The sequence below is a fragment of the Melozone crissalis genome, unplaced genomic scaffold, assembly GCF_028551555.1.
Source record: "Melozone crissalis strain CALT ecotype California unplaced genomic scaffold, PUWL_Pcris_2 ptg000023l_1, whole genome shotgun sequence".
Classification (NCBI taxonomy): domain Eukaryota; kingdom Metazoa; phylum Chordata; class Aves; order Passeriformes; family Passerellidae; genus Melozone; species Melozone crissalis.
Window position 1 is genome coordinate 392,466 of NW_026535801.1, and position 51,004 is coordinate 443,469.

Genomic DNA, 51,004 nt, shown 5'->3' on the forward strand with positions numbered 1-51,004 from the left:
CACACCTCCACATCTTCTCTTCCTCCTCCCAGACTGGCAAGTTTTGTCTTTTTACTGAAATTTCTTGACCAAAGGACCTGCCTTTAATTTTCTATGTGTGTGTCTTGAACTTTCTTATGTCAAATCAATACCTTTCCTTGCAACTTGGTATGACAAAATGCCTTGTCCCTGAGAGGATTCCTGTATATTTTACACAACAGCTCCCTGCTGTACACCTTCCCTCAATAAAAAGGCATTCTTGGTGTGTTTCACCTGCCTATATATTCATTTGCATGACATTTGTAGGAATTTTGTCATCTTCACAGCTCTGTCATAGATGGGCACACCTGGCAAGTTCTTGTCTTAAGTTGGGGCAGTCTAACACACAGGCACATTAAAGTGGTGGAAAATGGGACAAAATAACCTCAAAACATCCTGCTGCCTATTTTTTGTGGGGGTGGGGGTGGGGTGGGTTTTGTGTTTTTGTTTTTTTTTTTTGTTGTTGTTGTTTTTTTTTTGTGTGTGTGTGTTTTTTGTTTTGTTTTGGTTTGGGTTTTTTTGTTTGGTTTTTGGGGTTTTTTAGAGTTTAGAGAACATTAGTTCTTTTAGAACTGATGTTAAAGACCTGAGCTAGTTTTCTGTAATTGAGGGTTTTTTCCTTAAGAACAGGCTGAGGACATAGAAAGCTCTGAAGGAAAATGAGTGTGGTCTCTTTAGCTCCTTTTCCTAATCCTCAAATAAATTTCCCTTCTTTTTTCCTCCTTTTAGTTGAACTGCAGATTTCATGGAAAGATATTTTGCAGAGAATGTGCATGGATATGGATCAGTTACTTTCTATGTTGGACTTGGTGACCTTGTCTTAATGATTCTATGATTCTATCTGACTTGCAAATTATTGTTGCACCTCACAGAACACACTGAACTGAACAGATGCTGAGTATTCCACTATATTTAAAATGGAGAGAGAGGAAATTGAGGAAGATGAAGGCTAGAAAGAAAGACAAAACTTGCTTATCTGCTCTCATCTACAACTGACTCTATAGAATTTGAAGTAAGGCACAGATGGCTACTATTTCATTTACATCCCCTTGCTGACTGGAATGTGTTTTATGGTTTGTTTAGTTGTTCCTTTATAAACTGTGTATCTACTGTGTATCTGCTCCTTTTTTTTTTTCCTTTTTTTATCTGACTTGTAGCCCCCAATAACATGTGAACACCCCATTTCAAACGTGTGTACACGTGGTTCTCTGGAAAGCAGCTACTGTAGTGCCTTTGTGTCTGTCTGCAATTACAACCACTCCTCATGCCATTCTGATGTTATGCAGTGCTCTCCAAGGGTCTTGTTTTCTAACTGTGAGCAGAGGACAGAAAACTAGGCCAAAATTGTTGAGTGCTTACTGAGAACAATGCATGCTGGTTTTCAACTCTTCATAAGTATGCAGCTGATATTCTCAGCAGTTTCACTGATGACAAACAGAAGGATGGATATTTTGCTCTTTTGTAGTTGCCACTTTCTGAAATTCTTGCTTCCTATTCACAGAACCAAGGAATGCTTTGGGTTGGAAAGGATCTTAAAGCTCATCCAGTTCCACTCCCGGCCTTGGCCAGGAACACCTTCCATTAGACTAAGTCACTCCAAGCCTTGTCCAGCCTGGCCTTGGGCGCTTCCAGGGTTGTGACTTTCCAGCTCAATTCATGCAATGTGCTAGTATTCCTTCACCTCTCTGAGGCTCAGGGCTGTAATTCTGCTCGTTGCCTTTCTGACCTCTCTCACCCCCTGAAGTGCCCCAGTCCCTTCAGACAGGGCTACCTCCAGCCCTGTCAATTTTAGCCGGGTCTTCCCTGTGTCTGTGTAGTGGGTCCAAAAGGTTGTCTCTCCTGGTTGGTTCATTCATCAGGAAACTGCCTTCAAACCATTCCAGAAACCTCTTGTGGTGCTTATGCCCATCCTGCGGCTCTAAGGATTTCTCCAAAAAGTACACTCCTGAAGTGCACTTCATCCACCTCCTCTTCTTCATCAGGTGGTCTCCAGCAGAATCCTACTACAACATTACAACATCCCTGCTGGACCGTCTTTCCAAAACAGACTTGGCTGACTCCAAGGCATCTCCGGCAGATCTTGCCCAGGAGAAGACATCTATTAAAGGAATATATATATATATGTGTATATATATATATATATATATATATATATATATATATAAAAGAAAAGAAAAGAAACTTATTTTTCTGTATTAATCCAGTTCATGTATTTGAGCAACAGCCCCCACTGAGCCTGAAATTCTCAAACTGTGGTAAGACAAGGCACAAAGGAGAATATTTCTGAAGAAAAAAGCCAATATTCATTTTATACCATATTTTAACAGCATTTCCTGGGATTTAGGCCATTAAAGCCAACTGCCCCAGGATGTTTAGAGAGTGCTCATGAACACACCAGTACAATCTGAGGCTTTGCATAATTTTTCCTATTTTAATATCCCAGTGTTAACTTTTCAGTCCCCTGTGCTGTTGCAGCTCTTATTTACTTTGCACCCAGTTTTTATATACAGCTTTGTGTGCTTGCAAATTGTTGCTTGACATAAGGAAGGACTGTTTGGAGTTTCTAGAATTTTATTTAAACAACCCCAAGGTTTTCCCAACCTACAGCACATTTGAAGCTCTGCCGGCACAGATTGATATCTGTAGTCTTGTGGTTTTTTCTAGACTAGACTAAGCTAGAGCTCAAGATCCTTAGGGGGATGAAGATCTCCCAGGGTCTCTGCACTGTGATCTTCCTGAAATGGTTGTTTACACGCCACTAGTGTGGAGGCCCTTACTCCAATATTTATCTCCTGTCTGCTTAAGGTTTCCCTTCTCAGAATGCATTGGAGGACACCAGCTTGAAGAAGCAGCAGGGGTGCTCCTTTGCCAAGGTGCACAATTTCTTTTGCTCTTTGGAGTAGTTAAGGCCATAATTATGAACTTATAAAATATTGTACCTACAATTTCTCAGTCCAAGCTTATTGTCTAGAGCCAGCTTCTTCATGGTGGCTCAGCATCTTCTGGAGCTGATCCCTTCTGGAAGGGCAAAGTCCCAGAGCATTTCTGGGTCTAGTCACTATCATGGAGGGGGTGGCAGTGCCATTTCAGGCATTTCAATGCCAGGGAAAGAGAGGGTGCCCATGGTTCTCCCAGAAGTGCCAGGCAGCAGCAACAAAAGATCATTATGTGAACACAACAAGCAAATTATTTAGGTTTAAGTTGGACATCAGGAAAAGGTTCTGCCCTCAGAGGGTGCTGGGGCACTGCCCAGGCTCCCCAGGGAAGTGGTGCCAAAGCTGCCAGAGCTTCAGGAGTGTTTAGACGATGCTCTCAGGGATGCACAGGATGGGACTGTTGGAGTGTCCTGGGCAGGGCCGGGAGCTGAACTGAGTGGGGCCCTTCCTGCTCAGGGGATTCTTCACCTCTATGAAAAATGGGTGGACAGAGAGCAGAGAGAGTGGGGAAAGGACGAACTGAAACCCTTTCTCCCAGAATACTTCCCCTTTTACCAGTTTCCCAATCTGTGCTTTTTGATGCTTTCCCCTCTTGCAGCACATTTTTTCCAGGCAGCCAGTCTGGATGGTTGAGTCCCAAAACTTGTTGACTCACTGAGAACAACCTTTGCATAGTGAAGCAACTGCATTCCTGCTCCTTGGCAGGGCAGGACCTTGGAGTGATGGCTGATGCCTCTGTGGCCTGGAGCACATGCTGGATAATCCCAAGATATCTCTGTGGAGATTTCAGGCCATCTGTAGTTTTGCAGCCCTGAGTGGGGAGGGAAAAGAGTTAAAACACACAGTGTGTGTCTTTGGGGCTTCATGGTGCAATACAGCAAGAGCAGAAGGATCCAGCTGCATTTGTTTTGTTTTCTTGTCACCAGAGAAACGAGAAGGGAAAATTGCGGTGGTGTTTCCATGAAATTAAGGGAAAAAATCCCACATCGTTTATAGAGGAAACCTCATCCCCCTCCCTAGCTTTCTACTGGTGATGTTTCAAAAAAAAGTACATTTTTAAAACTTAGTCACATCCCATCCCACCCCACTCCACCCACAGTCCTTAACGCCATGTACAGAACTAGGAAAGAAATTTCATTTTTCTTCCCATCTAAACATTTGCTGGAGCCTGGAGGTGCAGACTACAGCCCCCCCCCCCCCCCCCCCCCGCTCCCCCCCATCACTTTTGCCGTGAAATGACTACTCTGGCTAAGGTTACAACTAAAACAGAGATTTTCTCCTTTAGGTTTCAGCTAACTGCATGAATAATATTCCCTCAAGACTTACTCATTATATTGAACCATAAATCTATGTGGGACACTTTTGCAATGACTAATGGGTATAAATAGAAAGGAAAGGAATTAATTATTGCCTTATCCTGGGAAAAGAGGGGGCTGAAATGGAGCAGATAGGGGTAAAAAGGCTTTTTTGCCTGAATCTGGAGGTTGTATCAGTGTGGGCTGCTGCGCTGGAAGGGGGCTGGCCCTGGTTTCAGTGATTTCCCTCAGGAGGCTGGGCGGCCTGGCAAGGCCTCTTGGGGGGGTCCGTAATTGAGCTGATTTATTTGAAATACTAATCGTGTCTTTAATCCCCACTTTGTCTCTTCGACCACCATATTCTGGATATTCTGCCCTCGGGTCTTAAACAAAAAAGTGTTTCCAGCATTAGCCTTTGTATGAGCTGAATCCTTGAGGCAGATTATGTCTAATTCCCATTTCAATGGGACTTGTAAAGAGGAATTAGAAAGGAAATGTGAAAAAAAAATCTATCACTTAAACCAATGAGAGAGGTTTTGTTTGCTTTAGGGACCTGTTATTTAGGTCCTAAAAGAAAATCTGTGACTTCAAGCTTGAAACTTGCTACTAAAGATGTTCATCAAGAGAAAGCATTAAACTGAGGGTTTTGAAAACCCAGAATCCTCTGGGAGGCTGAAGAATGAGCTCCTGCAGTGGTAGGGAGCTGTGCCTGGCTACTCACTTCCATTCCTCCAAACTCTCTGGAAGACCAGTGCAACCCTGGAACAGCGGATTCCATTGTTACCCCTTTCATGACCTCAGTATGGGACCTAAGTTTTCAAGGTTAAATTTGCAATCATGATAATTTGCAAAATAACTTGAAATCCCAAAATTTTGCAGCTAATTCAAGTCTTGCTAACAGTACATGCCACAGGCACACATACAGTGGTGTACACATACAGAACTGTAGTGAAACCCCTGAAATCTGTGTCCACCTCAACCATCCACTCAGGAAGCAAAATGCCAACTTGTCTCCAGCTCTCCTTGGACTGGCTTTATGTGCTGAGCCCTTCAGGACTTGCTTCTCTCCACCGAGGTGGAGGCTGTGGGAGCTGCCCCGCTCTGCAGACATCCCTGTTTGGGGAGGGTGGTGGGCAGCCTCCCAGCTGCTGTTCCTGGGCTTGCTGAGCTTTTCCACTGCTCTGTGGCTGCTGCTCCTCACGTATTTGATGTTGATCCAGGGAACCCTGTGCAGCTCTTCTGCTCAGCTCCCGGGTCACGTACAGCAGGGTGTTGCTTGTGCTTTTGGCACAACGTTTAACGCCTCCCCTTCCCTTACACACATGCTGGAATTCTTGCTCTAACACAAAACAAGGCTCTCTTCCCATTTGTGGCTTTTTTTATGCTAAAGAAATTTAGAATTCTGTAATGAATTGTCCTCCTGGCCAAATACAACATGGCAATAAAAAATTCCCCTCTATACCATCATGTGAACTGGGAAGGAAAACAGTATTTGCACCAAATGTCTTGAAAGTTTGAACAGGAGTTTCAGGCATGTAAGAAATGTAATATAATTAGATACATAATCAGTGTTAAGACAAAGATTCCTATCTGAGCTGGTTTCAAAGGTGTTATTACAAAGTAACAGCAAAAAACCAACAAACAAAACCACCAACAAAAACCCCAAAGCAAAACAAAACAAAAAAGGTTCATTATTAAATAGGTATTCCCCTAAGACAAAGCAAGTACTCTGCAGAGTGAGTTAGGAGAGCTATATTCCATCCTTCCTTGGATTCCTTTCTGATGGTACCTTAAATCAAGCCAAGAGATCAGGGTCACAAGGAAGTTAAAATATTTTTGCTGGAAATGCAACATCGCCTTTTACCAGGATAACTGAGATTCTGTGCACTTAATTGGAGCATTAATGTGAGCTCAATCTCCAACATCAAATGAAATAATTTTGATCACGCACACCATAAATAACATCTTATGTTTATACTTGTTTTACTTAAGGCTGCCAGTGGAACTGGAATGCTTATCTGCAGTCCAAAGAGGCTTGAGATTTTCCAGCTTCAGTGTGTGATAAACAGAATGAAGAGCGAGGAGGGGAAAGTGCAGGCATGTACTCACTGGCTTCTACATACGCTTCCTTTGCACACAATTTTTTTACAAACAGTCCTTCTTTTACCTACTGTTCTTTTATCTGCAGCTCTTCTTTTTATCTAGAGTTCTTCTACCTACACTTCTTCACCCTCCCTTCTGTCCCTTCTCCATCCAGGCTCTGGCAGCCTCTATCTACAAATATGAAAATGCAAAGAGACACACAGAAATGAGGAAGAAATAATGCATTACTCATTTTTAAAATAATTGCCTTCTTGGGCATAGAAGCCAGAGATTCATTTTACATTGAGATTTCCCTTGCATCACTGTAAGGAATCCCAAAAGGGTTGGCATTACCCACCTGAGTGCCTCTTCAGACAGCAGCAAAACTACTGTCAATGAATTAAATATGTGCTCTGCCATGAAGTAATGAAGTAAATAATTTGCGCCTCTCCTAGACCTGTGGTAGTGGTTGTGGCAGGTTCACCTGCTCACGGGAGAAGCTTCAAGGTTTAACAGCTGAACTTGTGTGAGCTCAGGCCAATGTGAGTATCCCCAAGAGCAGCCCAGATCCGCCTTTGCACACCTCACTGCCGCCAAGGCAGAGCCTGTGACATGTCTGCTCAGCACATCTCCGTCAGATACTGAGAGAGAAAAGGTGAGTCTGTGACTGAGATACTGTCCAGTAGACCCCACCCTCGGGGAGGCACGAGGACAAGCTCAGTGAGGCAGGATGCTGGAGCAGGGATGTGGGAAGGATGGACTTGCAGGAACCATTGGAAGCCCTGTGGGGAAATCAGTCTCTCACATCCCTTCTGGGGAATCCAGATAATTGAAGGCTGTAGGAGTGCTTGATAGAAAACTCCAGACCAGGATGATTAAGCTCTCCAGGCTTCTCATCAAGAACACATGGATCCCATTGAGAGACCACAGTGGACAGACACCTCCTTGGAGGAGGGCCGAGGACTGGCAGCAAGACACAGCAGCTGGGTTTGGCAAAGCCTCTGTCCTGATTTGCCTCTGGGAGCAAACAGCAAGCTTGCCTTCAGTCCAGGGTTTTGCTCTTGAAATCTTTGGGAAGAGGTGTGGGAGCACAGGACATGCTAAGTGATCTTGGTCCCTCAGCAGCTTTGGGAGTAGATGCTGCAGCCACCAAGAAAATCCATGGCTGGAGCACACCAGAAGTTCCAGCAAAGATTATAGTCTGGGTTTGCTGCCTTGGAGCTGCTGACACCCATGAGCAGCAAACCCAGCCACGGTTTCATCAGCCTTGTGTGACTTAAGGGTCCTTTGCTAGAACTGGAAGCTGCTTTCATGCAGCTCAAAGTCCGCCTTTCAGGAGAACATGTATTTAAGAACTGCCATCCGGGTATGTGTTTGTTTCATTCCCATGTGATAAAGTCATTTATCATCATCACATCCTTAACAGATACAGGCCACAGGTGCTACCTTTCCTCAGGGACAGTTTGAGTGGGACTCAAACTCCCTCACCCTACATGATAACACCCTCACCCTTAAAAACACCAAAAATTAAGAAGGCGTTACAAGTTTAAATACACATAGGAGACAATCTGCACTCTGTGTGCCTGTGGAGGCCCTATAATAACCTCCATGCTTTCCCCGTGCAGAACAGACATCCCAAAACATGTCCACCACTTGAATATTCACCTACTGCAGTCTCCATGCCCTGTCACTCCATGGGCCTGCCCCTTAGAACAGCAGAATTGACCTACTGCTCCACATATCCCTCCACTTGTCCCTAAAAAAGATTTTTTGCCCTGAACAGGACACTCTGTGTCCTAGCAGCTTGTTTTCACAAGCCATCAGCTGTATCCCATCCACTCCTTTGTCCCAGCCCCATTGTAGCTCCCCATTTCCCTGTGCTAAGTCTTGGGGTTCCCGTCTGGATGGTGGTGTGGTCACTCTTCTGTCTCTGGGGGCAGTTTCAGTGCTGCCTTCCAACCTCACTATTACTCCATCAGCAGCTCCTTGAACTCCCTAAATCTCCAGTTGGACTTTCCATCCCTGTCAGATGAAGGTCCTAGATCCAGGCCATCAGGAAAGCACTTGGCACAGGACCCATGCCAGAGCAGCTTCTGATATGTGGGGAGTGCTCTGGGATCTCACTCCTTTCTGAGATTCTCTCCTGTTCTTCTCCCTGTTTGGATGGAGAAAGGACTGGGTCGGACTCAAGATCTTGGGAAAGGGATAACTTGGTGACTAGGGATGAGAGTGAGGGATTCTACACTGTGACAGGATGGTTTTAAGTAGCTCTGATTTTCTTTTATTGATTCCTTGTCATAATAAGAGCTGTAGACAGGATTTCCCTCAGCAGGTTCCAGCAATAACACTGGGTTTGCTCTTCCCACGGTGACTCCTGTGTTGGGGAGGTTTTTTTATGGACAGGACTGCTGGGGTACATTTCTTGAGCTCTTATTGTAGCATCAGCCTCATTTCATGGTTGAGACAATAGATAGATGGCAAAAGCTCGCGTACAGCCAGCAGCAGCCGAAGATTTCTTTGTAACAGGGCATTTCAAAACCTTTCTAGCCAATAGCATATTGCTAAAACTTACAGACAGTTGTTCTAGCCAATTACTAAAAGTATACATATACCTGTTTCACAAAATGCTTGCTTGTATACTTTCTATTAATGATACACAATACACCATTATTAAGCTTAAAACCTTATACTGTTTTGCTAAGCATATTTTCCTGCAGTCTTAAGGTCTATCTCGGCCAAGCCTAAAACTGAAGCTGCTGTTTCATGTCCTTGCTTGCTATACTATTGTGACTTTTTCTACCTTCAGACTTTGCAACCACAGCTAGTTTTCATTTTCTCTGCTCTTTCTGTTTCTAAGGCCTGCATTTCCAGCTTTCTGAAAATCATCCTACCTTTACTATTTCCCACATTTCCCCCTCTTGGTACAACCAAAAAGAAACTCTCTTATCTTTGTCGCTTATTAACTACCTTGCATTACATAGCTCTACTCTAATTTCTTTTTGCTTGTTTGAATCATGTTTCTTGCTTGCTTTAAGCATTGCTTTTTTTTCACCACAGCAATTTTAATGCTGTAAAATATCTGAATGCTGTAAAATATCTGGTCTGTTCAAAGGATATAAGTCAAATCCAGTAGTAGTTACTATTTACCGTTCTAATAAGTCTCGTCCGTTCCAAGGTCTTAATTCAAAGCCTTAATCTATGTCTATAATTTCATCCACTATCTCTGTAAGATCTTGAGAGCTTTCTGTGATTCCTTTTCCAACATCTTGTATGATAAAGACTTCTTTGGTAGTTTTGTCCATTGTTTGTCACACGCACCGAAGTATACAAGGTACTACTACTAGTATCACTACTAAAACAACCAACACACATAAACCTGTTTTGCAAAGTCCTCTCAACCAAGGTTGTAAAGCTCCATCCTTTGAACAAATCATCTAACCATGATCCACCGTCTTCTTTGATTTGAGCTGTTAAATCTTTCAGCTTTTGTATACTTCTGTGGATGGATTCACAATGGTCAGACAAATCCACGCAACACAATCCTTCAAATTTATCACGACTATGTCCATGTGCCAGTAAAAGAAAATCAATTGCTGCTCTATTTTGAAGGGTAGCATGTCTAACACTGCTGACATCTGTCAGCGTATCACTGATCGCAATGGACATGGCATTGGTTTGTTTACTTAGCCAACATCTAACTCGATCTAACTGTTTCAATGTCATCATGGCAGAAGCAAGTTGGGGTAGAAGTAAACCTGCTGAAACTCTTTTCGCAGCTTTCCAGGGCTTAAAATCACTGTTACAATTTCCTTCATATTGATGGGCAAATCTTTTTCTCTATGTTTTTTCTTAATGACTGTCTTAGATCTAGGTGCTAGCACTGTAAGTTGTCCAATACTGCATGGACCACCATCCAGGCTTGATGGAATGCCTTGTCAAGCTCTATCTCCACATATGAACCAATATCCTTTTTGTAATCATCGTGGATATTGATCAACCTCGGAAAGTCCACTCCAGCTATTTGAGTAATTACACCAAACACTTGAGTTTCTATATGCAGGGTAATTGGGAGTGACATTGTATTTTGGAGGATCATTCTCTTGCCAATTGCTATCTGAAAACATAAGACAGAAATCCATTGCTAAGGAGCCAAGAATCTCCAATTCTTGGGGCTCAGAAGGTGCTTTAGGAAGTTCTTTGGTACAAATGTCCCAGTCAGCCACAGGATTGCTCCTGTTGCAACCTCACCTGATTTACTATTAAGTTGCTTTTTGGTCAAGTGATCATAATATGTAGGTATTGGCCAATCTTTTACTGGCACACTGATGAGACAGGTTGAAAAAGGCTTTTCTGGCTTTGAATTGGATAGACATATGGTGTCTGAGTCTGCTGCCTTGGCTAAGGTCACACAAACATTTGTTTTTGGCTGTTCCACAGGCAAATCTGCACTGCAAGAAGCAAGGAAAGCTAGCCACCACTCATTTTCACTCCATATATTTCATCAGCTATTTTTTGACAAAAGACTTCCCCATATATTTCAACTCACAAATTCTACTTTTGCTCCTTCCCAAAGTTGCCTAGGGAGTAAATGACTGTTTTTAAAATGGGGTAATTTCGCCTTTAAAAATCCGATGAGGGGATTCACTTTCTCTGATTCTATAACATAACACAATGGAAACCACACTTTTGCCGAAAGTGCTTTACGAAACCAACAATTCACACTTTTATCATTGACATAAAATCAAGGTTTGCAGGTTCCACAGGTACATCAGACATGACCCGTAGTCCCTCTCTTCAGCTCACGTCTCTGTATTGTTTCTCTACTTTCAGACTCATCGGCGTGTTCTTGTGTCTGATATGGTCTGATGTTCTTCACTGGAAGCCACTTAGGTCCTGCACCTGCAAGAGACACATGCATACCCTTTGCCCCATGTCAGTAGCTGGAAAGGACCTTCAATTTGTCCTCTCTCAATGTTTCTAATTGAAACAGGGGGATTTTCTCTCAATTTCACCTATGTGTTATTTGAAAAACGCCTAAAAATTGGTGGATTGGATTCTGTAAAAGAGCTGTTCAAAAAGCTAAAAACATATAAAGCTTTGCTCAATCTCATCTGTGGTGTCACCTCTACTCCCCTCTTCTGTTGATTTAGAATGTGTTTTATCATGTGATGTGTCTTTTCAATAATTGTTTGACTTGTGGGGGAGTGAGGAATAACAAAGGTGTGATGAACACTCCAATCTATTAAAAATGTGGCTACTTTTTGGGATATATATATGTGGGGCTATTGTCTCTTTTTACTTCTTGGGGCACATCAAGTGAAGCAAATGTTTGTAAAAAATGTTGATAGGTATGATTACTCATTTCTCTTGTGTGGACAGAAGCAAAGACTGTATCTGAGAATGTGTCCACTGACATAGGGATGTTTTTAATTCCTGAAGGAAGGGTACGTAGTGATTTCGGTTTGTTATAATTGTAGGTTTTGTAAACCTTGTGGGTTGACCACTCCTGTAGAAACAGGGGTTTGTACAAGTTGACAATTAGGGTAAGTACTAATGATAGTTTTAGTTTGACTTTTGGAAATGTGAAACATCTGTACAAGTGCTTGCGCATTTTGGTGAAAAAAGATATAACTCAGTTTTGTTTGTTTAAAAATGTATGGTAAAGCGTTTGAAACAGCTATTGTTAGTTTATCTGTTCTTGTATTTCCTTCTGCTATAATCCTGGAAGTGAGGAATGAGCCTTAATGTGAGAAACAATATATTGGTGAGTTTGGTGTTGTAAAATTGTATAAAGACATGAAAGCCAATGATATAGGGTATTATTACTATCATCTTTAAAACTGATCCTTCTATTCTTTTAACTATATTAGTAACATAAGCAGAATCTGTAATCAAATTAAAAGGTTGTGGAAAGAGTTGAAAAGCCCTAACCACAGTAGCTAACTTGCCAATCTGAGGACAGCCTTCTATTGTTTGAATGTCTGATTCCCGTGTTTTAGTTGTTTGATTTAACCATTTTATTACTGATTTATGTGTCTTCCCTGACCCATTAGTGAAGAGAGTTATAGCATACAAAGGTTCTTCACTTAGCATGGGTTTTTCTTTAAAACTCAATTTTACTTGTAGAAATTTGTGGGCTGGATAATGAATAGAACAAACACCTGAAAAATGTAGCAATGTATTTTGTAAATCATCTGAGTTTTGTAATGCCCAACCAAGATAGTATTTTTTCAGGAGTAAATAGATAACTATAAAGTCTTGACCTGGTAAAGTTAGCAGTCTTGTTCTGGGTTTAATTACAATTTGTGTTGTCATCTCCATAGTTGTAAAAATTGTCTTTGGGGACTTGTAAGAAAGAAAAACCTATTCCATTATTAACAAAGGATCTCTTTTAGAAGGGTCTCATTGAAAAATGAAACCATAAAGTTGTAATTTTTTTTTCCTAAAACTGCAAGGAAGAAAAGTTTTTCTGGAGCAGCAACAATGAGCTTCTCTCCTTTGGAAAGCTTACCCTTCCCCTCCCTCGCTATTGTTTCATGTCCTTGCCTACTATAATACTGTTACTTTTTCTACCTTCAGACTTTGCAGCTGCAGCTAGTTCTAATTTTTTCTGCTCTTTCTGTTTCTAAGGCCTACATTTACAGCTTTCTGAAAATCATCTTACCGTTACTATTTCTTACAACTCCCTGTTCAGAAGAGCTGAATGCTTTGATTGTGGAGGAATCAGCTCTGGCAGAGATTAGGCCTTTTTGGCTGCAAAAATTGATGCTCTATTTGCAGAAGATTTCTCCAGAATTCCCGTGTTTCTGCAGAATGTCCCAAACCCAGCCAAAGATTTGAAAGGAAACAATTCAGACATGGTGATGTTAACTGTAACCTGAGGAGGCTGTCAGGTCAGTTCTCCCATCTTAGCACTCTTTCTGTTAAGAAAGAAGGGCTGGGAGGGGAGTCCCCCCCACCTGCAGCCATCTCTTTCACACACTAAATTTCCACAAAAATAGATGGAGCAGGAGCAAAAAGTACAGGATTTTCAGTGTCTAGGTGGAATCTGTCCTTAAATGAAAAATACGTTATTTTTCCAATCTGGTGCCATGGGTGAGGAAAATTATTTGGGTTTTTTTTCTCAGTTGTTATGAGGCATCCATCTTGTCCATGTGGACAGGATGTGGGGAGTTGGCACCAAGACAAGTCACAAGATGAGGTGCAGCATCCCAGTGCTGTTCCCCCAGAGGCTTCAGCTCTAGACATGGCAATAAGCTCACAGCAGGCACATCCCTTTTCCAGCTCAGGTCATGACTCTGCTTCATCTGTCCTAAAGCTCTTCATAAGCCAGGAATGCTTTTTTCCATGGGCTTGCCGGAGCAGAGTGCAGCGTAAAGCTGCACATCTGTAACGCCTGGGGGGAACCTGGATCCCACATGTTGAGTCCCTGTGACCACATCCTCCCTTCCCGGAAGCCAGCAAGGAGCACTCAGGAGCTATTCAGGATGGGCACAGCCCCGAGGGTCTCCAGCATCTGCTCTCACGGCCACCCCTTCTCCTGGGCCCCTGGCAGGACCAGACATGATGCCCAGATGCACACAGGGACAACCAGGTCACATGGTTGCAGCTTTCTCCTTCCCAGCTTATCTCAGCCCTGGGCAAGGAAAATATTGACAATCACAATGACATCTCTGCTCTTGCCACCAGACAGGCACAGCACCCGCTTCTGGCCAAAACGATCCCTTAAGGAATCCCTGGAGCATCCTAGGTGGCGTGTTTCTGTTAAAGAGGCTTCAAATTTAAGGTATGAATATACACAGCTGCTTTCTCCTGATGTAAACCCACAGCTTCTCCCTTTGGAGGCCTTCCAGTTGTGTAGCCATTAGAGGCAAAGGGGAATAAAAAATCCCAGCCATAAATGGAAACGTTTGTAAGGGACAGGGTCAGACCAGCTGCCAGTTACTGCAGGATGACTAAGCAGCAAAGTCGGCACAAAATCCTGCACTTTCTGTAACTGCTGCCCTTTCACACAGACAAAAACCATGCAGATGCTCCCTGCCACTCCTCCACTATTCCCAGATAGAGCTTGAGGACCAGAAACACAAAGACACTGAGAAATAGTAAGCAAGGGGGCCATTAGCTCCTGAAGCCTGCCTCGGAGCGCTCTGAAGCAGAGGTGGTCCCAAATCCAGCAGGATTACCTTGAGATAAGAAGTCAGGAACCATTTCTAAGTTTACAAAGATTAACCCACACTTTCCAAGTCCTTTCTGAGTCAAGGTGATGCACTCAAGAGGGGAGAAGATCCCTCTATAATTTTTCTTTGCCTTGTGTAATGCTTTGGCACTGCAGAGTGAAACCCTCTGAAGCCCTTACTAAGCCAGGACTCTGCAGGGAGGACTTTGTGTTGCCTCTGGTGACAAGGGGGACCAGCAGAGTCACAGCTAAATGGTTGAGGCTGGCAGGCACCATTCAATCCAAAGCCCTGGCTTGAGCAGGGTCAGCCAGAGCAGGATGTCCAGAACAATGTCCAGGGTTTTGAGTGTCTCCACAGATGGAGAGCATGCAGCATCTCTGGGAACCAGATCCAGTGTCTGACCACCCTTACTCTAAAAAAAAAACAGTGTTTACTTGTGTTCAGGTTGAATTTCCTGTGTTTCAGTTTGTGCCTGTTACCTCTGGTGCTGTTAAAATCGCTTGATTATTAAATTTTTCTTAAGGTATCAGTAAAAGGTATTAGCCTCTGATTCATTGAATAATTAACATTTAAGACTACATTTCAAACATTTTAATATAACTCAAGGGTCTTTTTGGAGGGTTTTGATGTAAATTTCCTGGGAAAAAATGCGCACTGCCGTAAATCTATTTTTACTGATGCAGCACAGGTGTCCTATCTAGTGTTGAACAAGCAGTCATTAACTTTAATGCAACAAAAACAGTGTTTGGGGGTCAACTGAGCACGTCAGTTTCAATTTCACAACTGCACAGTGAACACGTGTTTCTAATCTGGCTATCAAAGTCATGGGACTGAAAACAAGCTGGAGACAAAATGGTCACAGGCTTGATTCAACTATGCAAGCTTATGAAAAATAGCATAAAAATCATAGAATCAGAGAATCTCAGAATGCTTTGTGTTGGGAGGGACTTTAAAGCTCATCTCATTCCCACCTCCTGTCACAGGGAGGGACAACTTCCACTATCCCAGGTTGCTCCAAGACCCATCCAGCCTGGCCCTGAACACTTCCAGGGATCCAGAGGCAGCCACAGATTCCTGGGACAGCCTGTGCCAGGGCCTCTCCACCCTCTGAGTAAAGAACTTCTTCCCAATATTTTTTCCTAATACATAACACTCTGCAAGAGTTGAAGGGGGGTGTGAACTTTTGGGATCCTAAGGAACCATTCACTTCAGAAACAGCCACCAGGGCCTCCTTTAAACTGGTGACTTGTACGGACCAGTTTGTCACCCTCTGACCTGTCTGATACAGCTCTGGACAATTTTACTCTCAACATGTTTATTTCTTGGCCCTGCTTTCACAGAATCTGTTGCATACAGGAATCAAAGAAGATAGGTTCTGTTCCCATGTCTCCCACAGTCTTGGTCTTGGGCAAGCTGCTAATTTCTTTGGTTTGCAGCACCCCACCAACAAAATATCTCCCAAAATATTTTTCCAGCTCTTGTCTTTACCTATTAATCCACCAGACATCACAAAAAGTATTACTCAAATATCTTTGTCAACTACCTTGTTTAAAGTATGTGAGACAGGTCCTGGGATATGGCAATGGCTGGATTATGCCATGGCTGACTCACCATTCAGTCATGGAGCATCTCCATCAGAGTGATTTTTGGCCACGTCTTGCCACATCAATAAGGGCCTTCCCAGGCCCTGCAAAAAAACCATACAGTGTAAAACCAAGGAACCCTGAATTCACAGGAAATCCCAAATCTCCTTGTGACTATGAGGAGTGGAACCACTCAATTTGTGTTTAATAGAATCACAGAGTCACAGAACCACAGAATATCCTGAATGGAAGGGACCCACAAGGATCATTGAGTTCAATCCCTGGCCCTGCACAGACACCCCAACAATCCCACCATGTGCCTGGGAGCATTGTCCAAACACTCCTTGGGGTCTGTGATCATCAGCCTTAGGGCTGTGATCATTCCCCAGGGAGCCTGGTCAGTGCCCCAGCACCTCTGGGAGAAGAACCTTTTCCTGATATCCAACCTAAAACTTTGCAGACACAGCTCTAGCTGTTCCCTCAGTCCTGTCACTGACCACTGAGATGGATGCTGCCCCTCCACTGCCCCTGATGAGGATGCTTCAGATCCCAGCAAGGTGACCCCTCGGTCTCCTCTTCTCCAGCTGAACAAACCAAGTGACCTCAGGTTCTCCTCAGTCTCCCCTTTCCCATGTTGGAGTCCCTTTGTACATTCCCCAGCAGCTGTGAGGCCCCGGGCTGCTACAGAGGGAACCCTGTGCAAGGCCAGCCTGTTCCTGGTACTTCCAGCAGCACCCTGCGGCACCTCAAGGCACATCCCAGGCTGCTGTGGGGACGGCTGGTTTCAGGCACAGTAATCTGCCACATGTTCTCATTTCCCCTGCATGCCAGACCCCTTTTGACACACTTTTCAAAAGAGCTGAGGAGCTCCAGATGGGGCTCATCCAGCCGCCCTCGGCTGTGTCCTGTTCAGTACGTGCCCAATGCTTCTGGCTCTTGCAGCCAGGAAAAACTGCAGTGTGCAGCTCATGGCCCAGGATTTAACTGGGATAGGCTTGCTTCAGTAAAGCAGCATGCTGGATTTACAAGCTGCCTTGAAAAATCTCGGGGATTTCAAGCCCCATGGAAAACACCACGTACAACTGTGTTCAGCTCCCATGTTAACCAAAACATGAGGCTGTGTGCAGGGATAACCTTACTACTGGTGGTGCTATCAGAAATACAGAGAAGTATTCCTATTTATGCATAAGTAAGCAAGAGTCGGGTGAAAGAGCAGACATGTTGTGGCTCCTGAGGGTTTGGATTCTTTGGGAGCAAGAGAGGGATTTGCAGGGATTTCAGAGGTTATAGACCAGCACTTCCACGTTTATGAAGGTTCTAACTGCTTTCTAAAGCCAAGCCAGGAATTAAACAACAACCAGGCTCTGACACATAGGCCTTCCCCCCTGCTTTGGGGACTGAAAACTGTGGGGGCATAGGCTATTCCAGCTGATTCCTGCCCTGCTTGCTTTCTCTTAAGCCACGAAAAATGCTAGTTGAGGGGAATGGGATTTGGTTGTGAGGACAGACGAAAAGAAAGACAGAGAAAAGCAGAAGGGGGCAACCTTAGAATTCCCCTTCTGGTGAGCAGCAGCACCTGAGGTTTAATGTTCCAGTAGGAGTTAATCCCCCCACTCCTAAGTCAAGAAAAGCTAGTTTCTGGAAAGCAGGAAGGACGACAAAGAGCATCACCCCTCATGCAAAGGGCAAGGAGAGATTAGCAATTAAACTACCAATTTCTAGTGATTTTTGCATGGCAGACAGCAGGGAGCATCCTCAATGAAAGGAAAAAATGAAACATATGCAGGGATGATCCTGAGAAAGGTCCAGCTCCAAGGTTTGGATTGGAAGGGACCTTAAAGCTCATCTTGTTCCAACCCCCTGTGACACAAGCGGGGGCACCTTCCACCAGACCAGGTTTCTCCAAGCCCCATCCAACCTCTTCCAGGAAGGGCACATGTGAGGGATGTGGGCACCATGAAGTCTGGCAGGCTGTCTCTCCTCCTCAGCTTGATTCTGCAGAAGGATGCCATTTATTTCCTCTTGTCAAGCCTCTCCCAGGTTCGCCTCTGTGACTGGGAGCTCTCTCTGAGTCTCATATTTTCTAGGATAATGGATCAAATTTCAGCTTCAAAAATTATTTGTTGCCAGCTGGCAGAAGCTTAAGGATAATTCCAGCTGAGTTCTACCAATCCACATATAAAACAGAGGTTGCCTTCCTCAAAGGTGCCTGTGCACAGACAATTTGTGACTTAATCCCTTCCCAGTCTCCAGGACAACTGTGCAAAACAAATTGTCTTGAGGTTTTTCTTGCCAGAAGTCTAGTTTGGGTTTTTAATCTGCTGCATGGAATGGCTTTGCCATGTGCTAGCACCAACTTTATGATGGGTAGAGGTCTCAATATCAAGGAACAAGCCTTTGGACTTTCTGCCATAGCCTGACCTTGTTGTGCTCCTGCAGGCTTCTGACACCTAAAACAAGAACAGAGTGTCAGATCATGAGAGAAAAAAAAAGTACAAGTAAGGGACCTCAGGTCATAAACACCTTCAGAAGGGAAGGAGGAACATGACCTCTGTGTGGGGTAAAACATACCATAAAGGTAGAAAATGGGCTTAATGACCTCCTTATGCCTTATTCTTGCTGACTAAAGAAACCTGAGTTTGATGAGGCAGCACCTTTTATGTGGCCACTGGATTATGGGAAAAATAAAGTTCTTAGAGGATGAAGTTTGTGGCTGTATTAAGACTGCAATAGCTTTGTGCAGTCAAGTCAGAATATCTTGTAACAATAGATGGCCCTCAAAGTTTCTTGCATGGTTTTTCCCCTCTAGGAAATTCATCTCCAGAAACAGTTTATCTCCCAAGATCTTTAGAGGCATCCAGAACAAAGAAGAAGAGTTATTTACACCCCATCCCTGGAAGTGTTGGACAGGGCTTGGAGCAACCTGGTCTAGTAGGAGGTGTCCTTGCCCACAGCAGGGCTTTGGAACAAAATAATTTCCAGAGTCCCATCCAACCAAAGCTGTCTTATGATTCTATGATTCTATAAAGTGCCATAACCAAAAGTGAAGAAAAAAGAAAAAAATTTCTCTAGATGTACGTGGTAAAGGGTAGGAAGGGTCTGCTTTGCCTCTAGCTTCTGCTATTTCTTTCAGTTTTTCCTTTTAAAAATATTACCATCAAGAAGAGGCACCCCAGCTGCATTCTTGTTTAGTTCACAACTTGGATGTTAAATGCCAACATTTTCACAGGGATGATAAAGCTGAGAAGTGTTTCCTGCTGGTGTCTGCGGAGATGGATGGGACCAGGAGCACTGCTCTGCAGAGGCCATGAGCAGGTGGAAGGGCTGAGCAATACTTCGGGGGGAATAAATCATTCCATGCATTCCCAGCCCTCAGGGGGAGGGCTGTGTCACTGCCACAGTGTGCTCCTGGGAGCACCTCTGTAGTTTCCATGCGTGATAGGGATGCCCACACCTGTAAGAAACCAAAAGAAACAAGAAAAATAAGGAAACAGAAATTCAACAGGGCCCCTTACTGTGTTCAGAAGTACATCTCACCTTTCTTGTGAGGCCCACCTGGCTGCAGTCCCCCTCCTACCAGATATCCTCCAGAATCTCCGCTAATGCAATATACATTTTCTGTGTAAAAGCATAGGAAACAGACACTGTGGATCCAGCCTGAATTCCCTAAAAAAAATGAGGAGAAATTTTGAGGGGCAAGACCCTGGTAGACTATCTATGTTTGCCTGTGGGTGTACCTAGGGACAACCAGGGAAGGCACTGTTAATCGTAGTTATAAAAAATAATTTTTTGTCGATTTAAAGTCTTCTCAGACTAGCCAGATCATAACAACTTATTTTGTCCCATTATTACATTGGTCTCTAAAATTGAAGTGACCTAATTATGGGTGGGAATTAGCAAAAATTAAAATTGTTACATGCCAGTCTCTCAAAGCTGCACCATGCTTTGGTGATACTGTTTCATCCTGTGCAACATTATGGGAGGCCATCAGCTTCCTAAATCCTTTACCTGGAGAGGGAGGGTGATGATGACAGTAGTGTGTGCCGGGGGCAGGGAGGGAATGGTCTTCCTCTATGGCCTTGAGCTTGGTGAGAATGAATTCTGTGTGTCAACATCAGATTTCAGTATTTCTTAATAGGTTACAGTCTTTACTGTTTGTCCACGATTCGTTCTTATAAAATGCTATTTATTTTAAGGGGAAAACCCATGCAATTGGACTAAATAATGCATATCTTAAACTAATGCTTGGAAATATGAGCTAAAGCAAGCCCCAAACCACAGAGGAGCAGGAGGCATTTGAACACTCAGTTATTTGGCTGTCACAGCTAGGAGAGGCAAGGCAACAGATCTCTGCTCCTTGGGAAAGTCGTAGGCACAGGAAAGGCTCTTAAATATACAGTTCAAAATCATCCCAGAGCAGCTGAGTGTGTGTTTTAGGAGTCCTACCACACTGGTAAAGTGGTCTCAGCAATCCAGTCCTTCCCCAGCCATCACCTTCCCATGATGGGAAGGGCCATGAATCAGCATTGCCTCAAATGAGGAGCATTTAGTCAGAGGAAAACAGAGAAATGTGGCCTAAATTCTGTTGTTGTTACATAAACCCCCTCACAGAACATCTGGAGAACATCTGAAGCTTAATAAAGCACGCCTGCAGACAGAGGCATTTTGACCTTCCCTGTAATGGAAGCACAAAAATTGAGACTGAAAAGAGGGGAGTGAATATCACCAGAAATGGAAGACAAATTAAGTCCAGCATTTCGGGGCCAGCTCTGTCCCAGACACCTGACAGGGCTTCCACAGTCCTACCTGAGCAGTGCACAACAGTAGGGAGAGACAAGGCAACACTGCTACATACAAGCTGCTGGGCACTTAGGAAAAATTCCTGCTGGTCCCTGTCTCCTGGGAAAGCCAACTTGCCGCCTGGTTCTGGTTAAAATTGTGATTCTTCTGGGCAAATTAGGATTTAAAGGGAACATTTAGATTTTTCTCTGGATGACATGGTGAAATGATGGGGAAAGCTGACAAACACTCAAGAACCGAGGCTCAGAACCTGGCATTTTTCGCTGGTTTGGGATCTTCTTTTCCTTTCTGCAGAGGTAAAATGCTAGGGCAGGGTTAGGAGTGGAGGGGGAAATGAACAGAAAAAGGAAATATCCCTCCTGCCACCAACCATTTTTAGCAAAAAGCTGTAAACCAGCCCAAAGACAGGGAGATCTTTCCCCAGGTTCCTTGTTCATCCCTGCATTGCATATGGCCCAGGTGGGATGTGAGTGGGAACATACAGCAGGGGGTGGGCAGAAGTCCCATTTTCCCACCCCTTCCTGCTGTCAGCAGCCCATCCTGCGGGCTGGGCATCCCTAGCCACAAATGTGTAGCCTAAGGGCTTGTCCCTAACATGTTCCTCCATGCCTGACTCATACCAGGGACTGTGGCAAGCCATTAATAGGTACTTCTTGAGCTGTAACAAAACCTGCCTTTCTTAGAGCAAATGTGAAGGCATTTTTTCCTGACTTTCCATGGAGAGGAGAGCAGGACATCTGACAAAAACAGCTGCCACCCACAGAGCCACCCCAGAGCTGCTCGTCAGACTTTCCAGCTGTGAGTGAGGTGTCACCAGCGCTCCAGGAGGCAGCATGACTAAGAGGAGGACATGAGACAATGTCCTATTGAATGTCCCCACTGCCTGGGGAACAAGTCACTTTGCAGGAATCCACAGTGAAAAGCTGTGACAAGCCCCAGGGCACAGAGGTGTGGTGTCCCAAGGAGCTTTTAGAGGTCTCTTAGGATGTAAAATCAAGATCTGGGAGGGAGGAAGTCAAGTCAGACAAACACCCAAAGAGATTGTGGAAAACAATTTATTTGACAAATTTCCAAAGTGGACAATTTTAGTAAAACACAGGCATAAAATAAAACTAACTGGTACAATGGGGTTTTAGATATAAAGTAAAGAGTTTGGGGTCCTGATACCTGGCAGTCACTGTTGGTTTCTCTGAAGTGCATGAATTCATAGCAAGAGCACCAGTGGAAGTGCTGAAACAATATCTCACCCAGCCAAACCACATTTTCAGTGTGGTCCCGGAAACAACTGTGTAAACACCAAGGGTCCACATCACCCACATAAGTGATAGCACCTTTGTCAATATATCTTAGAGTGTGAGTCAAAGACCCTGGGAGATGATGGCAGCCTTTCACTTGACTTCTCTGGGCTGAGGATGAGGCCTTAATTCAATACATAGTGCAGTTAGTGGGTTTCCCTAGGGCCCAGGTGCCTCACTCCTAGGTGGTCCTATACAAACAGTACTCCAAGAGAGCTTCCTGGGAATAAGTCAGCTTCACTCTTTTAAAATAAAATAAAATAAAAATTAAAAATTAAAAAAAAAATCCCACTAATTGGGCTCAGAGAGATTTTCCAGAATGGAGCTTGACCAATAAACAAGTTATCAGGTTATTCATGAGGTTCCTGATTTCACTGTAGGACCATGAGATCATTAAGTGAAGGAGTGCAGTTATGTTGCTTCTTTTAAGGGTTTCCCCCCTCCTGAAAGGCTGCTGCCCATCTTTCCTTTGGTTGGTGTGTAGCCTCCCTGCCCTGAATGGGAGCATCAGTTCTGAGGGATGATCCACCACCCACCTCTATCCCAGCCCTGGGAAGTGAGTGTCCCATGCCCTGGCTCTGGAGGCCAGACATGCTTGCACACAGCTTGGGTAGTGCAGTCCAGCCCTCCCTCCTCCCCAGGCATGGGAGATATGAACCAAACTTGCCAGCTGTGATAACGATCCCCTCTCAAAGCTTGCTGAAGTGTGAATATTTCACTCAAAGCACAGCATTAGGTTAGGATTATGATGAGCTGGGCAAGTGCTCAACTGATATGTGAAAGAGAGAAGGAAATGGAAAAAAACAAAAAAAGGTAGCTAAAAAGAGAATAATCAGCCTTAAGAGACCAGGCTAGATCTTAGTGGTACAAAAGCCCTCATCCTGATTCTTGGCAGAAACACAGTGGGATGAGGTTGGTATTTGTGTTCTGATGGCTTATTGCTAGGTGTGCTTGTGTTTTCCTGCTGTGGGGAGGGAAGGCAGTCATGGGCAGCAAGGAAATTTGAGGCTAACAGAGTAGAGACACAGATGATGAAGCAGAGAGAGAAGGGAAGGGACTATGTACAGCCAGGCTGTGGCACTATGGTTATCTGCATAGATGTAAATTCCTCAGGTTGGTCAAGAATAAGGTTAATTTTTTTTTTTGCTTTGTTGGTTTTCCTTTTTAGGTGAGACAGAAGCAGCTATGGCCTTGACAGAAACCCACCCAGATGCTCAGTCAACAGCTATCTTCCTGGACACAGTTTGGTAGAAGACACCACGCAGCAGAGAGGTGTAATCAGGCACACGGAAAAGGTGCCGCTCCCCATAAACCACATCGTAATCTGCACTCTTCCCTGTGACCAGGACACGAATGTTGGGCTCATTGGCTTGGCTTCCCACTGCCAGCACATAGATCTCAATGTCAGCCTTCTGTGCGTCCTGCACAGCCCTCTCAATGGCCCTGGCGGTGATCCCTTGGGAGTGTCCGTCAGAAAACACCAGCACCCTCTTCTTGGCCGCAGCGCGGGCAGAACGCCGGTACAGCTCTGTGATGAACTGCAGAGCAGAATTCACGTCCGTGGCATCATTCATGAACTCCATGTTGTCAATGGCCTTGGCAATAACTGTGTAGTTGTACTGGAACTGAGTTTCCACTTTCTGCTGGTTCCGGCCACTGTACTGCACCACCGAGATGCGCACGGAGTCGTCGGTGGGCTTGCTGGCCTCCAGAAACCGCCCTGCCAGCCGCTTCACAAACTTCTTGGTGGTCTCGAAGTTCTTGCTCCCCACGCTGGTGGAGCTGTCCACCAGCAGCGTGATGTCGGCTGGCCCGGTGAAGGTGACTGCAAGGGGAAAGGTCCAGGGCTTGTTACACTTTGGCTGTTCCATGGAAAGCCAATGAAGTCACTGGCTTGTCTCACAGGCTTCCTGTCTTGTCAGACTTGGGAAATCTCCATTCGTGCTAGCTTTCTTTCCCCTGCCCCAGTGCTATCCTATGCTTGTCCTTTCACCCATTCATTCCTTCTTTTATTTGGTTTAGGATAGGCTGTAGATGTTTATTTGCCTGAGAAAATCTAGTGACTCTTGTTTAAACACAGTGGCTCTCCTTGTGTGTCTGGGGAACCACTTCATCCTCCTCACTTCCCTTCTTTCCATGGAAATTCTGAGGACTGATTACGCTCCTTTAAATGGAGGTGGACTCCATTAAAACCGTCCCTGTTCTCACTTTTCAAGCACCTTTCTCCAATATCCCTGCCACAGAACTAATTATGCTCATGCTTCCACTACTAGAGAGTAGGAGCAGACAGTGAAGTCAGTTGCTAAAACCTGGGAGGGTTGCGATCTTTCACAGCCTCCTCTCTAGGTTTGAGATGCCAGAGAAACAACCATCAACGCTTTTCCCCAGCTGCTTTGGGCTGGTATGTGTGTGTGAGAGACCCTGAGAGTGTCTGACAGATCTTGCTCACCTCTCCAGACCAGGAGCATCCCCATTGCAAGAGGTGGCCGAGCTGTGCATCCCCACAAACAAAAGCTCCCACTTCCCCCATCACACCACCCACAGCCCCTCAGCGTGGCATGAGGAGTCAATACTCACTTGGGCAGGTGTAGTCAGGACATTTTTTCTCTGTTAAGAATATAAGAGAGATTAATGTCACCAGCTGGCCCAGAAAAACCACTTGTCCCCAGACCCACAGAAGGGACAAAAGGTCCCCTCCAGAAGGTGAACACCCACCTTTGCCACCTGTGCAAAGGCTATAAACATGCATGAAAAATGGTGTGGACAGACATGTCCTGCAGCAGATGAGGATGGGGACCTGACCACAAAGTATTCTGAGATACAAGATACCCTTGTCTCGGCTTAAGAGCATGACTGAGGGGACGCAAGGGAGAGCATCCTGCATCCCTCACCACCTATCCCATTGACTCCAGCCACTGCCTTTCATCCACCTTGGCAGATGTACGACGTGATGTTCTGCAAGAAGGTGTCATCCAGGAGCTCAGCATAGTTGTCCCTTTGAATGGACAGTCCTGGCCTGGTTGGTCTGCTTAAACAAGCAATGTCATTCAGGTGATCTGGATTTGGAGGGTTCCGGAAAATGTCACCAATCCCAAGGGAAACCACCTGTGGGGAAGTTCGAGTCCATCACTGGATGCATTCATCATCTAATGCATTCATAACTGTGTATGCCTGCCACTTTGTGAAAGTGCTTCTAGTGACACCTGTGCCCCTGCCCCAGCCTTGTGTAACAAGGACGTGGAGAGGCCCATAGAGCCTGCACTGTGCCGCACAGCTGCCGTGTGCCCCGTGCCCTTACCGGGGTGACGTCGCACAGGGAGTTGAGCGGGGTGGGGTCCCGCAGCGTGTCGGACCGCCCGTCTGTGATGACGATGGCCACGCGCTTGTCGGACGTGAACCTCCGCAGCAGGTTGTCCTTGGTGAACTGCAGGGCCTCCCCAGTGTAGGTGCCCCCAGCAATCCACTGCAGGTTCTTGACTGCCCTGCAAGGACAGGCACCAGTGAGCCTGCCGGCCCTGCCCATGGGTACTGGAGGAGTTAGAACATGGCTTGTGGCCAGGCAGACACCCCTGCATGAGGATTTGGGTGGAAAACTGGCAAGCTCCTTATTTTAGCCTTAGCACCACTTATGATGCCACCAGCCACTTTACCTTCCACTAAAGGACATCTAGATCATTGCAGCTGCAGGAGCTGCAATGGGGTGAGTAGGGGGTGAGTAGGTTCCCCTGGGCCAGACCCCACAGACTCACTGCTTGAGCGCGCCGATGTTGTCGATGTTGGCATCCCCCATGGCCACCAGCTCCTGCGTGTTGTCATGGCTGTACTGCACAACGCCCACACGGGACTCCCCAGCTTCAAACTGTGGGACAGAACAGAAACCAATTAGGGGCACATACCTCAGGGGAACGCAGAATCTCAGAATCCTGCTGATGGTTTCTCCTGCCTTCATGGCGGGCTCTGATGTTTCTCTTCTGCCTTATTCTGGGCAGGCAGAGCCCCACCAGGAGTGGATGCACATTGGGACCAATATGGTGAGAGTAAATGAAAAGGAGACCCAAACCTAGATCTCACAGCTCACTGGTCTCAACAGCAGCCACTGGACTCTCAGGCCCATGGTAGAATTCTTGGGATTGTCCTGTGTGAAGAGTCAGGAGCTGGATTTGATCCTTGGGTCCCTTCTAACTCAGGGGATTCTATGGTTCCATGAGAAGATATGTTTTCAAGACTCCTGTTTTTCTTCCAACACAGTGATTTTGCTACTCAGCTCTTCCTTTTCTGCTTATTACTGGCTCTTTGCCATCCAAAAAGCCCCATGTATGCCCACCGCACTAGTATTCAACAGCAGATTATGTGCTTTAGATGTGGCTGATTATACCTTCAAGGAAGTCTGGATTCCCAACAGCCCTTCAAACCACAGAGTTAAATAAAACATACAGCAGGTTACCAGAGAGGAGGCAGGAAGAAGAGCAAGCATTTGTGTCCCTCTTCAGACTGAAAGACTCACTATGGGGACAGTATTGCTGGGTTTGGGCTGCAAGGGTCATTTTTAGTAGACTGCTTAACTGGGTGACCTAAATCCAAGCTTGGGAGCTGGACATCAGAAACTTCCAACACACTCCAGACACCTGAAATGCTCATCAGAACAAGGGAGAGACTGAGACACTGATTGATCAGGCTGATTGAATGCTCAATGCACCATCTGCTCTGGGACATGGAGGAAACAGAGTCTGTTTGCCCAAATAGAGTGAAATGTCTATTTGGACAACGATCTGCTGTCTAATCTCCATCAATTTATGAATTTGGGAAGACCCACCCCCAGATTGAAGCCAAGCCTGGTGGAGGCTTTTTGGAGTGGCAGCACCTCCCCATTTTCCTGCTTGCAGTGAAAAATAAGTGAGTGCACACAAGGATTTCACAGCGCTCAGTGGAAATGTCACCTTGACCCGCTCATCCTTGCTCAGGCGGTCGATGACTTTGATGATAAAGTCCTTGGCAATCTGGAAGTTCTGCAGGCCAATGCTCTCTGAGCTGTCCAACACAAACAGGAGGTCGACGGGACCACAGGTGCACTCTGGAGCAAGGCACAGGAGCGGAAGGACATGTTTTACAGGGAAACATTTCTAAAGGAAGTAGCTGATGCCTGCTGCAGGCCTGCCCAGCTGGGTGCCTATGCCCCAAAGCACGGTGTAAAACAATGCAGGAAAATAGCTGCATAGGAGACTTGAGAGCCAGTTTACAATTTTTTCCATGTGCATTTGCTCCCTAATAAGACATGCAGCATTTTCAGGCTGTGAGTACCCTCAAACCACCCAGTAATTATTCCATTACCCATTCCCTCATAAGCCTTCTCATTTCTTCCATTCACCCAGCCCAGCAGGACAGCGGTGGCACTGGTGGGCTGGAGGAGGCTGACTCAGTTTGCTCCCCTCTTTCTCATTATTGAAGAATATAATGTGCCCTTGGATCTACCTTCAAGCTTCTGGACTGCAAACCCAACCTATCAGGGCAGCATCGCAGAATAAAGCCCAGCACATTCCCCTACTGACCAGCACAAGATTTGGAAGGAAGAGGACAGAACTAGATTCACAGTGTGCCCAGAAGAGACATCCCAACTGTAAAATGGGCAGAGAAAATCCACCCTGCTGGTACACAGGGCACCTTGACAGCTGTTTTCCAGTTGCAGAACCCAGCCACATCAACCTCTAATCTGTGTGGCACTCTCAGAGATTGCTTCCTGCCCTCCCTTGCCCAGCTCATACCTGGTTCTCCCTCAAAGGCTCTCACTACATCTCCATGTAGTGAGAGCAGGAAGGGGAGGGGTGCAAGGAAGGAGAAGGACTAGCAAATGCTTGCAGAGCAACTTTGCCAAGTAACACTCACCACAGCAAGCTAGAGGAAAAGGGAGGGAAAGAGACAACATTAAAATTCTTGACAAAAGGATTTTTCACGTCCTAATGCAGACTGCAGGTTTGCGTCTCTGCAAACACACAGACACCTGGCCTGGACAATCCAAGCTCATGGAGGTTTCTCTCCCACTTGAAATACCCAGACTCTTTCCCATTTCAGATCGTGATGCCCTGACCTGGAGCACCACACACACACATAGCTCTGTGTCTGCACATGCTGATGCATTCTTATTTAAACAAAAATAAAAGCTAAGTAAATCACCAGAATATAGAGCTTAAAGTCAGTTCTCCATTACCCTGTGTCCTTCCAGCGCTTCATTACTGGCCATGGGCCAGAAGTCCTCTGCAGGAAATTTGTGCTGCTTCTCCCCATGGCAGGACACCCCAAACCAGACCCCCCCTTCCCAGGGGGGAATATTAGACCATGATATTCATTAAAAAAAACCCCTGCAAAATGAGCTACTCAAGGACTTCTACACAGCTTTGCTCATGTTTTCCCTGTACAGAACCACAGACAAACAAGTCTATGCCACATACAAGTGAGACACAGTTGTATGAGCTGCTCTAGAGATGGAGTTGGAGGTCTGTGGATCAAGGACACTTAATTGTGGCAAATGAAAGCAGAGAGATGCCCATGGATAGCATTCCACTGCCTGAGGACAGGGAAAAGCAGCAAAGCAGCTGCCTCTTGCTTATCAAGGCACTGAACAGGGTGGGAGGAGAGGTACAGGGATACTCACAGCACATCTTCATGATGATGTCCAAGATTTCACATTCCTGAAAACAGAGGAAAAGAAATGTTTGATTAACAGCAAAAACAATGCATAGAGCAGGCCATCAGGCAGCACCCCAATCCTGTCCCACTCACATCTGGTCCTGGAGGCCCCACGGGTCCTGGTGGTCCCTGTCAGACAGAAGCACAGAGGAGTTACAGGAGCAGTCAGTCCTATCTGTGATGTACTCTAATGGCACCTTGACAAGCAATGCAGAGTTGTGAAAAGCCTCTTGGCTTCCCAGTTGCTGGCCCCTGCACTGGGCTTGGAGAAGGAATATCTGCTTGTTTGCATGATTCCCTGCTGCTGCATGGAGGTGGAAGGAGGAGATCCACTTCCACATGTGCCACGTACACCCAGGTGGGAAGGCAGCGAGCACACACAGTGTGTGCATGGCTTGGTGTTGCCCCCAGAGCACCCAGAGCATGAAGGGATGGAGGGATGGATGGAGGGATGGTGGGATGCATGCCACTGGGACCAACCCTGAAAGGATCCTTACTTACCGGGGGACCTTCACGTCCCCTGTGACCCTTTGCTCCTTTGATGCCACTGGGCCCAGGGGTCAGGTTCTGGAATGAAAACAAAACCAAAACTCATAAATCTGTGTGTGTCAGGGGGCAGCACTAGTGCTGGCCGGGGGTCTCTGCACAAATCACCAACGGGACGGGACTGCTGGGGAATGCGTCTCGAGCTGTTTATCTTCCAGCATCAGTCTCATTACATGGTTGTGGCAGTGGGAAGATGCCAGCAGCTCACGTGCCGGACAAAGAACTGCATGTTACAACTAACTTCCTTTAAAAGTTTTTTGACCAATCACACAAAGCAAAAGCGTATTGACAGTACTTCTATCCAACCACTGTAAGCACACGTACCTTTAGTTAAAACAATGCTCGCTTATTTAGAATACAACACCTACTTGTAAACCTTAAAATACAATGCACAGAGCTCCATTATTAAGCTTAGAACTTCCTAATATCTCACTAGATGGACTTTTTTGTAGCTTAATGAGTTATTCTATCGAAGCGTTAATACAGAGATCGTTGTTCTATTCATCCTTACTTTCTACTTCTTATATAACTTTTCTACTGATGAATCTTATGGCTACTGCTTAGCTCAAATCAGAGTTCTGCTGTCTCTGATGCCTTCCTTTCGCAGCTTTACCAAAACCCTCTGATTTTAAGGATTCCCACACAGCACCTTTCTCTTCAGATGTCTGATGAGCCCTGCTTCACCATTGAAGTGTTATCTGAGGTTGCTGTACCCAATTAAATGAAGACTTGGAAGGGACACTGGGGAAATCTCCCTCCATAGGCCAGTGATAAAGCTCAGATCACCAGTGCCATCATCATCAGTGCCACCTAGAAGCATACAAAGCCTTGCAGAGGTGATGCCCACCTCACCTTAACAAATGTGGAAGTTCGCCAGCTGTCAGACACAAAATGAACACCTGGAGGGAGCTCCCATTGCTATCCATCAGTCACTGCTCAGAGGCAAAGGCTGAAGATTTACAAAATCTGATGAGCTGTGGCCCATCATTGCCTAAGGCTCCTGCACTGTGCTCATAGGAAGGGAGGATTCACATGATTACTCACATCATTGCCAGGGTCGCCAGCTTCCCCTTCGTCACCTTTAGGTCCGACGTAGCCTTTTGTTCCCTGAAAAACAGGATGGATGAGATGCTGTGTGACCAGCTGTTGCTATCGTGGTGAAGTTGGTGCTGGCATGTGGTGACCTCATGAAAGCTGGCTTGGGACAGGGGTGGAGAGCAGCACACAGGCTCCCAGCACCAGATTTCAGTGCTCTTGATGACGAGAACTTCTTTGGTGGCTTTCACTGCTTCAGAATCACGGAATTGTTTAGGTTGGGAAAAACCTCTAAGATCAAATGCAAACATTAACCCAACACTAAATCAATCCCTCAGCACAGCATTATCCAGTTCCCCTGGGTGGCATTCCCAACCCCAAACTCTGGCTCTCGGACTGCTTCAGAGAGCACCCAGCACAAGCTGCTGCCCCTGGGTGTTACAGCCAGAGCAGGACACCTCCACTGGAAGCATCCACTGCAGGGAGACGTGGGCAGAGAGAAAAGAGGGTTCTGGAGAGGCAGGTTGCTTCAGGGAGCCCATTCCAACGTGCAGCTGATGGAGAAGTTCCAAGTGCCAAACCACCACCAAGGGTAAATCCTGTGTGGCCGAGGAAGCAGCACACTTACGTTAGTGCCAGGGTTGCCTCTGTCTCCTGGCTGCCCCTGGGGATGGAGAAAAGGAAGTGTGTTAGGTTGGGCAAGTAGACATAGTGGTATTACAGTTTCAAGGTTGCACAAATACTTACTGGGGCACCTGTGAATCCAATTGTGCCATTCCCAGGAGGACCATCCTCCCCCTGGAAAGGAAGGCAGACACAGATGAGATAAAGAAATGCAGACCCCTCAGATAGCATGGCAGCAGGATGCTGGTCTCCTTGGACAGTGTATCTCCCCAGCAGTACCACTCACCCTTTCTCCCATCAGCCCAGGGTCCCCAGGCAGCCCAGGTGCTCCAGGCAATCCCTTTGGACCCTGAAAGAGGCAGAAGAAGGAGTCAAGAATTGCACAACATCATCTGAGCTGGGAAAACAATGACTTCTGAGGCAACCAGCTACGAACACGAGCCCATCGTGGAAGGGTTCTGCTTGTGCAAGAGCAATGTGAGGGTTGATGCCAGAAAGAAGTTCTTTACTCAGAGGCTAGGGAGGCCCTGGAGGTGTTCCAGGCCAGGTTGGACGGGGCTTGGAGTAACCTGAGATAGTGGAAGGTGTCCCTGCCCATGGCAGGGAGGGGGGAACAGGATGAGCTTTAAGATCAGTCCCAACCCAAACTAGGATTCAGACTAGGATCAAATGTTCTAGGATTTCTATGTAAGCCAACAGCTGTGCTTGGCTTCCATTTGCTCCCCACGCTGGGGATCAAACCTGCTGCTGGCAGATTCAGGTGGCTGCCCCCAGACAGCATCTTCCCCAGCTCTCGTGATGGGAAGCTCTGTGGTTTGTGGTGTAGCAATAACCTCTCCAAGAAATGACTTGAGGGAGGTGGGGCAAAAGGCAGCTGTGGCCTGAAGGATCCATGGAAATGCCTGGATGGGTCTGCCAGGAAGCCAGTACTGGAGCCTGTGCCAATAGGTTCAACAGCATTCCAGTATCCACGGGATTTGGGGAAAGCCCTAAGGGGCAGCACCTGCTGCAAGTTCCTGCATCCCCTCCCTGCAGAAGAACCGATGATGAAGCAGCACTGACCTCACTGCCGGGGGGGCCATCATCTCCCCTGTAGCCTTTGGGTCCTGAAGGTCCAGGCTCACCCTAGGGAAACACAGAAAGTTCTCTCAAAGGGGCTTTCTCTTGCTGCCACTCCTGCCCTGAAGGGCTGGTTCCTTCGTTTTGTGATTTGATGGGTAGAGGTGCCCATTGGCAAGTTAGGTCCACCTTGGAAAGCCTCAGAATGGACCTAGAGATGAGGGTGAGTACTGATGGAGAGGTGCTTCAGGAGCCATGCCTGGCTTCTCCTTTTCCTCCTTCCTCCTTTAACACCATTTTCTCTGTGAAACCCTGTGGGAGGTAGATGCCTGCTGAGCATGAACCAAACCCAAAAACTTTCTGGGCTGATGTGTGACAGGGATGAGCCACACATCACGTGCTTTTAGTGGCAGCCGAGGCCCCCAAAGCCATCCCTCTCCTTCAGAGCTCACCCCAGTAAGAGAGGACCTGGTGGGAAGAGGAGCAGGGAGGACAGGCGGATGCTTCCCAGCATCCAAGCACAGCTGTGTGGCGCAGTGGCACCTCATCAGCCGTGACACAGGTGCCCCTGGAGGACGGTCCTTGGTGCAAGCACATCACCCTGAAGGTGACACAAACCTCCATGTGCCTTCTGGCCTGGACAAGTCTGGGTCCCAGCCAGGGTGGCTCTGGGGAGTTTCTGTTCTCGGGAGGCTGCAGAGCCCTGGCAGAGTGTGCTGGAACAGACCAAAGCTGTCACGCTGCCACATCCCATCTGGGCAGCGGCTGCTTGCTCCACCAGCTGCAGGGCTGGCCAGAGACACCACGAGACAGGAGAGGAGGCAGGAGGAGGGCTCTTTTCTCTGAGAGCTCTGCAGATGCCCAAGGGAGCCCCTCCATCTTCTACTCAGTACTCACAGCCCTTTGCAGGGTTTGCTTTCCAGGAGGTGAGATATGATGGTGGACAATGAGCGGATAGTGATGCTCTGCCATCACATCAAATATTCAGGTAGCATTTTGTGTGGAGCTGAGGGTGCATCCAGTCCCCAGGCAATGGAGAGGACAGAGGGATGCAGAGACCTGGTGCTGAACGTCTACACATGTCATACACACCCTTCTTCCAAGGAAAGGTGTCCTTGTGGGTGCAGAAAACTTAAAATAGCACAGTGCAGAGCGCTGAACTGCTTCAAGGCATGTGACCTTATTTCTGCACAAAAACCCAGAAGAGAGAAACCTTGGAAGGAAAGACAGGAACTTGTGATCCTTCACACCAGCCAAGGCTAGAGCCACGACACCCTTGGCTCACACTGGCCACTCTCATCCTCACTGCAGCCACACAGCGCAAATCCCTCATGGCCTTGAAGGAGTTTCTGAGGGATGATGCAGGATTTTGGGTGAGTATATCTTGTCCACTACTTCTCTGGGTGCAACAAGCATGCGACAGAAGGGATGGGCACCATGGCCAGGAATAAAGAAGGGCCACCAGACCTGTCCCATGAGGCTCAGGGAAGGAGCGTGCTGGCCTTTAGCTTCTCTCAGATAGAAACAGGATGAAAGGGAGTCATAGGTTAGCGGGAGCATTTTCCCCTTGCCAAGAGAAACACAGTCCAAGGTCCAGAGCTCGCAGATAACACGGCTTGAAAAATACTTGTGTTTGCCAAGGTCCCACTCTTACCCAAACCTAATTACACATTTATTTTTAATTTGGCCAAACACAAGCATTTTTCCTCAGCTCATGGAAAAATCATCCTCACTTTGCAACTGCTGTTCAAATCTCCCTGGAGTGGTGGGAGCAGAGGGGCAGCCTCTGGCCTGGGGAGGCACTGGAGCTGCTTTTGTAACGCTTCCCTCTCTGACAGGGGCTTGACTCAAGTTCAGTGGTGGGGGGGCGGGGGAAGGGAACTGGTGGCCCACAGGAGACGCCGTTCTTTCTCCTCTTCCTCCCCAACAAGAAAGGCTGGCTGGAAGTAGGATCTGTCCCAGCCTGGCTCCCCACCACACTTGCATCAAATTTTTGTCTTCTACGTGGTCTTTCTCCTGCCTTGAACCTGGAACGTGCCTCTACCACACAGAGTTAGAGGCAGCTGGGGCTCCAGCCCCAGCCTCTTTTGCTGGCACCAGCCTGCAGCACTGATCAGTGGATTGTTACATGCACACATCTGAAGAGTTGCTTTCCCACCAGGGCCACCTCCCTAAAAGACACCTGAGCAAGCTGGATTCTGCCAAACTCTCTCTGCACAGTGCAGGTCTGACATGGGGGTCACCCATACTGGGGACAATATGAACGCAACAGCCCCCCTTTCATGTTCTGCCCTCCAGATCTTCTCCAAGGGCTCTGCAACATCTGGCCAAGGGGAAAGGAGTTTAAAAGCTGTCTCACATCTGTCTGCAAGCTGGCCTCCATGCTTCAACTCTTGTGGGAGTCCTGCTCTGCCAGTGTGGGAGTGTTTATCTTGACACATTCCTCTACCTTGGGATCCATTAAAACTCCGATGGTGTGGGTAGAAGGGGAGTTGTCCTACAGAGCCCAGTTCAAGGGTGATGTCAAAGTGTGCTTGCTCAGGTGCAAAGATCCTGTTGGCCATTGCCATCAGTGCCATGGCCATGAAGGAATGACCCAGCAACACCTCCACACCTCAAGTTATCAGTTGGGAAGAAGGAGCCTTCAACTGTGCAGGGGACAGACGCCTTCCTCAGGCTGGAGGTGGTCAACCCTGCTCTCCAGCAAGCCTGTGGAGTCTGAGATCTGTTCCTTGAGGCACACAAGGCACAGGCAGACCCCAGAGCAGGAGGGTCACACCTTCCAGTCAGCAGACTTGAGGAGCACTGGCTCTGGGAGAGGCTGTCTCTGCAGGATGCCAAGGGTGTCAGGGATACCGCTGGGGCCGCGTCAGGATATCCTCACTGACACAAGATGTGTCACTGACACCCCTGAGTGAAGTGAGCAGTTTCTGGCCCCAGGCCTGAACATTTTGTGTGTGGCTGCATCTTGCACTTGCCAGTTTCCAGTTCTGTCAGATGTGTTGACATCTGTTTCCATGGGATTGGGAGATCGTGTGCAGGTTGTTCTGCCCACAGCCCAGCAGCTAAGTCGCCATTTTTTTGGTCCTGTTCATATCCCAAATTCTCATAGAAATCCCTGCCCTTCTTCACCAGCTTTGCTTCCTGGTCTGGAAGATGCTGAGAAGTTGCCCCAAGATGCTGTGGCATCAGTTAAACTTCCCATCCCACTCTCCCTGATGTCCCAAACACTTCCATCTAAGATCCAGAAGGTTAAAGCAAGCTCTTACCTGGTCGCCAGGTGGACCGAGGGGTCCTTCCCGCCCTTGGTCACCAGGTGGTCCTGGCTCTCCCTGAAAACACACACAGAGGAGCAGGTGTGGGTGCAAAGGGACCTGTGTGCAATGGGGAGCAGGGGTGCAGCACCCACAGTGGGATAGAAATGCAGCCATCCAAACAGGCAAGGATTTGAGGCAGATTCAGGAATTGAGTAGGGAGCTGTCAGATATGGAGGAAGATAAAGACAGGCTAGTGTGGCCACACTGAATGCAAGAAGATAGCCCTAAGAGGAAGGCCATGTGAAGCTTGCACCTAGGGGACATTTTCCTGCCCATTTTGTGCCACAAAAGCAAAAGGGTGGAGGGATTCATCTGTTGCAGATACACAGAGCTGGCCCTGGACCCAAACTAGCCACACTCTGCACTCATGGCTGCTCTTCCAGAGCAGCTCCTGCCCTGGGCAGTCTGCATGGGGAGGAGCACAGCTTCCAGGATCCTGCATCCTTCCTCCAGCCTGCCATCCCTACGGAGCTAAGGGGATTTCCATGGGAATGAGGCACAGATAAAGAGAGACACCCTCACCTCTCACTCCCCTCTCCTTTGCTAGCACTCAGAGGCCTGAGCCAAGGCCCTTTGCAGAGAACTGACAGGACAGTAGGGCACAGAAAACCTGAGTCTCAGTGGTTTTGCAGCCCACCAGTTCCAGTAGAAGGAAATATCCCATGGACATGGCTCAGTTCTCTTTCACTGAACAGCCTTCCACAAATCCAGCAGAGCTGCATCCCAACAGGGCAGTGTGACTGCCAAGGTCAGGCTGGCTCTGCAGCACCTTCCTCGTCCAGACACATAGCCAGGAACGAACAAGTCAGGGAGGCAGAGGAGAGGGGAATTTGGGGGAAGAGGTTGAGAGGTTGGTGACCTAAAGCTGTTGTTTGCAACTTAGAAGCATCCAGATGCATAGGCCAAACAGCAAATATAAAACCCAACTTCCAAATGGCCCTGAGACATTTCTGGCAAGGTTGCACAGCCTCGTGCTTGGACTCAAAGTTGGAAGGAAGCAGCCCGTCATCTGCTGAACAATTTAACTGCAGGACACTGGCGTGCCTTCGTCTCCCGCACATCTGCCCCGCACACCCCGTGCAGTGACGCTGACGCTCCCTGAGCAGCACACAGGGAGGGGGAGGCTGCCAGAGGCCCCTCTGAGCCACAGCTGCCCCCTCCCAAGGCAGAGCTTTGCCCCCGTCCAAGCTGGTCCTGGTTGTCCTGGCTGCAGGGACAGGAAATGAGTGGTGCCACGGTGGACAGGATTATGGGATGCTGCTGTGGAATGCCCTGGCTCCCACCACCCCAACCGCGCACAGAGCGCCCCTTGCCCCTCCCTGTGAAGTGTGGCATGGCTGCTGCTGGCCACATGTTTGTCCTGGCCTGCTGAGGGTTCCTGCCTGTCCCTCCCACGCTCACGCTTGATGACTCACCCCAGCAGGCTGGAAACATACTTTCCTAGTGATTCCCACTCAAAAGGGGAGGGAAGAGTGTTTTCCCTTCCATCCATACCCACTCATGCTGCCCTGCTGCTGATTGTACCTGTGCCCTCCTGCCCCTGCTCACGCAGCCCCTGAGCACGCAGAGGAGGACACCTTGACCCTTTCCTCTTCATTAACTAGTTTTCCAGTTGTGAGGAAGGAATTGACAGCTGTTCACTTGCTCTTGGCTTGCTGGGCATGCTCTCCTCTGGATTTTTTGGCTGTTTGGTGATCACCTGCCAGCATAAAGGGGCGACAGCAGATCCCTCCCAAACTTGCATGTCAAGGCACTGAGCTTGCCTGCTGGCCCAGATGCTGGTGGAGTTAGCTACTGGACACCTATTCCCAGCCTCTGGCTTCCAAGCATCCCCCCTCTTGCAAGCAAATGTGGAAGGCTGCCCTGCGGGTGCAGTTACCGACTGTCCTCTCGGCCCACGGTCACCCGGCGAGCCTGGGGGTCCTCTCTCCCCATTGCTGCCCTGCAAAGAGAGGGTGGCATCACAAAATCAGGGCCTGTTCCCGGCAGGCCAAACCCCTCCTTCACTGCCCACCTCTGAGCAGGCTCAGCCCCAGGCGCCCTCCTCCTTTTCCGGAGAGTCCCAGCCCCTGCCCTCGGTGGGTGAGAGGCGCTCCCACTTACCCGCTCTCCAGGAGGACCATCCTCACCTGGAGCACCCTGTGGAGAAACAAGAGGGGTGCTCAGGGCATGGGGATGGCCAGCAGGCACACACATGGGCATCAGAGGTAGACAACTCACCTCATCACCAGTCTCTCCAGCTGGGCCAGGCTCACCTGGGTTCCCAGGAGCTCCCTGCAAGGCACGGGGATGCACACAAAAGGTCAGACAGCTCTGGATCAAAGCCCTGCACACTTGAAGAGCTTTGGGCAAGCTCTGCTTCAAAGCCCAGGCTGTAGCAGGGGTCCTCTCACAGAGAGCAAGAGGATGTTCACACAAAGGTGCTTCTTCACCCACCTTCTCTCCAGGGTTGCCAGGAATCCCCTGTCGGCCAGGCTTTCCATCATTCCCAGGCTCCCCCTTCACGAGAACACAAGGCACCATCAAGACTGCATCCAGCAGTGGATTTCAGCTCCCACTGCACGGAGGCTGTCAGGAGCCACAGTGCACCCCAAGCCTCTTTCAGGGTTTTGGTGTCTCCCCATCCCAACAGATCCCTCCCTACTCCACTCCCAGTGAAAGTCACCTTGTCACAGCACTCCCCTGATATCTCAGGGATGCTTTGTGCCAGGCTTGTGGGCACCCTCGAACTGTGGGCACACTGTGGGTGATGGCAGCCTCCTCTAGTGAAGAGGCCAGGTTGGACAGGGCTTGGAGCAACCTGGTCTAGTGGAAGGTTTCACCTGCCATGGCAGGGGGTGGAATGAGGTGGACTTGAAGGTCCCTTCCCATCCAAACCATTCTGATTCTGTGATAGCCTTGCCCCAATCAGTGCAAGCTTTTTCCACCTCTTCCTCCTGCATCCCTCCTCTGCGTGAGGCTGGGCAGAGCAACTCACCTTTGCTCCCTTGGGTCCAAAAGCACCAGCATCTCCCTTCGGTCCAGGCGGGCCTTGAGCTCCCTGTTGAAATTAAAGGCAGTGTCACTGAAACCTGAACTGGAGACACCATCTGCAGGAAACTGGGCATGAACTGAGCATCCCAGCAGCCTGGCAGGCGGCTCCCGGTTGGGATGGACAGGAGGGATATGGCCAGAAGGGACTCCTGCACCACGGAGCTGTGCCAGCAGTGCTGCACCCACATTGCTGAAACACTTCTGAAGCTCAGAGGAAAATTACAGAAAAGGTGGTTTGGGGCTGCTGTAGCTGGACTACAGTGACACTGGTGCCACCACAGATGTGTCATCCTGGGAGCATGGAAAAGGCAGGGAAACTGGGAAAATGCAATGTCAGGCGGCCCCAGGGCAACTGAGGACAGCTTCCAGGCAAGGATGAGGCAGAGTGCCGCAGGGTCAGCCCCGAGGTGCCATGCCTGGGATACAAGCATCACACATTTCCAAGCAATTCCCTATTTCCACACACCATCATGGCAGAGCTGTTCACTTGCATGCAAGGGGCACCCACAGGGTACCTACGTCGAATCCGGGAGAGCCTTTGCAGCCAGGTAATCCAGGGTATCCCGCTTCGCCCTGTCAGGCAGCCAAAACAGGGGTCCCCAATGAGTGACACTCGCAGGAAGACCCCATCCATCATCCCAGACCCCTGGAAGGGACATCCCAGCCCCATTCCTGCCTGGGAGATGGATGGCCCTGCAGGGAGGGAACTCCACTGCTCCACAGGCTTCATCCCCAGACCCCACAATGGTTTTGGAGGGGCAAAAGCCAGGGTGTTCAGGCCAAGCAAAGTCCCCTGGGGCAGAGATTTACCTTCTTGCCATCAATGCCATCGATTCCACGCCTGCCTTTCTCACCCTGAAACAGAGCACCAGGACCGTGAAGTGATTCCCAAATTCCCAGTGCCTCCCAAACGTCAAACAGAGGAAAATGGTGCAAAAGCAGAGTCTGACCTTGGCTCCTTTGGCTCCTCTTGAGCCCTGCAGAGGGAAGGACAGAGGTGTCAGACGTCCATGCAGAGCAGATCCATCCCCCCACCGCAGTGCAGTCCCCACACCAGCTCAGCCTGAGGACTCAGGCATTTACCACTCCTCTGCACGCCGCTGGATCCCACTGGATCCCACTGGATCCCACTGGATCCCTGCTCTTGGCTCAGGCAGTGCCAGCAGGAGGGGTGGATGTGGGGGCACATAGCAGACCCCAACACCACGCAGCTGCAGGGCCAGCCCAGGATAACCCCTCATGGGGATATGGGGATCTCTCCCAAACATTCCTGCTGTCCTCACCTTTTCTCCTCGGCTTCCTTTGTCACCCTAGAGAGGAAGGGAGAAAGGGAAATGGGAGAATGAGAACGCTGGCAGCACAAAGCCTATGGCCCATCTCTGAACCACCTCTGTGAGCCTGCAGCCCCACACACCTTCATTCCTTGGTAGCCAACAGGTCCCATGTCTCCTGGTCTGCCCTAGGGTACAGAAACACCGTGTTATAGATGCAGATTCAGTCACCACCATTGGACAGCATCCCCCCAGACCCTTGATATGGGACTCAGCTGCCGTTCTCTCACACAGGAGCCTCTCCCATAACTCTGCTCCTTGTTTTCCTAGTCTGAGAGCACGGGATCATTGTGGAGGGCCAAGAGGACTTGCCTTCATCTCCACCATCTCCAGGTCTTCATGGAGGTGAGGGAAACTGGGTGCTTGGGGACACGTCATTTGGGAGGAAAGGGAAGGGCAGAAAACCCTTGGAAAGAAAAAATGCATGGCATGGGGTTTCCAGTTTGGGAGCACACAAGACGGGTAACTGCACGCTTAGGTGTGTGGGAGAAATGTGCCTCCCAAAAATAAGTGTGCCTAGTAAAATAAAAGAGGGAGGAGGAGGGAAATAGTTTCCTCATGCTATTTACCAAAGATTTCCCTGCAACACTGCTGTGCTTGTTGTGTCAGAGGACACAGGAGGGAGCCCAGAGTCCACCCCTGGGCTGGCACACATGAGTCAGAGACATGTCCTGCAGGAGGGACGGCTATTTTGGGTGAGGAACAAGGAAGCCTTGTAGCAAAAGGAGGAGCCTCCCCACTGCACGGCAGGCATGACTGCACACCCCATAGAAATGGGATGATGCCGGTGAGGATGCATCCGAGAGGCCTTTTTTGGCCAGAAGCAGCCAAAAAAACCAGCCCCTGTGCAGAGTCACCAGGGCTGATCCTTCACTTACTGGGTCTCCAGCCTCTCCTTTCTGGCCGGGAAGACCTGGCTTGCCTCGTTCTCCCTGCAATACAGGAGAGAAACACAGTTAGTTCATCATCCCCAGGAACAGAAGAATGACCTGTTGAAAGAAGAGCAGGGAGGATGGGAGCAGAAATGCTCCACAGATAGAGGGAGCAGATGGTGCTGGCCATATGGGAGCATGGTGTGGGTCCATGCCCCACAGGTGATGTTGGGAGCCTTGTCCAACCTTCCTGGTTCTATGATAATGATTCCAGGTCTCTGAGCCTATCCCACTGTCCCAGTCCCACAGTGCACACACAACCAGTCCCTCACCTCATGGCCAGGGTCACCAGGAGGTCCAGGGGGCCCTCGGGGAGGCTGCAGGAGAGATATGTGGGTTAGACCAGCCTCAGACCACAGGGATAAGAGGGAAGGGGACAGGGCTCTCAAAAGCCTGACTCACCTGGCACTCGAAGGAGCAGCACTGCACAGAGGGAAGGAGAAAACACCATTAGAGGAGGTGGCAGTAGCAGGGCCAGCCTGCACCCTGCTGGGGGGGGGGGCTTCCCAGGCTTACAGGGGGTGCCTGCAGGGCAGGGCTGTGCCACCAAGCCCCCCTAGCCATGGGTCACCCACAGGGGACAGGCTCAGTCACAGGGCGACACTCACCGATTGCTCTGTGTTAAGTTTCTGCAAGACAAGAAAGCAAAGAGAAGGGATTTAAGAGGGATGGGGGGCCTGGGGAGGGGGCGGGCTGGGGAGGGGGTGGGCAGTGCTCACAATCATGTCAATGATGGTGTTGATGGTCTCCTCCACATCGATCTCTCGGGTGGGCTTCAGGCTGGTGGCAGTGAAATTGCGGCGGTAGGCATGGTCCGTGGCAATGATGTTCAGCCGCTGGTCCTGGGGGTGGGGAGGGCAGAGTGAGACCTGTGGGCACCTGTGCCGGCTCTGAGTGCCCCTCCTTTGTACCCTGCGGGTCTCATGGTCCCACTGGGGACCCCCTGCCAGGAGCATCCCTGCTCTGTGGTCCCTACCAAGTGGTTGGGGGAGATGGCAACAGAGAAAACTTTGATCCCCAGGAGTTTCGCTTCATTGGCAGCATCATCCAGGCCTCCACAGGGCTCCTTGTAACCTTCCAAGGGATGTCCATCAGTCACCACAATCAGGTATTTGTTCTCCTTGTGATGGGAACCACTGGAAGGGTTTAAACACAGGATTTAACGCTGAAAGAATTTAGCTGGAGAGGAGTGGTTGGACACCCGGGGACACTCACCCCAGACAGTGCCCCAGCCTGTGGTCAGGGCGCGGCTCATCCCAGCAAAGCTGGGGCAATTTGCCACCCCTTTCCCCACGCTGTGATCTCTTTTCCCAGCCTGGGGACAGCTCTGCGCAATGCACAGGGATGTCCCAACCCAGAAGCTCCCACACCACCCCCACGCCCCCTGTGCCCGCTGCGGCCTCGCCGCCTGACCCGATGAGCAGCTCCTCGATGCCGCGCTTGATGGCGCAGTCCGTGTAGGTGCCCTTCCCGATGTAGTTGACAGACGACACGCGGTTCTTCAGCTCGCTCTGCCCGCTGGGCATCGGCGTGAGGCTCTTGATGAGCACCACCTCATCGCTGTAGTGCAGCGCGCCCGCGTTCCACACCAGGTTGCGGTCGCAGCGGTAGTACCTGCACGGACACACCAGGCCACGGGGCTCGCTTTGCTCACACCAGCATAGAAAATGCAAATCCTCTGCACGACAGGGATTTGCCAGGGTTCCCTGCTCTCCTGCAAAGCTGGGACATGCTTCCCATGCAAAGCACATCATGGGACCCCAGGATAACTTGTCCCGTGGGTGGAAGGGCAAATCGATGCCATGGGTGGGCATCTGCGGGGATCAAACAGCTTGGCAAGAGAGGCTTCTGGAAGAGGTGCCAGGGGCTGGAGCTGGGCAGGAGGGGCTGAACCAGATAGCCAGGTGTGTGTGTGCGAGGCAGGTAACCACTGAAACATCCCGCAAAGAGGTTTTCCACTGCCAGATGTGTTAAAATCAGAGAGGGATGCCTCCCTTGGAAGGATGCTCTGACTTGGGGAAGGATGTGTGTGTATGTGTGTGTGTGTGTTGCAGCCCTGTTCTGTGCACTGACATATCCAGCACCTGTGACTCCCTGGGAAAGAAGCGCCACCTGTGCTTTGGCCACTGCCCCAAAAAAGATCTTTTCAGGTTATGGAGACCAATACCAAAGGGATGTGGTTTCTTTTTCAGTAAGTGGGGGCCAGTCCCAAAGGAGTGGTGTTGCACATCTTCTCTCTGCCCATCAGGAGCTGTCCCAAAGCCACCTGAGCCTTGTCCACTGCTGTTCCCTCTATCCCACTGCAGAACTGAGCCAGCAGGCCTGAGCACAGGGGAGAGTGATGCTGCACTCATAGAGGCCTGGCAGGTTGCTCCCAAGCACAAGGCTCCTGATCACTCAAAGCCTTGTAGACAACTCTTCTGCTTGGGCAATGGACAGGTGAGCTGCCCCACCCCTAACCCTCCTGAGGTAGGGCATTGCCCTTCCAGCTGGTGCAGCACTGGGACATCCTCCCCACAGTGCCCCTCTGGGCACTAGCACACATCTCCTGCTGCCCTGAGGAGCTCAGCAAGACCCACGTGCCTCCAGCGCCTGTGGTGCCCCTGTGCATCCATGGATCTCCTGCCTGCAGTCAAGCCCAGCACCACCCCTTCTGGGATCCGGGAGCTTTGGTGCTCCTGGGCATCCCTGGGCATTCCCTTGGGAAAGACAGGGTCCAGCCTTGGTTGGTGGCTGCAGAGGTGGGTGAGGAGAAGACAGATAAAGAGTTGGGGAACGGGGTGGGTGAGGGGCACCCGAAACGGGGACGCGCCACTGGCAAGGGAGGGTTTGCCCTGCAGCTCACCCTGTGAGTGCTGAGTTTAACCCCAGAGGTGCCCCACTGCCACCCCTGCACCCAGGACGTTCTGGGCCTGAGTAAAGCGACCAGCATTGCTTTGGCACTGCACAATAACCACACAGCCACCCAGAGGTGGTGGGGTTGGGCTGCCATGCCTGCCACTCCAGCAATTCCTGCCTTTCCTGAGGGTGGGTGCTAGCAGCCCTGTTAAAGCCACGCTGCTGCTGTCAGCACAGACAGAGAAAAAACCAAGCAGCTGAGCACTGGGAGAGGGGGGAGAGGCTCCCATCCCCCTCCCCAGCATTCCTGCTTTTCTTCTTTTCTTCTGTGGACAGACACACAGGGGGATCTCAGCATCCCACCCAGCAGCAGGCTCCATCCCCAAAGCAGTCTGGATAAACCCCTGGGGGAGGTACCTCTGGGTGAGTTTATCAATGAACCGGTTGGTGAAATCTTTCACTTGGGTAACCAGGTCCCCAAAGGGCTTCACCCTCAGGGCAACACTTTCTGAGGTGTCCAGGACGAAGAACAGGTCCACAGGGCAGTCTGGGAAGAAGTGGAGAGGCAGGAATTGGCTGGCAGTCCTGCTGCATCGCCTCCCCCTCCCAGGCTTCCCACACTGCCCACCCCATTTCCCTCTTTGCAGGCTCCTGGGATCTCGGCTAAGGGGATTGCTTTCACATCCTTATCCCCTTGGAATCAAGAGTAAGCAAGATCGCTTTTTCAGAAAACATAATTTTGTGTAATTTAACACTTTCCTATACTTTCTTGCCTGTTTCCATTCAAAGGATATCTTTGCAAGACCTATACTACTTATTATACCAAATAACATGCAGCTGCAGGAACCACTCAAAGAAATGAAACCTGTTTAGCAATCAATGCAATAAGAAAGTTAAAATTTTCTGAACACATCCTGCCAAAAATACAATTTTAAGAAAGAGCAATAACATAAACTTCCCATAAGAGCCAGCATCCAGCCGAAAATAGTTTAGAAAGCTGGATTGGTATCCACTGTTATCCCCCTCTCCTGCATCCCACTGCTACGGGTAACTCCAGACCAGACAGAATCAAGCAAAAAGAGCCAAGAAACATGAAAGGGGGTACTTCTTGCAGATCCTCTGTAATCCTACACTGCTCTCCTCAGCAAGCCCAAACGTCCCGACAAATCTGTGGTGTGTCTGCAGCAGAGGCATCCGTCCGGAGGGAAACAGCAGTCAGGCTACTCTGCTGATCCCGGGAAGGAAAACCACCCTGGAAAGCATTCCAGGCTTACCTTCTGTGCTGGAGACTTGGGTGATGATTTCTGGGCGCTGAGCACATGAGCCCCCCCACAGGAGGCCGGCCGGGAGCAGCAGAGTGAGCAGAAAGTCTCGCAGCCTCATGTTTCTCGGTTCAGATTACCATCGAGCTGGATCCAAGGAAATAAGCAGGGCAGGAAAACCCAGCAGCTGAGCGAGGCCACAGTCTGGAGGCAGGAGTCGCTGAAGATATTTTTTTTTACCGCTTTCCTCTTGGTTTCTGTGGGAGGAAGAGAAGGAAGGAGGGTAAGGGTGAGGAGGAGACTTCTCCACCCTGAGGACGGAGGGAGGGATCAGGCGATGTCAGCTGTGAGTCAAACTTAGGAAGCATTTCTCCTTACCCTTTCTATGGATGTCACTATACCTGCGAGGGCAGCCCAGCCACTGGTGCCTGGGACCCCCACAAGCCTTGCAGGGAGCCCTGGAGCAGGCAGTACCCACCAGCATGGGGCTCAGCCTGCTTGCTGGAGCAGGGGGCTTGGGACACCTGCCAGCAGTTTCCTCTCAGCTCCTGGGACAAGAAAGCTGCGCCAGGGGGACAGGCATTCCCGTCACATCCCAACCTGCAGGACATCTGCTCTGGGTTCTGCCAGGGCAGTCCCCACCACGCGGCACAGCTGAAGCTGGGGGCATGGGGGCACCGTGGAGGCACAACACTTTTTGGGAAGCACTTTCTTCAAAGGCTTTTGGAGAGACTCTCTTCTCAGTTTCGGAGAAGCACCTTCTTCACTTTCTTGACTTTCAGGGCTTTCTGCTCAAGCCAGTCAGGAACAAGAGAGGCTTGTTACTGAGGAGAAACCCACAGGGTCACCCAAGTTTGCAAAAAACCCTTCTCCTCAGGGCCATGCTCAAGGCAGGGAGTTGGGAACAGGGTCAGAGCTGTCAAGGCCAGGAGGTAGAAACAGGAGCACAAGTCCTTAGAGATATCTGGAGATGAGCATCTTGTCACTTGGTAAGATGGCAGGAGAGCCTGAGGACCTCTACAGCAAGGCACCCCAAGGTGGGATTGACCATCTGCTCTTTATGGCCAGAGCTGGAGATAGTCCTGGAGAAGTCCCAGGTCCTGCCAAACCCCACATTAATTGCTATGGAGGGATAGGGGGAGAGGTGAAATACCTGAGGGCTGACCCTGGTACAGCCGCAGCTGTAACTTGCTCTCAAAAGCACAGGAGGGCACCAAAAGCTTTAAATAAAACATTTTAAAGCGTTAAATAAAATAAAAATAAAGCATTAAATAAAACGTTATTGGCTCCAAAGAGCAAAGAGTCAACAGCAGAAACCCAGCTGGCACAAAGTTTGCACCCAGGCTGGGTGCATGGAGGCAGCAGGAGACCTGCAGGACACACTGGGGGACCACGCAGGGCTGCTGCCACCTCTGTCACCTCTGACAGCATCTCTGTGGGCATGGTCAGGCAGAAACGTTGCAGGTTTGGCAGTTGGAGGTGCCCCAAGTTGAGACAACTCAGAAGAACCCAGAAGCTCCACTGATTACGAGTTAAAGCAGTGGAGGACCCTGTCCACTCTACACAAGCAGATACATCAAATGACACTTTGGATAAACAGCATCCAAAAGCAGCGGAAAATAATCTGCAGAATGTGCTGAACTGAAACCTCACGAACCCAGAAAACTTCAGGCACACTTTTTTCACTCCCACATGAATTTACAGAATCACAGAATAAGCTGAGTTGGAAGGCACTGTCAAGGATCATCGAGTCCAGCCAACACCCAGGCACTGAGGTGTGTGGGCTTTGCTGGGCTGCACATGTGGCACCAGGAGATGAGGGCACTGCAAGGCAAATTTTCACAACATCTCAAACCTACTGAAGATGCTCTCCCAGAGAGCAAGCATGCCCAGGGACAAGTCCTGCTGCCTGACACTTCATGGGGATCAGACCTGATCTGGCTTTCCAACACACCTCCTCAGGCTCCCACAAGGGAACTCTCCTGGGATTTTGAAAACCAGCCAGCAACTCCCAGAAAAGGGTTCTGGGAAGGGATCTGTCTTCATGCATCAGCTCAGCAGAGCCATTTCCTCTTAGCGTTCTCCCTTCCTCTCTCCCCTTCCCTCACAGGGGATTATCCCAAGAAGAAGAGCTGACCTCCCCTCCCTGCAGGCAGGGAAAAGCTGCCCCTGCTGGGAGCAGCTCTGCAGAGCTGGAGAAAGCTGGAGGCCAGCTGGCTGTGTCAGCAAAGACTTAATGATCGTGGTATGGCCTGTGCGAGGCCCCGAGCAGCTGCAGCCTGTCAGAGCCCGTGTGCCCTGGGGAGCTCTTCCCACCCCACTGGGGACCCCCGTGCCCGCCTGGAACCCAGGCCTGGCCCCCCAGGGCTGTCATCACGCATGATGTCCCAGGAGCATCTCACCACATCGCTGCGCTGGAGCAGCGTCCAGCTTCCAAAGCATTTTAAATCATTGTCTTTTCCAGGTCTGTGGTGCTGAACCATGGACAACAGCCAGCAGTGTCCTCAGGACATTGAATAGCTATTTCTTTGGAAGAGTGTGAGCTAGTTTTGCAGGAAACAAATCCGCTCCCAAGTCAGTGGAACTAGCAGCGTGCCACCGTGTCTCAAAATCCAACAACACAGGCCTGTGAAGGATGTCCCCTCCCCTTCCTCTTCAGATGAGGACAGAGAAATTGAGCCCTATGGCTCTGTCCCCCCTGACAAGAGCAGGGAACCTCCTTCATCTATCATCCTCGCTCTGGAGTGCCATGAAGATGGGCAAGTGAAGCCCCTCCAGGGTGTCTAAGTGCCCCAAGGAATGGGTGTCCTCCTTCCCCTGTCTCAGACCACAGCACTGCACTAAATTTTCAGTCCAATTCAAGACCAAACTGGGTGCTGGGAAAAAAAAGTACACTTGAGACAGAATTTTTGCTTTTTCTTCTCCCAGAGATTGAGAAAAGAGTGAATTTGCCCTGTTTTTCCGATATTAACTCTTCCATATAACCTTTTCTTCCCTTTAATCAAATCCACTTGGAAATGGAGAATAGTGCTTCCACAGGAAACATGGAAAGGAGCTGAAATTAATTCCCATGGGAGAAGCCAGGATTGAACCCATCAGTACACACAGAACCAAAGGGTGCTTTGGAAAGCAGAGAAGGACCGAGTGCCAGGTTGCACGTGGGGCTACTTTGTCCCCTGAGATGGTTCTGGGAGATGCCCCAGATAGGGAACACCAAAATTTCCCTGGTTGTAATCACACAAAGCACACCAGCGCCCTGCCAACTGCCTGAGACATCTTTTTCACCTTCCCCCCACCCCTGGGGACGTGGGCACCCAGTGATGGAAATGTTTGGGATGATGGATATTTCCATGTGTCTGGTTACCAGGGTCCCCCAGACTGGCTGTAGGACCCCAAGCTGTCTGTCCCAGCCTCCATCCCAGTGTCCTCCCCATCTCTGTGCCCAGTCCTGCGCCACAGAAGCAACCGCACTGCGAACCCCGTGCTGCACCAACCACAAACCCCACCGGAAAGAGCGTGGCTTGTGGTGCTTCTGCTCGTGATAATTCAGCTTTCCACAGTGGATCTCTGCAGGAGGAGGCAAGGGAGAAACCCCTCTGAGCAGGAAAACATCACCTCTCCCAGAGGTGCCTTGGGAGAATCTCACCACGGCAGAGCAGGCCTAGGCAGCACCAGAGGGGAGTCTGGCATCCACCCACCTGGAAAAACACCCCGTGGAAGAGACAACCCCTCTTCCAAAACCCTTGACAGTCCTACGAAGCGGCCCTTGGCACCCTTTCCTTGCAAAGGGCTGGAAGCCACCCCAGGAGACGCAGCCCAGCTGGGACATTGGTGCCTCTGCAAAGCGCTGACCCAGCACGAACTCGCCTGCTGTGCTGCTTGCCAGCTGCGTCCGAGCTGCCGGGGGAGCCCTCCCTCCCTTCCCGTGCTGCTTGGGGACGCACTCTTCCCTTCCCAAGACACCTCAGGGGGTCACCACCACTCCAGCGGGGAATTCCAGCTCCCATCCATCCAGCACACGGAGGGTGTGAGTGTCCCCCTCCAGCCCACTCTACAGACCCCTTCCGTGCTGGCACAGACGGGACACAGCGCGGCTCCAGCAGCAAATCCACGTCCCCACACCCAGGATGGTGTGTGCTGGGTTAATGTTTTCCCCATTACTTCACTCTGGCCTCTGTTCTTATGGAAAAAACCAAACCATCTGGTAATAATATTTCCCTAATAGCTGTCTGGGTCTGTGGGAAAGCTTGGCTCAGCTTCTTAGGGAAGATGAGAGGGTCGAATGAGAGGGAGGTTGTGGATACGGCATGGGAGCTGGAGGAGAGGAGATAATGCTTTCAGGATCCTTTTCCTGGGCCACCCCAGTGCTTGCAGGAATTCTCGACTCACAGGGGAGCCACAAGATGCCAGGATGACACACACTTGGGGTACCCCACAGTTTAAGAGCCACACTCTCTTCCTCTGTCCCACAGAGGAGGCGTGAAGGTGGGCAGCAAGATTCACTTCCAGGACTTTCCCCCCACCTCTATTTTACACTCAGAAAATAGAAACAGCCCAGAGCATGGGGTTTGGGGAGTTGGGAGCATCGTTGTTTGGGAACAACGCTGGCTCAAACCAGAAAGATCAGCAGCATCTGCATTGTCTTCCTGTTCTTGGAGAAAAGGCAGCACCCTGGGACACGCCAGCTTCAGCCCTGGGGACATCACTGGAGGGGCAGGGGACAGAGGAACCCCCTCTTGTGGAGTACATCCAGGAAAAAGGGATGGAAAACCACGCACTAACCCCATCAGTGGAATATTTTCCGCTCTTGTGCGATGAAAGGCGTGGCTTGGGTGATTCCCAGGAAGCAGAGCATGCCTGCCAGGCTGGGCACACGTTCCCTGGGGAAGGCAGGCCCCAGGCGCTCACGGAAAAGCGGAGCAGCCGCCAGACACAGCCCTGCCTGGGCTGGGGGCGCTGCAAGCACTGGTTCCAGCCAGCCCCACGCTCCCAGAGCCCAGCCTGCATCTCTGGACTGCGAAGGGACGAGCTACACAGGCTGAAAACCTGCTTCTCCTCTGCCTCGGGTTGCAGCCCCCCTCTGCATCCGTGTGGATGCAGGCATCAAACCAAAGCATCAATCCCAAAGCCTTGGGAAGGACAGAAAAAGCATCTTCCTTGTTGGCTGCCTTCTGCATATCTCAGCTGGCTTCCTGGCACAGCGCAGCACAGAGCCAGCCGGATCCTTTCCATAGTTTTCCACAAGGATTGTCCACCCCAGCCCGGGAGCTTGCACGTATCTAGTAAGCTCCCAGAAGTTCCCAGCAGCCCCTTCCCAGGCTGTTTCTGCTCCCATTTTTATCAAGCATGCGTGTTCATACTCGTTATTTTTACCACCCCAGCAGCTGTGCAGGCTCTGGGTGTGTCTGTGCCCTTCCAGAGCAGCGCTGTGATGCAGCAAGGCGTGCAGCCCGGCTCCCTCCGCACCAGAGCCAGATCCAGCTGCAGCCTTTTCCTAGAAGGATGAAACAAGTCAACCATCCTTCCTGGCAAGAATGTCTTCCCAGCCCACTCTAAGCAGTGCCGAGCATCTTCCTTGGATCTTTCACAGACAATGAGGAGCAAATGCAAACCATCCAGCCATGGAGAAGGGGGAATGACTTTACACTGAAAGTAGGTTTTTGTTGGATATATGGAAAGAAATCCTTCCCTTTGAGGGTGGTGAGGCCCTGGCACAGGGTGCCCAGAGAAGCTGTGGCTGCCCCTGGATCCCTGGCAGTGCCCAAGGTCAGGCAGGACGGGGCTTGGAGCAACCTGGGATGGTGGAAGGTGTCCCTGCCCATGGCAGAGGGTGGAATGAGATAGTCTGTAAGGTCCCTTCTAACCCAAACCACCCCATGGTTCTAGGGTTGCTCTCCTCAAGCCTATTTCCTCTGCTCCATGCAGCAGATTCCAGCACAAGCTGCAGCCAGTGGAATCCCAGCAGGGTGTAAAGATAAGCATCTCCCCCCCCACAAGTTTATTATTTTTCAGAGGCACAGCCAAAGGTAAACAGGCTGTTTTAATCTCCAAACACTCACCCTCTCAGCAGGAAGCGACAGAGCTGCAGCCAGCACAAAGGGCTGGATGCAATGGACAGGGCTGTGGGGCCTCTGCACCCTTAAATGCCTTCAGTGGGGCA

General features: G+C 49.4%; 1 protein-coding gene across 1 annotated transcript; it reads right to left on the reverse strand.

Annotated features, from left to right (window-relative positions):
• Nucleotides 1-23,400: 23,400 nt before the first annotated feature.
• On the reverse strand, nucleotides 23,401-44,965 carry COL6A1 (collagen type VI alpha 1 chain). The gene is made up of 35 exons (XM_054278346.1): nucleotides 44,857-44,965; nucleotides 44,000-44,129; nucleotides 42,158-42,358; nucleotides 41,721-41,880; nucleotides 41,464-41,586; nucleotides 41,353-41,373; nucleotides 41,147-41,167; nucleotides 41,017-41,061; nucleotides 40,691-40,744; nucleotides 39,896-39,940; nucleotides 39,765-39,791; nucleotides 39,432-39,458; nucleotides 39,292-39,336; nucleotides 39,001-39,054; nucleotides 38,426-38,488; nucleotides 37,885-37,947; nucleotides 37,669-37,722; nucleotides 37,552-37,587; nucleotides 37,328-37,390; nucleotides 35,401-35,463; nucleotides 32,135-32,197; nucleotides 31,359-31,421; nucleotides 31,196-31,246; nucleotides 31,077-31,112; nucleotides 30,458-30,520; nucleotides 29,369-29,434; nucleotides 28,961-28,996; nucleotides 28,833-28,869; nucleotides 28,067-28,075; nucleotides 27,124-27,257; nucleotides 25,936-26,045; nucleotides 25,485-25,668; nucleotides 25,117-25,291; nucleotides 24,764-24,793; nucleotides 23,401-24,011 (listed from the first exon to the last, which is right to left on the reverse strand). The coding sequence occupies exons 1-35, from the start codon at nucleotides 44,963-44,965 to the stop codon at nucleotides 23,401-23,403; spliced, it is 3,072 nt and encodes a 1,023-aa protein (XP_054134321.1).
• Between the last annotated feature and the right edge of the window lie 6,039 nt (nucleotides 44,966-51,004).

What these genes read in the sequence shown, in the direction of transcription:
- COL6A1 (XM_054278346.1), bottom strand. Translation starts at nt 44,965, where the DNA reads ATGAGGCTGCGAGACTTTCTGCTCACTCTGCTGCTCCCGGCCGGCCTC. An exon ending in GTGGGCCGAGAGGACAGTCG is followed by an intron (nt 35,464 to 37,327) that starts GTAACTGCACCC and finishes GTGTGTTTTCAG; the next exon opens with GGAGAGCCAGGACCACCTGG. An exon ending in GGGGACGTGAAGGTCCCCCG is followed by an intron (nt 28,997 to 29,368) that starts GTAAGTAAGGAT and finishes TCTGTCTGACAG; the next exon opens with GGACCACCAGGACCCGTGGG.